The 60,948-nt window shown below is 41.5% G+C and overlaps 2 protein-coding genes across 2 annotated transcripts; both read left to right on the forward strand.

Moving 5' to 3' along the window:
- Nucleotides 1-10,720: 10,720 nt before the first annotated feature.
- Nucleotides 10,721-24,298, forward strand: LOC143414771 (CD209 antigen-like protein 2). The gene is made up of 7 exons (XM_076879604.1): nucleotides 10,721-10,865; nucleotides 11,443-11,553; nucleotides 20,388-20,435; nucleotides 20,558-20,611; nucleotides 20,705-20,844; nucleotides 23,528-23,640; nucleotides 23,920-24,298. Exons 1-7 carry the CDS (start codon nucleotides 10,721-10,723, stop codon nucleotides 24,050-24,052), a joined length of 744 nt encoding a protein of 247 aa, XP_076735719.1. The 3' UTR covers nucleotides 24,053-24,298.
- Nucleotides 24,299-29,697: 5,399 nt separating this feature from the next.
- Nucleotides 29,698-59,656, forward strand: LOC112430712 (uncharacterized). The gene is made up of 20 exons (XM_076879576.1): nucleotides 29,698-29,877; nucleotides 37,821-37,931; nucleotides 40,184-40,234; nucleotides 40,487-40,528; nucleotides 40,768-40,809; nucleotides 41,059-41,109; nucleotides 41,361-41,402; nucleotides 42,846-42,887; nucleotides 43,667-43,708; nucleotides 43,909-43,962; nucleotides 44,153-44,194; nucleotides 44,444-44,494; nucleotides 44,745-44,786; nucleotides 45,929-46,348; nucleotides 46,666-46,986; nucleotides 53,372-53,413; nucleotides 54,135-54,176; nucleotides 54,672-54,814; nucleotides 58,535-58,598; nucleotides 59,405-59,656. The coding sequence occupies exons 1-19, from the start codon at nucleotides 29,718-29,720 to the stop codon at nucleotides 58,586-58,588; spliced, it is 1,794 nt and encodes a 597-aa protein (XP_076735691.1). The 5' UTR covers nucleotides 29,698-29,717; the 3' UTR covers nucleotides 58,589-58,598; nucleotides 59,405-59,656.
- Nucleotides 59,657-60,948: the final 1,292 nt, after the last annotated feature.

A 60,948-nucleotide genomic window follows, 5' to 3' on the forward strand; every position in this document is an offset into this window, starting at 1 on the left:
GAAATAAATAAACTATTGTACTATTGCAAGGTCTTGACCTCACAAAACAAAGTGCCTTGAGCCAACTGTTGTTGCGATTCTGCGCTATATAAATAAAACTGAATATGAGGGAATTTAAGTTGGTTTAATATGTTTAAAAACTGTTCAGTCGTCAAAAAATTACAGAAAAGGAGGGAAGTTCCACAAGACTCTTATCTGACAGATCCGAGGCAAAGGTAGAAATATTAAAAACAAGGAAGCCTTCTTAGACACTGTGTGGTGCAAGTGAAACCACAGGAAACAACTCGAGAGTGGTCTTCATGTCTACAGAGCTAATTGTATTTTTAAGCTTATTTTCGACCATACTGACAGATATACTGGCCTTTTTCTGGCCCACATGCTCTAAGAATCACCTAGAAATATTTCTCCTTCTCAAACACTGTTTCTCTGTTTTCTATATGTTAAACATTCTCCTGTAAATATGAGACTAACACGATGAACTTGTTCAGCTCATTCTCAAGATGAGTGCAGTCTGATTACGACGTATTAATTAAAATAATACAATAATTAAATCTCAATTTTGTCTCTGTAGAATTAAACATCCAGATGAAGCTTTTAGCTGTGAAAAGAAGATGGTTCAGAGCTTTTGAAGTGAATCTTGGGCTGCTGTATCTTTTGATTCTGTCTGGAATCACCACACGATGTGAGTAATTTTATTAAAATATAGCCTGGTGGATGTAATATTTTACAGATTAGATGTTGATGTAGACTTGCTTTTGTTTGGCTCCTATTCTTATTCATATTTTAGTTAGAAACAGTCACCTGTTCCCCCTCTACATGGGAAATGGGTGATATTTGACACTACTGGTCATATTTGACCAGTAGTGTCAAATATGACCAGTAGTGTTTTATTGTTTATTTATTATTGTTTTCTTTTCTTTTTATTGTTTTTAAATAGAAAGGTCTGCAAGAAGAAGAATGAAAAGGAAAGTTTTCAGCCTTCATTAGTAAAGTAATCAATGCTGATCCCAAATGTAACTTTATTTAAGGCATATGTGATGAAAGTTATGACACAGTTTCTCTATAAGGCAAAACAGTGTTGCCCTTTAAAAAGCATTTCCTGGTTTGTATGCACCGTGAGACTGAGGTGTGAATGTGTTTTTCCTCTCTCTCTTTAAGAGCTCCTCTTTGGTTGAACAATGAAAAATAATTTATTCTTGCCTTGCAAATTGTTTGATAGTCTAATGGGCTTTACAAATATAAAGAAAAGGGAATTCTCCGTCTAGCGTTCAGCACACTGGAGGTTATCACTCATATTAATCACATTCATTTATAGGCCTGTGTTTCTTTGCATGCTGTCACTTCCTCAAAGCCATTTCCTGTCTGAAACAGATAAGAAACAGAAAGCCAGCACAGATCCAAAAACTGCAGTTCCTTTAATGACCACTAAAGGCTGATTCTGAAAGTGAGTCAGTCCCCACAGACTACCATGTTATGATGAGCACCTTTCCAGCATTAAAAGCATGTTTCCATTCAGGACAAAATGAGTTTTGGTCTCTGAGATTAGTTTCCCTCTTCATAAATGGCTTTTAGTGGATTCTATTTAAATGCATTTTAAATAGAATTCTCTGATCAGTAATATGAGCTGCTGTGTGGTACAGCCTGACCAACAAGTTTGTTTTGCTGACTGAGCTTCTAGTATTTCATGAGTCTCTTACTTAGCATTGAATGCACTGATTGATTGAGCGGTTAAGAGATGGCCCAGTGTGTGTGACGAGTTATCTACTGCTCTCTCTGTTGTTAGTCCTGTGCATCTTTCATCATGTCAGCTTATTAGTAATCTATGATTGCCAAGCTCTCTCCTCCCTTCATCCGTCTACCGCAAAATTTCTGCACTGCCATCAAGAAAGACTTGATTTCTTACCCCTGCTCTTGGCTGGAGTACCAGCTTACCTTTGCCAAGAACCACAACCATCTCGCTGGAGAAGGCGCCACTGATGTCGTGGCGAGCGGCTGGTGAGGGTCCTAGACTTTTTACATCTTGGTGTTCCCTGGACCCTTTTGGACCCGGTCCCCTTCACCTGGTGTCAACCTTGGGTATCTGCGGCATCATGCACAGATTTCACCTACTTCTCCCACTGCTGCTTCTACAGACGTGGTGCCCATTAGAATAGGTCTGGTGAATTTAAGGTCCATCGTGAATAAAACTTTTATCCTTAAGGAATGTTTCATGTCCCAGAGTTTGGACCTTCTCAGCGTTACTTAAACACAGACCTCTCCGGGTGAGTCCAGTGTTTTTTCAGAATTATTACCCCACTGTCACTCATACTTTAATACTCTGAGGTCCTTGGGTCATGGAGGAGTTTTGCCGACTGTTTTCTGCAGCTTTGAACCGAGCCTTTTACGAGTTGAGCCTCTTCCGTCCGCTGCTGTGCAAAGCGATCTATTGGTCACCAAAGTATACAACAAAGATTTTTTGTGGGAATTTTCAGACTTCTTGGATGAAATTATGTCAAAATATGAGCAAGTTTTAATTGTTAGGCGGAGTTAAAATTCACATGTGCTACTCTGGAAAGCCTCTGGTAAAAGACTTCTTAGACTTATTGGACTCCTTTGGCCTCACTCAGTTGGTGAACGGCCCGACCCATGAATGTACCCACACACTGGATCTTGCTTTATCTTAAGGTTTACCCATTTCTAATTTATTCAAACTCTTTGCTCTTGCTCGGTGCTGACATGTTTTTACTCTTCAACGGCTGTTCATGTCTCCACTGTTTTTAATAATTTAGACTTGCAGCCCTCTGTGTCTTCCAGCACTGAGGAGCTTTCCCTGTAATTTAATTCCTTGTGCCGTACGCCATAATACTGTTGTAAATTCTGTGGCTCCAATTAAAACCAGGCGATCAAAGCCCAGATCAGACCCTTGGTTAAGTGATCATACCCGTGCCATCAGATGGGAGTGCAGGAGAAATGAAAGTTGAAGATGGACAAACTGCAAGTCTCTTCTGAGACTGAGAGCTGGTGTTGTTTTCAAAGAGCTGTGGAAACTGCAAGAGCAAAACATTTTTCCGACATCATTGCTGCTAACGCTCACAACCCCCTTGTCCTTTATAATACATTAACACTGCTTTTAATGCCCACGTCCCTCTGAAAGCTTACAGAGAACTCTGATAATTTTGTTAACACCGGAGCTTGTATTTCTCTTGCCTCCCATCATCGGTCCATCTTGCTCCCCTGCCTGGCTGTCTTTGATCACTTAGAGCTTATTTCCCTTTCCTCTCTTGAGAAACTGGTTACCAGTATGAAACCAACTGTGATGTCGTTCCTCCACATCTTCTTAAGGTTGTTTTTTTTTTTTTTTTTTTTTTTGCCTGTCCTGTTTGGCTCTTTTGCCATCAGAATTGTTGTCTAAAGGCAAAGAAAGATGCCCAACGGATGAGCAGCATGCAGCTCAGCATGTGTTAGTTCCATTCATGTGATGGGAATAATAAAAACTTCATTGATAAAATGCTTTAAACTTTAAATCAGTTTCCTGTTTTGTTTGTAACCAGATATTTTAGTCACTTTGGAAAAAGAGCATCTCCAGGCTAATTGTTCAAGTAAGAAATATTTCAAAACAAATATAAATAAATATTCATGAACTAACTTTGCAGTCATTTTTCCTTTTTTATTCCTGTTTTATTTTTATTTTATTATAATTATGTTTGTTCTCAACATGCAGCAAAAATAATTCAACTACAGCAAGAAATCAAGTTGCTAAAGGAGAAGATCAAAGGTAACAAGCTGTTAAAAACTAAAAATCTTTATTACACAACAAAAACTATGAGCAGTAAATAAATACCGCCTTTAAAACGTGTTTGACTTTAAGAGAAGTGTCCCGATCGATGGACGAGATTTGGAAGCAGCTGTTACTTTAAATCCACTGAGAAGAAAACTTGGTCTGACAGCATGAGAGCCTGTCAGGATAAAGGAGCTGATCTGGTGATGATAAACAGCAAAGAGGAACAGGTGGGTGTGTTTGTTCATGTCTGTGTGATCTTTGATGGAGCTGACAGTCATCTGTTACTTGTGTCTTTGACCTGCTGTCAGTCTGTGACCTGCTTCCTGTCTCCACTCTGATGGATTTCTTGGATTCTCCTTTTTTGTTGCAGACACATTCAAACGTAAAGTTTTTACACATTTGACAAACATTTAATTTACACAGAAATGTTATAAAATGAGAGAAATCCTCATAATCCAGATTATTTTTCTGATTCAATCCAACTGAATCAAATGATTTGTTAACACTGATTCCACTGCAACACTGACTGAGCTACAGGAGGAGCTGATATTCATTGATTCTTTGGCTCTTTCTGATTTCTGCACAATGGAAGAAAAGTTTCATCACAGTTATTCTTCCTTCAGACATGTTCACAAGATGATGTCACTACAACAGAAGTGCTGAATTATGACTGGAGACAATATTTGTGTCTCTTCTCAAACAGGAATTTGTCAGTAAATTTGGAGGAGAGTCCTGGATTGGTCTGTATGTTAAATACACATCAGGAAGATCTAAATGGGAATGGGTGGACGGATCAGCGCTGACAGAAACGTGAGACATTAGTTTGTTTCTATTCCAGAGTTATTATTTAGAAGTGAAACACTGATGTTTTGGAAGATAGATCAGCAATACATGAGTTGAGCTATTTTCCAACAGCCCCACAAACTGAATGTAAAGAAAAGCAGAAATCCTCCTTTGAATGAACAGCTGTGCTTGAACTCTCTTCATCTGCAGTCTGTGATGACGTTCAGTTACAACAAGTCAGTTTGAAGGAATCAGGATTGAAACATGTTCAAAGCAGCGACCGACACATTTCACTTTGTTCAATTTGTCTTCATGTTTTTGTGCTGTAATGTTTCTTTTCTCACAGAACAAAAAGTGTTTCAGAGAATTCCTGTCTCTTCTTCTTTGGTGTTTGTAAAACTTCAGAACATATGAAGGAAGAAGCTTCAGTAAATATGACCTGATAGACACACATTTCAAAGTGATGTCTGTAAACAGCTGACAAAACAGTTTCAAACAGCAGAAAGTCAGCTCTGACTTCTTTTTATTCTCCATTTTTACAGCAGGAAGATTTCATATTCATCAAAGCTTGAAAGCTGTTTTAGTGTGCATGATGATTCTCAGAGAAAAGTCTAAAGGAGGGAAAGTGGGCGAGAAACCTGGGAAAGAAATACAGCAAATATTGGAAATATTCCAAAAGAGACGCATATTTATATGAATGTGACAATAGTTATGAGTTTAGTCCAGTTTCATATCAGATTTGATCTCTCTGACAGGTTCTGGGCAGAAAGACATGGGAATGCCAAATATGGTCACTTTGGAGTCTGCTGTGACAGTGATAGGAGATGGATGCGGTCTTATTATTCTTATTCAATGACCTTCATCTGTGAGAAATGAGTTTGGTGCTTTGATGTGTCACTGATGATTAAGTGCTGGCCATTCTGTGTCACGATCCTGGGTCTTATGACCCAGTGTTTTCAGTTTTAGTTCTTTTGATGTTCATAGTGTATGTTTAAGCTTTTTAGGTTTCCTTTGTTCATTTGCTTATTAGCTCCCCTTTGTGTTTTCAACCCCTGTGAAGTCTCCCTTGCCCTTCGTGTGTTTCATGTCTGTTGTCTTATGTTGTCATGTCTGCCTCTCATGTTTCCTGTTTTATTTTGAAGAGATCTCGTGTTTTTATATTATGGATTATGTTTTGAGTCCTTTGTTGTACTGTTTCTTGTTTCCCTAGGTCTCAGTTATGGTTATCATAGGTTTAGTTCTTTGGCTTTGTAATATGGCTTCCCTGTGTTCAATGTGTCTACTGTGACCTCTTTGTACCATGTTTCTGGTCCCTATATTCTGTCTTCTCAGTTGCTGTTAAGTTTGCATGTTTAGAGTTCAGTCAGTGTGTTTCCTGTTTTACTTTGAAGGTCCATGTCTCATGTGAGTGTTTCTAGTTTTGCTTCCCTTGTCTCGTCCAGCGTGATTACTCCCAGCTGTGCTCTCCTTCTGTGTCTTGTTCCCTCGTTATCCCTCTGTGTATTTAAGCCCTGTGTTTCGCTTTGTCAGGGTCGCAGTCTCCCTCATGCTGTGTGTGATTCTCCCCGTGTCTCCTGGTATACTTTATGATTAGCTTTCCCAGTTTAGTTTTGCATTGCCTGTGTTCTATTTTTCCAGCAATTAAAGCTGTGCTTTTGAGTTCAAGTTCTGTCCCCGTGAGTTTGCGTTTGGGTCCTCTCCTGCCTGCCACACAGCCGAAACATGACATGATGTAAATGTTTGAATAATCCAACCAAAGACACCTCACTATGAAATGTCCTGCATGAGCCTCAGACTCAGCTTACAGTCTTTACTTGTTCATTCTGCATCATATATTGATTACATATATTGTCCCTCTGTGCTCTGTGCTGTACAGTAAGGTTGGAAGTCATCCACACAAAAAGTACTTCATTACTCTGTAGTTCCAGCAAATTGTTCTAATAAAAGTCAAAGTGCAGCTTGTCTTTACTTTGCTTTACTTGGTTTATTCATCAGTCTGTTGGTCCTAAAACTTCAGTAAATGTCTTCTTCAGTTTCTCTCAAACGGCTGAAAGTTGCTGCTGCTTTTTATAGTTACAAATTAGGAACTTTAAAACAGATTGAAATGCAGAAAAAGCATGTTTGGCAAATTTCAATTGTGTGAATTAGTGAAGAATATTGATTTCTGATGTAAAGTAAAGTAGTAAAGTAATCATGTTGAAATCTGATTCCCTCATGTAATACCACTTTGAACCACAAGATGGTACAGTAAGGCAGCATCTAGTCTGAACTGAGCTCAAATTTGTACTGTTGCTTTTGCACTACAGCAAACTCTGGTTGTGTGCTGCCCGAACAGTTTTATGTAATATTGGCATGAAATATTAATACTGACAGGAATGGAAGCAATGTCAGATTTAAAAAGCCTGAACTCTTAAATGTACCCCTACATTTAAAATAGATAAATAATACAATAAAAATGGCAATTAACATAAATGGTATTTTGTTGAGTCAAGTCTGTGTCTTAGATCAGTGGTTCTCAAACTTTTCACAATAAATACCCCCTCGTAAAATATGGCTCTTGAAGTACCACCCTTATGACCGACATTAAAGTACAGTAGTGTAGGTCTATTTAACACCATATACTGCTTACACCAGACAATTGTATTTCTCATAAGAGTGTTATTTATTTTAACTGTGATAAACAGGATGTGACAACTCATAATGATAACAACTGTACTGCATTAAAACATTCACAGCAGGTGGGATGTCCGGTCTTTAGGTGATGACCTATGAACCCTGCTACTGGGTTCAAACTACTCTGAATTCATCAAGGCTTTTTTTTTTTTTAACAGATTTTAATGCTTTGTATCTTGTTTAATTTAATCTGAACAAGCCCCTAAAAACAATCAGTGATCACTGTTGGCCTCTCTCGGTTTTTATTACCACTGTTCATTTTAAAGCTCAGTTTTTAAAACTACAGCCCAGCCCATGTAGCAGTGTATTTTTTTTATTTTTTATTTTTTATTTTATTTTATTTTTTTTTGGCCTGTCCCGTTTGGCTCTTTTGCATCAGAATTGTTGTCTAAAGGCAAAGAAAGATGCCCAACGGATTTACTTTACCAAATTGACCATCCCAGCCTTGCCGTAATGGTCCATTTGATTCACCTTTTATTGTTTATTTTATTTTCACTTACTGAATACGGGACAGACTTGACTGGGGGAAAGAAGGGGAGAAAGAAAGAGGGAAAGAGAAACAGCTGGGAAGAGGGACGGGGGAGAAGGGCAAAAACCAAAAACCAACAGAACGGGCAGAGAAAAAAAAATGCATATATCAATCACCTGGATCACCTGCTGAGAAAGAAAAAAGAAAGCAAGCAGAAGAGAACAAGAGTAATAGAATAAACAACATCACAATGATATATGGGAATATGACAGTAAATACTAAATATTAAACATTATTGTGCAGCACATAAGATCAACAGAACACAGTGTGCTTTGAGGTAGGAGCCAAAAAGGGTGTAGTTTGTGGGTGTGATCACCCGTGTGTACACCTGTGAGCATGGACGCGCTTGTTTTTTGTTTTTTTAAAAGGTTCCTTCATGTAATGATCTGCTAGAGGGTGTGGGGGGGCCACAGCCCCGTCCTCCAGGGCGTGAAGCAGGTGTGGAGGAGATCAAAACTCCAGACATCCAGAGGCCCCCAGAACACAAGAGACCAAGGAAGACCAACAGAGGGGCAGCTGCGCCACTGTCCCAGAAAGAGCTGAGGAGAGTCCCAGATGAGGGCTCACTCAGCAGCCGCGGAGCAGAAGCCAGGGGGAGTTGCAGTGACGCGCCCGTGAGCTCCGCCGGCAGCCAGCTGCGCCTGAGTGACCGAGCCCCAGGCCGAGAGGCCGGGGGCACCCCACCTCCCATGTAGCAGTGTATTGATGACTAACCTCGTATTATGGATGGAAGTTTGGTCCGTTTACAGCATCCTGCCATGTCATTGCATTTGTCCCTAACCATCAGTTACTGAGTGGAAAAAGTTAGCATTCATCCTCCAGCTTCACTGTTTTCTATTATGCTAACAGCTGTGTTGCTAGGGACTGTAGCCAACGTAGCACATCATTATATACCAGCTAGCCCGACTTCCGTAACCCTGTTTAGTTTTCTGTCATTCACTTCAGAAGTGATAGCAGAGCTGTACATTCATCAGAACACAGTATATTATTTAATCTTAAACATTTGGAGACTCCCCACATACCACTAGAGGGAGCCCATGTATGGCCAGTGGTACATGTACAACAGTTTGAGCACCACTGTCTTAGATGATACAATGAATATACTGGGCATGTATCTGTTACTTTATGATGTGGGTGTAGTGATTTTTTGTCAATAATCTAAATCTAAACTCTTGATCAAATACAAAATGCACTAATGTAAAGGAATGTACACAGAAAAGGTTAATCAGCAGCTTATCTAGGTTCAGATCGCAGAGGGGTCACTTCTTTCAGGTGACACAGAGGTGATACCAAGCCAGCTCAGGATTTCGGTTACATCCACACTAGCCTGTATAGATTTAAAAACGGCGTTTTTCTCTGAAAATGCTCCGCGTCCACACCAGCGTTTTCAGTGTTTTCACAGAGTTGTGCGTCCATATTGAAACGGCCCAAAACACTTACGTTCCAGTCCTGCACATGTGTGAGACACAAGAAGATTCAAACTGCCTCATTTCTGTCTGCCATTTACTTACCCTCCGGCTCTTTGAAACATCATGGCCACCAATTTATGAAGGAAGCTAATTTCTGCCACATATATGCACAGTCTCACTCTTTCCGGCTGTTTGCTGAGCTCCAGTTCAAATCACTCCTCATTCATGAGCAAAGTGACATTCAGTGCCTTTCAGCTCAATGTCGGCGAGTAGAGATTCGTCCACCAGAGCCTCCACCCAGTCAACATGGCTCCAAACAAGATTTCTGTGTTATTAACAACAATAAAAAAATCTAAATTGATAAACCTCCTTTTAGTTTCGCTTTTGTCTTAAATGTACTCTCAGTAAAAGGTCTCCTAATCACAATGTAAAGCAGATTTGAAGCTAGCCCCTCTTTGTCTTTGTGGTTTGCTCTGCTGCTGCTTCCTGTTTGGTTAAACATTGTTTCTGAGGCAACATTTATTAAACACCACTTGACCCAGAAAAACACTGAGCGAAACCCTTTTTTCTTGCCCCTCGAGATGACTGGAAAAAGTTTTTAGGTTTTACAGAGAAATACAGCAGAGTGGTCCTCAATGACAAAAAGCATCCTTGTGTGTGGTTACAAGAAACTGACAGCAGGAAGCATCAAACATTAAACAATAACAAAAACAGGCTTATTCAAAGTATTAGTGATCATTTTAATATGTTAAAACCTAACAAAAAAAAAAGAGTGGCGGGAAGCATGGTTGTCATGGTTTATGCTGCAGGAGGTCTTCTACGTTTAGTGCAGGTAGAAGTTCATAAAAACAAGGAAGTCTGTCTATAAATTGATGATCAAGTATTACAGAGATCCCCAACTTAAGTCCTCAACTTAATAAAATTGCTATTACTGTATTTTTCAGACTATAAGGCGCATCAAGTGAAACCAAACAGGCCTACCTTTATCTATATGATCACGCACTGTCACACTGTTTGATTTGATGTAAAAGCTCGAGTAGGAAAAGTGCCATATGACCTCTGGTTTTTGTGAAGAAAGTGAAATTTTTCAAACTGCATGAGGAAGTAAACACCAATGGCATGAAACACAGATTTAAAATGAGTTGAGGGCATTCTTCAGTTGGCCACTAGCTGAAAGAATCTCCTTTGTCTCACTGAAGCTCTGTTAGACATGTGAGGTGTTCCCGTGTTGGAAAAACTCTGAAATTGGTGTGCTTCTGTCTATTCACAGTATGTACTAATTCAAGACAAAGGTATTCTTGTTTGTACATGTATGTATTTCTGTTAGTTTCAAAGTTCCGTGTTGCAACAGCCAGTAAAAATGACAGACAATGTTTGTTTGTTTTTTATTTGACATGTGCTCTCACTCAAAGGTCTGCGAACCACATTGTAAAGTACCAATGAAGTTAGCCTCTCTTTGTTTGTGGTTTGGTCTGCTGCTACTTCCTGTTTGATGCTGATGATTAAAACCTGCCTGACTGACAGAAACAGACAGTGAAAGCTGCTCAAATACTTTCACCCACCAAGATGTCTGCAGACAGTCAGACTGCAGCCGATTTTAGAGTGAAATACAGCAGAAGGATCGACAGTGATGGACGAGAGCAAGAGCACAGTGAGGTTGAGATGCTAGATGATGGAGAACAACATCCTGATGTTGGGCTGCAGGCAGCTGGTAAGCAGGAAATAAATAAACTATTGTACTATTGCAAGGTCTTGACCTCACAAAACAAAGTGCCTTGAGCCAACTGTTGTTGCGATTCTGCGCTATATAAATAAAACTGAATATGAGGGAATTTAAGTTGGTTTAATATGTTTAAAAACTGTTCAGTCGTCAAAAAATTACAGAAAAGGAGGGAAGTTCCACAAGACTCTTATCTGACAGATCCGAGGCAAAGGTAGAAATATTAAAAACAAGGAAGTCTTCTTAGACTGTGTGGTGCAAGTGAAACCACAGGAAACAACTCGAGAGTGGTCTTCATGTCTACAGAGCTAATTGTATTTTTAAGCTTATTTTCGACCATACTGACAGATATACTGGCCTTTTTCTGGCCCACATGCTCTAAGAATCACCTAGAAATATTTCTCCTTCTCAAACACTGTTTCTCTGTTTTCTATATGTTAAACATTCTCCTGTAAATATGAGACTAACATGATGAACTTGTTCAGCTCATTCTCAAGATGAGTGCAGTCTGATTACGACGTATTAATTAAAATAATACAATAATTAAATCTCAATTTTGTCTCTGTAGAATTAAACATCCAGATGAAGCTTTTAGCTGTGAAAAGAAGATGGTTCAGAGCTTTTGAAGTGAATCTTGGGCTGCTGTATCTTTTGATTCTGTCTGGAATCACCACACGATGTGAGTAATTTTATTAAAATATAGCCTGGTGGATGTAATATTTTACAGATTAGATGTTGATGTAGACTTGCTTTTGTTTGGCTCCTATTCTTATTCATATTTTAGTTAGAAACAGTCACCTGTTCCCCCTCTACACGGGAAATGGGTGATATTTGACACTACTGGTCATATTTGACCAGTAGTGTCAAATATGACCAGTAGTGTTTTATTGTTTATTTATTATTGTTTTCTTTTCTTTTTATTGTTTTTAAATAGAAAGGTCTGCAAGAAGAAGAATGAAAAGGAAAGTTTTCAGCCTTCATTAGTAAAGTAATCAATGCTGATCCCAAATGTAACTTTATTTAAGGCATATGTGATGAAAGCTATGACACAGTTTCTCTATAAGGCAAAACAGTGTTGCCCTTTAAAAAGCATTTCCTGGTTTGTATGCACCGTGAGACTGAGGTGTGAATGTGTTTTTCCTCTCTCTCTTTAAGAGCTCCTCTTTGGTTGAACAATGAAAAATAATTTATTCTTGCCTTGCAAATTGTTTGATAGTCTAATGGGCTTTACAAATATAAAGAAAAGGGAATTCTCCGTCTAGCGTTCAGCACACTGGAGGTTATCACTCATATTAATCACATTCATTTATAGGCCTGTGTTTCTTTGCATGCTGTCACTTCCTCAAAGCCATTTCCTGTCTGAAACAGATAAGAAACAGAAAGCCAGCACAGATCCAAAAACTGCAGTTCCTTTAATGACCACTAAAGGCTGATTCTGAAAGTGAGTCAGTCCCCACAGACTACCATGTTATGATGAGCACCTTTCCAGCATTAAAAGCATGTTTCCATTCAGGACAAAATGAGTTTTGGTCTCTGAGATTAGTTTCCCTCTTAGTATTTAGTATTTATTTATTTATTGTCATTGTCAAGAACAATGAAATTGCGTTTGGGGCTTCCATACAACCCCAAAAAAAGAAGAAAATAATAAATACCCCTTAAAACCCAAGTGTACATATTTAACCCAGTGTGACTCCAATGCAATAAGACAATCCTTAGCAATAATGTTCGTAGAAATTCAGACAGAGACCTGAGAAACATGACAAAATACAACAATGCAACCCATTCAATATTATTGTACTGTGAGATATGATATCAGATATGATAGTTATCTATTTAAGAAAGAGGGGGGGGGGGGGGGGCAGGAGGGGGAAGAGAATAAAGATATGATGCACCAATGCAGACCAGTTCATTGCTATTAAGAAGTTGGATATGGTTATTGTCCGTGAGAGGGGGGCAGAGAGTTCAGGAGCCTCACAGCCTGTGGATACAGGCTGTTGGCCAGTCTGGATGTTCTGGCCTGTATAGACCTGTACCTTCTCCCTGAGGGCAGCAGATGGAAAAGGTGGCGCGCAGGGTGATGTTGGTCCCGCAGGATACTGTGCACCCTCCTCAGACAGCGAGTGGGGAAGATATTACTGATCTCTGGCAGACTTGTTCCAATAATTCTGCCAGCTTCTTTCACCACCCGCTGGAGTGCTTGCTGATCGGCCTTGGTGCAGCTGGGGAACCACACTAGAAATCCATACGTCAGAACGCTGCTGATGGCACAGTTGTAGAAGTTCAACATCAGAGATCTGGGAATGTGTGCGCTCCGCAGTCTCCTCAGGTAGTAGAGGCGCTGTTGGGCCTTCCGTACAACTGAGGTGATATGGTTGCCCCAGGACAGGTCCTCGGTCACAGTTACCCCCAAGAATTTAAAACTGCTCACCCTCTCCACCGCCTCACTGCCAATGAAGAGAGGCAGATGGTTGTTATGGCCCCTCTTCCGGAAATCTACAATGATCTCCTTGGTCTTTTTGGTGTTTAAGACCAAGTTATTGTCGTGGCACCATGACTCTAGTTGTTGCACCTCTGTCCTATAGTTTGTCTCATCATTGTTGGATATAAGTCCGAGCACTGTAGTGTCATCTGCAAACTTAACAATGAGATTGGACGCGCAGGAGGAAATACAGTCATGGGTGAAGAGAGTGTATAGCAGAGGGCTCAGAACACACCCCTGAGGGGCACCGGTGTTGACCACAAGGGTGGAAGAGGTGTTCTTACCCACTCTGACACTCTGTCTACGGTTAGTGAGGAAGTCCACAATCCAGTTGCACAGAGAGGAGTTAAGTCCCAGTTGGTGGAGTTTGGGACGGAGTTTGTATGGCCGGATGGTATTAAAAGCCGAGCTGTAGTCTACAAAGAGGAGCCGTGCATAGGTGTTCCTGTGTTCCAAGTGCTTCAGTAATGTGTGCAGCACTGTGGCGATCGCATCCTCGGTTGACCGGTTCTCCCTGTATGCAAACTGGTGCGAGTCCAGGGATGGTGGAAAAGCAGCTCTGATGTGTTTAATGACCAGTCTCTCCAGGCATTTGGCGGGAATGGGGGTGAGTGCCACAGGTCTGAAATCGTTCAGACATGTGACATTTGACTGTTTTGGGATGGGAACGATGGTTGCTGCTTTGAAACAGGATGGTACCAGTGAACAGGACAGCGAGGTGTTATATATAGAGGTGAAGACGTCCGCCAGGTCCGCAGCACAGTCTTTTAGCACCCGGCCCAGCACTCCATCCGGCCCGGCCGCCTTCCTGGTGTTAATGCTCCGGAACACACGCCTCAGCTCATGAGTGCTCAGGACCGGAGCAGGGTCGGTTGAGGGGAGAGGGGACAGGACAGGGTCGGTGTTCTCCCTGTCAAAACGGGCATAAAAGAGATTTAGATCCTCAGCCAGAGTAGAACTGTCGGCTGAGGGTGATGGTGTTCTTCTTTTGTAGTCCGTGATAGCCCTGATGCCCTCCCAGACCTGCCTTGGGTTTGTGTTGTTCTCAAACCTGGCCTCGATACGCCTCCTGTGCTGCTGCTTGGCAGTCTTGATGCCTCTTCTCAGGTTGGCCCTGGCAGCACTGTATGCCTCCTGGTCCCCGGATTTGAAAGCGTTGTTCCTTGTTCGAATAAGTTGTTGAACTCCGTGTGTCATCCAGGGTGGATTATTAGGGAACACACGGAATCGTTTCCAAGTTGTTACATTGTCCACACAGAAACAGATGTAGTCCAAGACAGTGGAGGTGTAACTGTCCAATGCGACACGATTGTCAGTGTCCTGCACCTTGAATACATCCCAGTCTGTGCAGTGGAAACAGTCCTGAAGCATCGGAATAGCGTCCTGCGGCCATGTTCTCACGGTTTTGGTTGTAATCCCAGTGCTCTTGATCTTTTGTGTGTATATTGGGTGTAGCAGAAGGGAGAGATGGTCTGACAGACCCAGGTGGGGATAAGCCTGGGCTCTGTACGCATTCGCCATGTTGGTGTACACCTGGTCCAACGTTCTATCTCCTCTGGTAGCACACTTCACATTACGGTGGAAATTGTGAAGTACAGATTTCAGGTCCGCGTGGTTAAAATCCCCAGCCGCAATAAAGACACTGTCCGGGTGTGCTACCAGGCTGTTATTGATGCTGCTGCTCAATTGTGCTAACGCTAGCTTAGCATTAGCATCTGGTGGAATGTAAACAGCGCAGATGTAAACGGCAGAAAATTCCCGAGGGAGATAGAATGGACGGCACTTTAACACCAACAGTTCTACCTCTGTACTGCACAGTCTTTCCGTTACCGTGACGTTCGTGCACCAAAGGTTGTTAATATAGATGCACAGCCCCCCGCCAGTCTTCTTACCCGAGTCCGCAGACCTGTCGGATCGATAGGCGGTGCGGCCTGCTAGATCGATAGCCGCATCGGGAATGGCGCTGTCCAGCCAGGTTTCAGTGAAAATCATGCACGAACAGTTATTAAAAGTCCGTCGAGTGGCGATCTGCAGTCGTATTTCATCCAGTTTGTAACGGATTGAACGGGCGTTGGAGAGGAATATGATCGGGAGTGGTGGTTTAAACGGACTAGTCTTTAGCCGTGCCCACAGGCCTCCCCGCTTGCCTCTCTTCTGCCTCCGCTCGCAACGTCTCCTCCTGCGGCTTGCTGTTGCGGGTAGCCCCGGGGGTTGCTTAACGATCTCCGGGGGGATGAGATACTCGGATGTTAGTTGAAGATCTCCACGGCTTAGTTGTAGTAGATCATCTCTGTTGTATTGAAGTAACCCCAGACTGTGTGAAATAATACACAGTACCACCAAAAGTGCAAAAGTGTAGGAGCTCCGGGCCGCTGCGTCTGTGCGCGCCGCCATCTTGGTTTGACTGATAAATGGCTTTTAGTGGATTCTATTTAAATGCATTTTAAATAGAATTCTCTGATCAGTAATATGAGCTGCTGTGTGGTACAGCCTGACCAACAAGTTTGTTTTGCTGACTGAGCTTCTAGTATTTCATGAGTCTCTTACTTAGCATTGAATGCACTGATTGATTGAGCGGTTAAGAGATGGCCCAGTGTGTGTGACGAGTTATCTACTGCTCTCTCTGTTGTTAGTCCTGTGCATCTTTCATCATGTCAGCTTATTAGTAATCTATGATTGCCAAGCTCTCTCCTCCCTTCATCCGTCTACCGCAAAATTTCTGCACTGCCATCAAGAAAGACTTGATTTCTTACCCCTGCTCTTGGCTGGAGTACCAGCTTACCTTTGCCAAGAACCACAACCATCTCGCTGGAGAAGGCGCCACTGATGTCGTGGCGAGCGGCTGGTGAGGGTCCTAGACTTTTTACATCTTGGTGTTCCCTGGACCCTGTTGGACCCGGTCCCCTTCACCTGGTGTCAACCTTGGGTATCTGCGGCATCATGCACAGATTTCACCTACTTCTCCCACTGCTGCTTCTACAGACGTGGTGCCCATTAGAATAGGTCTGGTGAATTTAAGGTCCATCGTGAATAAAACTTTTATCCTTAAGGAATGTTTCATGTCCCAGAGTTTGGACCTTCTCAGCGTTACTTAAACACAGACCTCTCCGGGTGAGTCCAGTGTTTTTTCAGAATTATTACCCCACTGTCACTCATACTTTAATACTCTGAGGTCCTTGGGTCATGGAGGAGTTTTGCCGACTGTTTTCTGCAGCTTTGAACCGAGCCTTTTACGAGTTGAGCCTCTTCCGTCCGCTGCTGTGCAAAGCGATCTATTGGTCACCAAAGTATACAACAAAGATTTTTTGTGGGAATTTTCAGACTTCTTGGATGAAATTATGTCAAAATATGAGCAAGTTTTAATTGTTAGGCGGAGTTAAAATTCACATGTGCTACTCTGGAAAGCCTCTGGTAAAAGACTTCTTAGACTTATTGGACTCCTTTGGCCTCACTCAGTTGGTGAACGGCCCGACCCATGAATGTACCCACACACTGGATCTTGCTTTATCTTAAGGTTTACCCATTTCTAATTTATTCAAACTCTTTGCTCTTGCTCGGTGCTGACATGTTTTTACTCTTCAACGGCTGTTCATGTCTCCACTGTTTTTAATAATTTAGACTTGCAGCCCTCTGTGTCTTCCAGCACTGAGGAGCTTTCCCTGTAATTTAATTCCTTGTGCCGTACGCCATAATACTGTTGTAAATTCTGTGGCTCCAATTAAAACCAGGCGATCAAAGCCCAGATCAGACCCTTGGTTAAGTGATCATACCCGTGCCATCAGATGGGAGTGCAGGAGAAATGAAAGTTGAAGATGGACAAACTGCAAGTCTCTTCTGAGACTGAGAGCTGGTGTTGTTTTCAAAGAGCTGTGGAAACTGCAAGAGCAAAACATTTTTCCGACATCATTGCTGCTAACGCTCACAACCCCCTTGTCCTTTATAATACATTAACACTGCTTTTAATGCCCACGTCCCTCTGAAAGCTTACAGAGAACTCTGATAATTTTGTTAACACGGAGCTTGTATTTCTCTTGCCTCCCATCATCGGTCCATCTTGCTCCCCTGCCTGGCTGTCTTTGATCACTTAGAGCTTATTTCCCTTTCCTCTCTTGAGAAACTGGTTACCAGTATGAAACCAACTGTGATGTCGTTCCTCCACATCTTCTTAAGGTTGTTACTACTGTTGGTCTTTTTATCCTTAATGTCATTAATGGTAATTTGACCTCCAGCCATTTTAAACATGCTGTGGTGCAACCCGTGTTGAAGAAACCTGACATTGACCCTTCTGCTTTGTCTAACTTTGGCTTTTTTCCCCCAAAGTCTTGGGAAAGATTGTTTACACTCAACTGAAGGCCTTCCTGAATGAATGTAAAATTTTGGAAGAGTTCCACTTTGGATTTAAAACAAACCACAGCACTGAATCTGCTCTTTTAAGGGTTTTTAATAACATATTTTTAGCAATGTTTTCTGGGAACAGAGTTTTCCTTGTCTTTTAAATTTACAGCTGATGACCATAACATTCTCATCTCCAGACTGGAGCAGTGGGTTCAGTTCTGCAATGGTTTAGGTCTGACCTCTATGACAGGAGTTTCTGTGTCATGATGGACGATCTTACCTCTGGTTCCGCTGCCCTTCCCTGGGGGTTCCTCAGGGTTCCATTCATTGTCCTCTACTGTTCTCTCTGTATTTGCTGCCACTTGGTGCTAGTTTTAGAAAGCATTGTGTTTCATTTATATGCTAATGCCTGTCAAGTCTATTTCCCTTTCAAACACAGTGGTTCTCTTCAGCCTCTCCTTGATTATCTCAATAACATCAGGGGGTGGATTGCACTGAATTTTCTTAATTTTAATGAAAAAAAGGCAGAGGTCATGCTTTTTAAATCCAGTGCCTCCAGCTGTGTATCCCTGCCTTTGACCTTTCCTCTTTGGCCCCACAGGAAAAATCCAGAATCACCAATTTAGTTGTGAAAATGGAAAGCAGCCTAAAACCTGACTGGCATGTCAATGCTGTGGTTAAGTCCTCCATCTTTCAGTTCAGACGGCTGTAAAGATTAAGCCATCCTGTCTAGATGCCACCTAGAGACAATGCTGCATGATTTTAACAAGAACAAGAGCACATAACCATGGTTTTAGTGTACCTTCACTGGTTCACCGTTCAGTTTTAAATCCATTTTAACATTCCTTTATTTCTTTTTAAGCCTCTTAATGGTTTTAATAGTCTGTATGTTTGCATGATTGTGGAGGTGGAGTGAATGTTCTTGTTGTTCCTTCAAACTCTTCACTCAACACGGTGATTCTGTGATTATCTCAACAAAGCAGACAGGCAGCAGCATCTGCTGCAGACTGATGCAGGTGCAGCCACACTATGTTAGACAGTGATGTCTACACAGCAAATCCAGCATGTCCAAATTAACACTGTCGGATTTGATTTCAACACTGTTAAAGTGTCTATATGGGTCCACACCAGAGAGTGTTAATTTAACTCTTTTTGGAGAGTTGGTACGTTAACTCTGATTTAGTGTTAAACACCAAATCTGTCTGGAGTTGATAATTTAACACTTGGTGTTAAGAGTTTATATATTAACTCTCAGAGTATTTTAGTTTAACTACGTAAGAGTTATCTTCTAATTCATTCTAAAAAGCGGGAATTTTACTGTTCTGAACTTCTAGAAATTTCTTTTGGAAATAAACATTTACTAAAAAGATGCAATGGTTTTTGAAAAACATTTATTCTGAACTGTGCACCACAATTTCAAAACATTTTCTGAAAGATGTAACAGTATACATGTTCTCACTTTCATTAGAATTTTGTTTATCAAAAGGTCTGACATGGTAAATGCAAATAACAGCATTCTCATCACTTATTTCTTCAATACAATTTGCATGTCCTTCATTCATCCCTTTGTGGAACTTCAACGCACTTCTGCTCTCCCCCATATTCCATCTTCACAAGCATATCCTGTGCGGAGATCGAATAAAAATTAGTTGACACTAATTAATGGCACAAATAATCCAGTAAACAATTGCAGCACAGTAAAAAGGAATCCTCTTTGAGCCATTACTTGTGTAAAGTATTTTCCCAAAAGACAAAGACACAGGTAACAGGTAATACTGAACTAAATGTAAAACCTCAACCTTTTTCATTTTTACCTAAACCGTGTGCACAAAACTCTGGAGGGATCTATGCTAACGTAGAATCCAGTCAGGACGTCTGCTACTGCTGTTTGCTCGTTTTTTTTGTTTTTTTTTTATGGGCGATCGTTTTCAGGCTTCAAGTAGCACCATTATACCAACATTTCACATTCTAGACATTGTTTTAGGTGTATTTGACCAAAAGTTTGACTGAAAATTCACATGCAAGCTTTTTTTCAAGGCTGTGGTATTTGCCCGCAAACAATACCTTTCAGCTAGCTAAAACAGAATATTATGCTATCAGCGAGCAACATGGCTAATGCCTTTCACACAGCTTTGTCTCAACTCCAAAGAGCCACAGAAGTAAAAGCTAATAACAATTGAAACAATCTTTGAAAAAATGACTTACCAAGCATGGCAAACAACTCAAATATGTAGAGCAAAATGTTCTGAAACGGCTTCACTTCAGCTTCGATTGGAGCCGTGCTGGGGGCGGAGTCTGTGAATTTACTCTGTTGGTGTCATAGCCCCTGTAGGAGTTCAGAGTTAAGAGGTCAAGAGTTAATGTTTCCATTGTAACACCTCCAGATTTGACCTAGAAACACTCATTTTTAACACTCGATTTTAACTACTATCATTTTACACCTCAGAGTTACATTAAAAGAATGTGACTCTGCTTAGAGTAAAATTAACTCTACTTTTGCAAGGAGACTATTAACACCAAAAAATGTAACACTTTTGAATTTGCTGTGTATCATTGTGCCGGCTAGTTAGTTCACTTGGTGCATTGAGCAGCATGCAGCTCAGCATGTGTTAGTTCCATTCATGTGATGGGAATAATAAAAACTTCATTGATAAAATGCTTTAAACTTTAAATCAGTTTCCTGTTTTGTTTGTAACCAGATATTTTAGTCACTTTGGAAAAAGAGCATCTCCAGGCTAATTGTTCAAGTAAGAAATATTTCAAAACAAATATAAATAAATATTCATGAACTAACTTTGCAGTCATTTTTCCTTTTTTATTCCTGTTTTATTTTTATTTTATTATAATTATGTTTGTTCTCAACATGCAGCAAAAACAATTCAACTACAGCAAGAAATCAAGTTGCTAAAGGAGAAGATCAAAGGTAACAAGCTGTTAAAAACTAAAAATCTTTATTACACAACAAAAACTATGAGCAGTAAATAAATACCGCCTTTAAAACGTGTTTGACTTTAAGAGAAGTGTCCCGATCGATGGACGAGATTTGGAAGCAGCTGTTACTTTAAATCCACTGAGGCAAAGCACTGGCAAGAGAGCAGGAGAGCCTGTCAGGATAAAGGAGCTGATCTGGTGATGATAAACAGCAAAGAGGAACAGGTGGGTGTGTTTGTTCATGTCTGTGTGATCTTTGATGGAGCTGACAGTCATCTGTTACTTGTGTCTGTGACCTGCTGTCAGTCTGTGACCTGCTTCCTGTCTCCACTCCGATGGATTTCTTTGGTTCTCCTTTTATGTTAGAGACATTCACATTCAAATGCAAAGTTTTTACACAATTTTGAAGCAAAAATTTAAATTACACAGAAATGTTCCAAAATAAAAGCAATCCTCATAATCCTGGCTAAGTTTCTTATTTAATAAAACCAAATAAAATATAATATTAACAGTTATCCCACTGCAACAGTAACTGAGCTTCAAATTCAAATTTAATTTGTCACACACACAACCATACACAGTACGGCATGTGGTGAAATGCTTATTGCTGTGCAATGCCCGACCATTAAATGACAACAAGAATTGACAGTCAGATTTACAGATTACTACAAAATTTAAAGATTTTAAGTTAGGAATTCACAGTAAAAGAATGTGCAAATAATGATTTACGAAAGAAATTATGAATAAAAATAAAAAATAAATTATAAGAAGTGTGCAAATAAATAGAGTGCTGTGGTGATGTATTGTGTGTGAGAGAGTCCAGTCCTACACCTGGTTCAGGGCCTGAATAGCCTGGGAGAAGAAGCTCTTCTTCATTCTCTCTGTTTTGGCCTTACGGGAGCAGAAGTGCTTCTTAGACCTCAACTCAAAGAGTCCATTGTTGGGATGGGAGAGGTCCATCATAATCTTCCTAGCTTTGGACTTCCACCGCTTGGTGTAGATGGACAGCAGGTCAGGGAGCTCTGATTGAATGATGCGTTCGGCCGAGCGCACCACTCTTTGCAGATCTCGTCTGTCCTGCTTGGTGCTGTTCCCAAACAGGTGCAGATGTTTGCCGTCAGGACGCTCTCGATGGTGCAGGAGTAAAAGTTCTTGAGCACCTTCAGTGGCAGATGGAAGTCTCTAAGTCTTCTGGGGAAAAAGAGATGCTGGCATTAACACCAGAGTGTTAATGTGACAGGACGATGACGGGTCCCAAGTGATCAACTTTTCAACTTGATGAAAAGCTTAGAGGGAATTATTGTGTTGAATGCTGAACTGTAGTCCATGAACAGCATCCTAACATAATTCCCTCTGCCAGTGTCCAGGTGACTCAGGGATGTGTGGAGCATGTGAGATATGGCATCATCTGTGGAACAATTAGTCCGGTATGCAAACTGAAGTGGGTCGATGGTGGCAGGAAGTGAAGAAGTGATGTGATCTCTCATCAGTCTTTCAAAAGACTTCATCACAAGTGAAGTGAAGTCAGTGCTACTGGGCGGTAACCATTGTGGCAAGTGGACTGTTGTTTCTTTGGGACAGTGACAATGATGGACTCTTTGAAGCTCGTGGGAACCATTGCTTGGGCCAGGGAGAGGTTGAAAATGAACATGAACACCAGTGCTAGCAGGTCAACTCAGGCTCTCAGGACCCGACCAGGGACTGCATCTGAACCTGCAGCCTTCCTGGTGTTCACTCTCCTGATAGCTTTCCTCACGGCATGCTCTGTGATGATGAAAGCCTTATCTTCACTGGCGCACTCTGTGCGCACGCAATTTGTTGTTTTAATTGCTGCAGCGTCGAAGCGTGCATAAAATGTGTTCAGCTCAACAGCCAGTGAAACATCGGCATTCATCATAGCATAGCATCTTTATTTATAGCAGCGCTTTACATCCAACAATGTTGGCCAAAGTGCTACAAATAGAAAACAAAGAGAAAACAGTTTAAATTACATATAGAATATCTTAAAAAAGCAATATAATTAATAAGAAACATATTAAGAGACATCAACAAGTCATCATTGAAGAAGCTGGTTGTTTATAGTCCATTATTGTCTGCAGTCTCTGGTGTAGCTGTGACTCTAGTTTCCTGTAGCTCTGCTTTGCCTTTCTGATCGCGCTGCTCATGTTTTAAGACACAGCTTGTATTGCATATTACCGGAGACGAGCCTGTCTTTGTAGGCAGCGGTGCGTGATCGCAGATGTTTTTATCCACCCACGGCTTCTGGTTGGGAAATGTTTGAATGATAGATCCCAAAACCGCTTCTGTAAACATGTTGATGAAACGTCCCAGTCTGCGTCATCCAGAGCGTCATCCAGAGCGTCCTGCAGCATGGCCACTGAGTGGTCTGTCCAGTGTGCGAACTCCCCCCTGATTGGTGCTTGCTGCTTTAGCCTTTGTTTGTAAAAAGGCATAAGGAAGATGGGGGCATGGTCTGATTTTCCAAATGCCGGCAGAGGCTGAGCTTTGTAGCAGTCCTTGAACGGAGTGTAGCAGTGATCTAATGTCCTACTGTCCCTGGTAGGGCAGTTGATGTGAGTTGATGTACACAGCATCCTGGTGAAGTGCTTGTTGTTGTGTGAGAGTCCGTGTCTGCGTGATGAGGAATATAAAACGCGCAGGCAATGACCACAGGGAATTCCCGAGGGAGATAGAAAGGGCGACATTTAATGATCAAAAGTTCCAGATTGGGCGAGCAAAAGCGTGTGAGTGGGGAAATTCTTTGGGTATTTTTGATTTCTGCACAATGGAAGAACTGAAAAATTTCATCACATTTATTCTTCCTTCTGACATATTCACAAGATGATGTCACTACAACAGAAGTGCTGAATTATGACTGGAGCAAATATTTGTGTCTCTTCCCAAATAGATATTTATCAATGAACTGAACATGAGAGGAGAGTCCTGGACTGGTCTGACAGGCAAACAGACATCAGGAGGATATAAATGGGAATGGGTGGACGGATCAGCGCTGACAGAAACGTGAGACATTAGTTTGTTTCTATTCCAGAGTTATTATTTAGAAGTGAAACACTGATGTTTTTGAAGATAGATCAGCAATACATGAGCTGAGCTATTTTCCAACAGCCCCACAAACTGAATGTAAAGAAAAGCAGAAATCCTCCTTTGAATGAACAGCTGTGCTTGAACTCTCTTCATCTGCAGTCTGTGATGACGTTCAGTTACAACAAGTCAGTTTGAAGAAATCAGGATTGAAAAAAGTTTACTCCAGCTTAATATCATATTTTATTTCTCTGACAGGTTGTGGGCACCAGCACAGCAGAGTACGAGTTATGATTCCTATGGAGTCTGCTGTGATGATAAAGGGAACTTGAAACAGGCAGTTGAACATTATGTTGGTTACAGCTCGAAGACCTTCATCTGTGAGAAATGAGTTTGGTGCTTTGATGTAAATGTTTGAATAATCCAACCAAAGACACCTCACTATGAAATGTCCTGCATGAGCCTCAGACTCAGCTTACAGTCTTTACTTGTTCATTCTGCATCATATATTGATTACATATATTGTCCCTCTGTGCTCTGTGCTGTACAGTAAGGTTGGAAGTCATCCACACAAAACCTTGAAGTACTTCATTACTCTGTAGTTCCAGCAAATTGTTCTAATAAAAGTCAAAGTGCAGCTTGTCTTTACTTTGCTTTACTTGGTTTATTCATCAGCCTGTTGGTCCTAAAACTTCAGTAAATGTCTTCTTCAGTTTCTCTGAAACAGCTGAAAGTTGCTGCTTCTTACTTTTAGCTACAAATGGGGAATTTTGACAGGAAATTGAAATGAAGAAGAAAAGCAGATTTAACAATTTTCAAATGTGCGAATAACTTATCAATTCTCTTTTATGCTGCATTTGTAAAGTAAGGATAGAGAAGTTGGGGCTAAATGGGATGTTGAATTGTTGACTCCAGGAAACAGAGTTTATGTAGCTGAATGTAACCAGGTTCTTTCTCTCAATGTATTTTAGTTGTCCAACTTTAACCTGACATTGTCAGAGCTAAATGTATTAAAGGACTCCTGTTATTCATGTTTTTGATCTGCTGTGTGCTTTATTTCCTGACTTCATTCTGATGGATCATTTCTAAATATGGATCTATTTTTGTACTCTGAATTTTAATGTTTTTCCTTTTGTTTTCTAGATTATTGTGTACTAGCAATCCACAAATGTCTCATTTCTAAAGCAAGAAGAAAATGTTTAAGAATGATATATATTCTGATCTAATATTAGAAGCCTTGAATAGGTAGAGGAGGATACAGAGGCAGGCTCATCTTCTTCAGTCCACAGTGCCAAGAGGGAGACAGGTGAGGTGTGGCTGACCACAGTGATGAAGAGGAGCTCGTCTGTGGCTGCAGCGTTCTTCTTCCAAGTTACTCCTCCGAGTAAGTTTTCCTCAGATGATCTTCCAGGTCTTTTATGGGCAAGAGGCACCAGCTCTTCTCTTTGAAAAAAAATTCCCTTAACAAAGTAGTATGGGCTGCTTCAGAAAAGGGTCCTTGTCCGTTCTTTCTTCTTATGTTGTCGTTTGCATTTTCTAACCAGCCTGTACTCTCATGTAATACCACTTTATTCCACAAGAGGCTGCAGTGAGCCAGCATCTAGTCTGCACTGAGCTCACATTTGTATAGTTGTTGTTGCACTACAGAGTTAGGTCAGACCACAAGTGTGTTGTTCTTTTACAACAAACAGCAACAATCACTTCATACAAACCTGTGTGTTACACCAGTGGAAGAAGCTTTTCCTTCATCAGTCTTCTTGTTTCTTACTATAGGGGTGAACAGCTACACTAACACTCTCTGGCTCCATGCTGCCCCCCTGTGGTGACAGTTTGATTTAATGTTTGTGTGAAATGTTAAAAGATACATGTGAAAGGAAAAGGAGCATTTTGACATTTAAGAAGCTGGAGCTATAGTTATTGTTTAAAATGTTTAAAATTTTCAGCACCACAGACAGTGAGAAGCAGGTCTGCACTCTGTATCATATCTTTATTCGATGTGGATGTGGATATGGGAGAACAAAACTATACAACCTTGGGTTAGGGTAAAGTCTACAGCACAGTTGTTGTCCCTGTATAATATAGTAGTGAGGATTTGTGGACATGTTAACCACATGGGGTAGCTCAGGTAGTAGAGCGGGTCACCTACTCACCGGAAGGTCGGTGGTTTGATCCCAGGCTGCCTCCTGGCTGCATATCAAATATCCGTGGGCAAGATACTAACCCCATGTTTGCCTACTGGTGGTGGTCAGAGAGCCCGGTAGCGCCAGTGTCCGGCAGCCTCGCCTCTGTCAGTGCGCTCCGGGGCAGCTGTGGCTACAATGTAGCTGCCATCACCAGTATGTGTGTGAATGGATGGTTGACTGATTGTAGTGTAAAGCACTTTGGGGTCCTTAGGGACTAAGTAAAGCACTATACAAATACAGGCCATTTACATGATGCTCACTTTTCTGCAATTTTGGACCTATGGCAATCATTGCGACAATGTAGGATCAAGTCAGTGAGAATGTCAGTACTGTTGTATGAACATCTGACAATGAATATTCCCTCACTGGTTTTGAGTGGTTACTGGAAGATGATGGCAATTGCTAGCAAAATGATTGGTGAAGTCCGCGTCACAGAGGTGCACAAAGAGCTGACCGCTTGGGTGAAAAGTTACACAAAACTCTGGTTCTGCGCTGCTGAGCTCCACTAAGATCTTTGTGAAGAAGGACAAAGTTCTGGTGGCCCACAGAGTTGTGCAGCCTCAGAAACTCTCAAGCATCCCTATCTGAGTTTTCAGCCCAGGGGCTCCACTAGTCTCCTTAAGGTGAGGTGTTTTGGCTGGGGCACTTCAGATAGTGCCCAAGCCAAAGTCTTGACAGGAATAAAGCCTCATCCACCAGCATTCCAGTAGCTCCTGAGCAGGGATGGGTATTGATAAGATTTTCACGATTCCAATTCCATTTTCGATTCTGTTTAACGATTCGATTCTTTATCAATCCTTTTTTTTTTTTTTTTTAAAGGAGAACACTAAGGTCGATTAGCTTAAAACTTTGTTTTTTATCTTCTCTTTGAACAAGGTAGAAATTTAGGAGTAACATGGCCTTACAAACCCAGCAGTGAGATCTTAAGAGATCCACAGCCTACGGCTCTTCAATGGGGTGTCACAGGGTCCCCAGGAAAAAAAATTATAAATGTAAAATAATAAAATAAATATTCTTCTGTAGCAATAACAAAGTATAACATAAATTATTCTGTAACAATTACACAAGAATATCCAGCAATGTCCCTGCCTACAATTAAACACATTCACTTACCGAAAATCATCTGCTGTGGCAAATGGGTGCAAGCCTTTGACCACAAACTGAGTCACTGCTCGGTGACATTCGTCTATCCTGGTCTGAAAGGAGACGCTGCCGGTAGACTGCAGCGAGAGCTGCCAGCATCTGAGCCAGACTCTGTCTGTCTCTCTCATCATGGTCACTAAACGCACAGTAATGGCAGGTTTGTAATAAGGCAGACCGCGCTAACATAATATGCACTGTTGTTGATTATTTACCTGCCGCATTAACGGGAGAGGACGTGCAAACGTTACCGCTGCTGCTGGGTTGAGATTCACGAGTCCGGAGCGGAATTAAAAACACGACATTCATTTAAGGTCATCGTGTGTTTTGTGAGCAAATGCTTTTGATATTCGTAGTGTTTCCTCCCTTAAATGAAATCTCTACTTTGCAAGTATTGCAAGTTGCCCTGTTGTCATCTGTTCTCGTAAAGTATAACCAAAGTTTTGAGCGTTTGAGCCGCCATGTTTCCTGCCAGGTAAATGACGCTCCGCAACGTGGTGACGTCATTCGGGGCGACTGGAGTCGATAAGGGAATCGTTTGCAAAAATGCCAAACAATTCCAAGGAATTGAAACAGTGGGAACCGGTTCTCAACAAGAACCAGGTTTCGATACCCATCCCTACTCCTGAGCTTAATATTCCTTCCCCTTGCTTCTGTACCAAGCCATGCAGGCAATTGTGATGATGAAAAAAGAAGAGAGTCCTAAATTGTGCGTGGATTATAGGCAAACCATTAAAGAGGCTTACCCCACCATGCATACAAGGAATGGATGCTTGGTAAGAGATGTTGTCTACTGCCAAGCAAGTAGACCACATGTTAAGTATAATATACTTAACATTGATATTTTGCAGTAGACTGCCAGAACCCACAAAGGAGCTGTATTTTGTATCCAGAAGGGACTTTTTGAGTGGGATGTGATTTTTTTGGACTGTTGTTAAATCTCAGCTCTTTGGTCTTTGGGCTGAAGGAAGAACAACACTCGATGTATAAATGCTCAATCAACAGTCTCTTTATTCCATACAATTCTCATTATTCCATGCAACACTTTTGAGCATTAACCATCCGGAGGGGAGATGTGGACAGGAGGGTGTCCACCAGATCTCGAAGTGCCTGAGCGTTTCTCACATTCCTATAGCTTCAGCCCCCTCCAAACTAAGCATTCACATTCTTTCTCTCTTACGGCGCCTACGTGACGGCCTTGGCTTCCTGTTTTATCTCCTCCTGATGAGATGGGGCAGAAAACCTCTACGGTATGCTCTGTTCTCTTCTAATCAGACAAATAAGGCCATGATTCTCTGAAAATAGTATTTCTTATAACTCAGCAGTATCATGCATCATAAACAATATCATTCATTCACCATAAATCAGCAGTCTAATGTAATACAAATCAGTTTAATAAATGTAGTCGTTTTCCTTCAAGTCAGGAGAATAATGCAAACTAAAGCTACATAATAATTTCACAATCTTTAATTAGGGGCATAACGTGGCATAAGATAATATAATAATCTCACACTGTAGAACTGTGATTTCCAAGTAATATACCTACCTGGAAAAGCCACCAAAATCCAGATGCACTCTCCAGAAGGCCCTTCATTACTTCATGTCAATCATCGGCTCCAGATCCCAACTTCAGCATCAGCCAGCTCCAGCATTAAGGTATGCAGTGCAACCAAGTGGCTCACCCTACCAACTTAACTCCTCCAGGGCACCCTCTAGTGGTGGTTGTGGAGTCTGACACTACCAGTGTACATCAGTGTGTGGCGGGGGCATGGTATGCCGTTCCCATACAAAGAATTGCAGTCAACCTGATGTGCATTATTGATGTCATAATAGCCTGTGTCATCTGATTCACAGCACACCTAAAATCTGAATTAGACTCTGCCAACAGGAATCAATCTTATTAACGTTATGACATCTCTCTGGGGAGTTAGCTCACACCAGGTTACCACCAAAAGTGGAAGCAGTAATGTGAATAAATGTTTTTCTTTAATAGAACTTAACAAAAGACTTCTAACTACACCCGCTGACTGCACAATTCCTGCTGTCTGTAACGACTCAGTTTCAAATGCTGAGTAGGAAATTAGTTGCTGTGTGCCTCATGAAGAAGGAAGTGGTTTCTGTGATCAGCTCTTTGACGCATTCAAGCCACAAAGTCTCTGATCAGATGTGAGACAGTAACATTAAAAGCATTAAACGTTATTAAGTTTATTTGTAGCTCATAAGGCCACATTAGTCTGTTGTGTTACGTATCTGCAAGTTTCAGATCACACAACAGCAAAAGAGAATAAACTACAGCATTTTTAAACACCATTTAGCAATTTTTCTTTATTTATTATTGATATTCATGACACTAATCATCATTTGACTCAAATATAAAAACAGCAGCCGTGTCTTTTTATCTATAAAACAACAGCAAGTCTGACATTTTCAGTGACCAGTCTGAAGTCTGCAAACATGCTCATGCTGCAGCACATCACAGACCATATCATCACATCTGTGAGACTGTGGTACACAAAGCCTTAAAGTCAGGAAAAATGGCAAGGCCTTTCCAAATAAGAAATAAATAATTTATTACATTCTATAATCCTTACAATATTTAACTGACAGAGAGTGAGCGTCTGTAAATACATAATAGTAGTGCATATGTTTTGCGGGTGTGTTTGTGTTTGTGGTTAGCTGCTACTTCCTTCATGCTCATCTCTTGAAACAGCTGCGTGACAGAGGCGGAAGCAGATGGTTGAGGCTTTTAGTTCTCCCAAAATGTCCACAGGTACTCAAGTTGCAACACATGTGAGATATAGCAAAGGAGACCGAGTGGATGGTGAAGAGAAAAGCCAAGTGGAGATTCAAGAACATGAAGACTACTCCATCAGTCCTGGGTTACAGGAAAATGGTAAGCATTGAAAATTTTGTGGTGCAGCAATGAATGCTGACTTTCACATTCAACACCTAAAATAGCTTAATTAGCTTAAGATGCTTTTGAAATTTTTTATGTTAATATGATTATGAAGTCTCCTTTGAAACCTTATTTAGAGATAAAGTATCTGAATTTCAGGAGTGAGACCACACCTCCAAACACGCTCCTTCTGGTTCTTATCTATGATCCCCCAATTCTAGAGCTGTTCCTTCTCGTTTTCGTGCAAACACAGTTTGCTCTCGTCCGTTCTCATGTGAACACCTTTGGAGAAAGTCTTTAACACAGCTTATTTTACAAGAGTAACATAATTTTACCCATCCTTCCATTTTCTTGCAATCACCTTCTCATTAGTGGTGGGACAATCAATCCAAATATCGATTGTATCGATACTAAGTCAGTATTGGTATCAGATCGATACTGGCCTAGTGAGATCGATTCTTTACTTTAAGTTCTGCTCTTGTTTCCAATGCTGTGCTTTCGGCAAAGACGAAACAGCCAAGTCGCCGGACTCGCCGCTCCTGGGACAGCGCCAGAGATGGGGGTTGTTCAGTTGTTTACATGATAATTATATTTTCACCTGTTGTTTTTGTTGTTGAGAATTTTAATTGTAATTTTTGTATTATAGTTTCTCAACAGTACTCATTTTAATTGTTTTACTGGTTTTGGTGCACTTTTATTTTTAGAAAGAAATACTAAACGAAACCATCACGACAGACCCAATGGCATTTTCATGCTTCGCAGCATCATTTACTCTTACAAAAATCACACGGTTGCTGTAACATTACATTCAACGGCTGCAGCCCTCCCGCTGCCAGCTGTACACATCACCACCAACAACAACTTTGTCCTAATTATGTCCTGGGTTTTAACTCTTTAATAACACTATTTAATAATAAAATTAAATATTAGCAATTCATTGAGTGTCAACCTTTTTTATTTAAAAGTATCGGTATCGGTTTGACACCAAAATATGCAGTATCGCACACCACCACTTCTTTTCTGTCAGCACATCAGACAACGAGCTACACAAGAAACTGAATACCATATGAACTTACTAGCAGCTTTCTCACTGGCCGACAATCTGGTCTGCTATGTTTATCCAACCAGTCGTCTCTCTGCTAAATCCAGTTATGAAGTAACCACATCCATGCAATTCAGCAAGATCACCCACCAGCAAAGCTCATAGCAGTTGCTTTGAAACAAGGCCACAGACCGGGAGAGTTAGCGGAAAAGCCAACGGACACCAGCGCCGGACCCAGAAGCCACAACGTACCCATGCTTCTGTAAAGTCTCCTGAATATCCTTCCATTAAGGATTCAGACTGGACCAGCTACAACTGCTTCCATTCACCAGCATTCTAACTTTCAAGGGTTCTTAACCACACAAATCTAAATGTCAATCCAAAGTCTTCTTACTTGCAAAAGCAAAAATTGCAGCTCCAACAGCAAAAGTTACTGCATACCTTGTAGCTCCACCCACCCATCAGCGCCAGCTAGCAAGCTCAGTTCTGTGCAACTGCCTCCTAACACCATTTAATAACTGGAAATCATTTGCTAGTTCCATGCTCTGCTGGTCCTCCATTGCTGTTTATCTCTGCTAGTCATGGGATGCCAGTTTTAATGTATAAAGTGCCTTGAGGCAACTTTTGTTGTGATTTGGCACTATATAAATAAAATTGAATTGAATGTTTTCCATCCCTCATTCTGCAAAGTGCAGTTCTCCTCTGATCAGTCTCTCAGTTTAACCAGCCCTTCAGAAACTCCCCACCCTCTGTTCATTTCAGAAATCGGCACATTAGTTATCACTACCTTACCCAAAGTAAATTAACCAGCTAGGCACCCCCTCTCAATTTCTACTCAAAGACAAACTCACATAAGCTTTCACGAGCCATCAAGCCATTACCTCAAGTCTTAAAATCCTGACATGCGTCACTGCTCTCTGTCAGAGCTTCAGTTAAGAGTCACGCCACGTCGCTATCTGATCAAGGGTTCCCCTCATTAAGGTCTTATATTGTCCGAAATTTCCTTTGATCTCTTCTTACGCCATTCCTGCCGAATTTTACGACTTCCTCCACTCCACTATATGGAATCCTTGTGTTAGGGGCTGGTCTCCGTGTCTGAGTAAGACTCATCAGCACGGTCGATGAGTCTTACGAACAAAGCTCTGATACAAGGCACACAACAGCACCCATACGTTGCTAATATAGCAGGGAAAACAGACAAAGAAATCATAATTGACATAATAAAACCTTTCCCTTGCCCAAAGACAGAGGTCATCCATGCTTCCAGTGGGTTGTCAACTCCTGAATGGTCATGCATTGTGGTGGACAGCGTCTTCAGGCCTTCCAGAACTCTGATCACAGAGCCATCGGGTGCTGTGTTATTAGGAATAAAAGTACAGCACTCCCTTTTTCTCCCAGCAACATGTCCAAAGCATTTCTATTTTGCACTGCCATTAAAGATGTTGGACCCGACTGCAATAGTCTCTGCAATGCCTTCCTCCACCTGTGGTGAATGTCGGTACTGCGGATGCCATATTGGAATGTCAGATTTGAGTTCAAAGGTCACAGGGGAGCAGGTGGTTAAGCCAACATCAGTAGGCCCCTGTGACCACAATGTGTCAGGAAACTGTGAGAGGCCTTTAACGACCTCTGGATGATCTGTCAGTTCCCTGCCATGTGTCCTGGAATGGGATGATGTTCCAATATAGTATCATCTGTGTGAGATGTTGAAATTCTATAGGTTTTAGTACTTGGGGAGAAGGAGACATCAGGAATCTGTGTAGGTTGCCAATCAGTTGCTCGTGATGCTACGCGTATCATGGGACTGAAGTCCTTTGCTTGGTGTCCAGAATGAACCACTAGAGACACATGAGGCACAGACTCGTGACCCATTTGGAACCAGCTTTCTTGTTCTTCCGCCAAGTGGACCAGGGCTGCTACCCCCTGCGGTCCAACATAAATATCCCTGGTAGAGACCTTCCATACCTTCCCCTCCAGGAATTCATGGAACAGGTATTCATACCACTCAGTAATTTCGCGGTCATAAAAGAGCGTCACATGGTATGGGTCGATGGGTGGAGCATATATTGTCCAGGGCCATAATCCAGGGCCGCCAGAGCTGGAAGTGTGCCAAGATGCCATCAGAGGTTGTCAGATGGGCTCAGTAGATTTCTGCTGTGCGGTCAATGTCCTCAGACAGCAGCCACTGTCCTCTCGTGCCTGTGGCCACACAAGGAAGCGGTGTGCCATCTCTCAAAGTCACTGTTAAACCATCAGGCCCACACATGATCACAGCTCTCAGTTTGATGAGCAGGTCTCGCCCCATCAGGTTCACAGGCACTTGCGCTGAAATGACATATGGATGAGCCACTGCTTGCTTTCCAATTTCAGTCTTTAAAGGAATTACCTGCCTTTCCCCCTTCTCCCCGGCCTCCCTGTGGAGTGTGTCACTGCTGCCAGTCCGAGCTGTACCAGTCAACCTCCCAGATCGGCATTTGGGATCTTCGTCCAGGGATCATGTGTGGGTTTGGAGCCTGATGGAATGGACCACCCCTTCCTCCCTGAGGCAGGCCCATATGCTGCTGTATTTGTGGCTGCTGTGGACAGTCTCTCGACCAGTGCCCAGGCTGATAACACATCAAACAGACACCTCTAGGCCCATGACCCACTCCAGGCGCACCCCTTCCATAGCCCAGGGCACCGGTGGGCAGCCTTGAACTACCATTACCTTAGGCGAGCCAGTTGATTTGTTCTCTTTCTTTCTCTCACTTACCTTCTGTTTCGCTTCCCCCCAGTTGAGCTTAAGAAATTGTTCCTGAAGCTCCTTTAGGTCCACTTTCTTCTTATCTTTCTCTTATTAATGCTTCCCCAAATAATGCACCAGGTGTCTCTCCCAGCGATTTGCATCTGCCCCTTCTAAGTCAGGGTAATCTAAGATTTTTTCTCTTGCCTTTTCTGGTACCCCCTCTAGCATAGTCTTTCTAAACAATACCTGGGGTCGGATATTTTTGACGCATGGAATTCCCAATCTGCTCCTGCATTCGAAAAAAAGGGTGTGGAGTCTGGTCTGGTAGTGAAAGCTGCCAGTATTTCTTCCAGTGCAGTAACTGTAATGCACCGGCCAGCTATGGCTCGGAAATCCCCTACCCCATATGGTATCTTCTTTCACCCCCTGCTGCAACCACTAGGGGCATTTCTAATGCAGATGCAGGGAGCATCGCGTGTCACTCTTCACTCCAACTTGGTCACACACACCGATTATTTCCTTCCACATTTCCCGTATTTTACCATCCTTACCTGTTGGGTGTCCTCAATGCATCACCTAGTTTCTCTTTTTGCTTCTCAATTGTCTTGCATTGAATTTCTTCCTCTGTTGAACTTCTCACTCCTCTAATAATCTCCCCTCGTTCAGCAATTATTTTTTAACTGACCTGGAATTCCCTCTACTTACCACCAGATGTCGCCGTTGCTCTCCTCTGTACCCTCCTAGCGCCTCCTTGTTGCTCCTCCTTCATCTCACCTATGAGTCCGCCCCCTTAGGCAGTCTCCTTCACAGCTCGCTTTGAGGCACTTCCTCCTCTGCCGATTCAGGACAATGCCCTAAATCAGCACACAGAGTGGGTGCGGTCCGCTCTTTTAGACCTCAACCACACCAGAACAATGGACCCACAATCTTCAGATCAAGGCACAAATTACTTAAACTGCAGCACGGCGTCTAACCGCGGTTTCTCTTTTTCCCAAAACGCAATCAAATTATACCCCCCAATAAACTCACAATTTACAACAATTAGTTGGCCTCCCGTCACATTTTTCACACACACCACAAAAACACAATCTTAAACTCAAATCTCTTAGTTTCTGCACTTACTCCCAAACTTCTCTCGAGACCCCGACTCTAACGGGGATTTTCCGACACCACAAACACACTTTAGACTCCAATTCCTTTATTACTTCAATTTACTCCTGAACCTCTGTCGGGGTGCCGAATCTAACAGCAATTGCACACACTCTTCACGGCCCTCTATTTGCAGCAGACACTCCGGTTCAACCCAGCACAGAATTTAACTGGCCCAAGCAACCAGTCCTGCGTTTATGCAGACTTGAGTCCGTAACGGGGACTCTAACCCCGACTTAGTTATTTTAAGGGTTTCAGTCTGAAGGTTACCAACCTAGTCCTCCTGTCCCACGGGTCTTGCCCTCGCATCCAAGAGCCTGTGGAGCAGCCAAGCCCAGAACACACATGCGGCCTTTAGCCGGTGACAAGGCCTCTAACCCCAATTTTCTTACAGTAGGCTAAACATCAACCTGAAATTCTTGACAAACGTCTCCTGCTGTAACGGACTAAGACAAACTTTTAACCACCTATTTATTCTACTGAGTGAATTTACACTGGGATACGCTCAACTTAGCAAACAGATAATTTAGCATTCATCCAATAGGCACACTTCGAATAAACAGGTGGTGCTTACCTTTTCAGATGAGTGAGCCGGCTCTCTGTTCGCTTCGTTTGCGCGATCTCAGAGCAAAAATGTCCCGGGTTTCGGCATCAAAACTGTTACCTCTAAACAGTTTCACCCCAGTTCTTAGATTCCTCAGGCCTCCAGAGACAACACCAGCACTAAGTAGTCAATTCACAACACTTTTATTTATCCACACTCATTGATACAGCTTCTAGAAGGGAGATGTACAGGACCCTAGAATTCATCAGCAGATCTCAACTCCTTTGCTGTTGCACACAGTTTTATAGACGTGACCCCCATTCTAAGCCCTATACGATGTGCCATAAAACTAAACACTGTGTTTGTATGTTGTGTGTGTGCGAGTACGTGTGCACGTACCTGTGTGTAAGTGCATGTGTATATATGTGTATGTACCTCTGCGTACGGAACTTCTTGTGGATCATAAAAGTGCATCTCGCTTCCAGACCAAAGTTATCCAGTTTCAAACACTGTACTGACACCCCCACCCAGGTATCTCCTGGGGAATTTCCACTCAGCTTTAGCTTCTTTTTGTCTTATTTTCACAGCTCAAGGTGGGGGAGGTCTCCTACAAGTCCACTCCTACGTTTATGACACATTTAGGCCTATGTTACATCCAGGGCAGTGTCAGTGTCTCTACTATACTTCTATGTCCTAAAATAAGCTACAAACATCTTCTCCTTCTCTTGTTCGCTCTCTCTGTCTCTTGTGTTAAGCTTGCGTGTCCAAGTTCATGTCTCTCCATGTTTTAAAAGTCTTGTTTCTATGTTCATTGTGCTTAGTTTTACTTTTCCTTGTGGTGTCATGATCATTTGGGTCAGCTGTGTCTCCCCAGGTGTTTCCACTTCCCTCATTACCCTGCTGTGTATTTAAGTCCTCTGTCTCCCTCTGTTCATTGTGGGTTTGTCTGTTTCCCTCTCCCCATGTCAGGTCAGATTCCAGGTACTGCTTGATTCTGTTCGCAGTTTTACACTCGTACTCCCGCTCAGAATCATGTTCATGTCTCGTTTTTAATTGTTTGTAATTAGATACTGATTACTTTTTTCAAGTAACTTGACCAACACTGATTACTGCAGAGGTCTTTGACCTTTGTGCCCCACAGTTATTACTGCTTCTAGGGGATGCCTTCTTTGGCAGTGTTGGTCAAGTTACTTGAAAAAACTAATCAGTAACTAATTACTGATTACATCCCCCAAAAAGTAATCCTGTTACTTTACTGATTACTTATTTTCAAAAGTAATTGATTACTTAGTTACTTTTTAAAAACCCGATTTACAACCTGAAGAGGTGATAAAGTGATAGATCTTTAAGCCCAATTCTACTTTTTCTGCATAATCCATCATACAAAATGTAATCAAATGGAAAAGTCTCTTTTTAAAACTTGTTTTAAAAGTTAAAAGTTTTAATCTTTTAAAAAAATTAATTATATGCAACATTCTCTGACTTGAAGAAATTAGTTTAACATTTAAACCTATTTTCTGCACATTCCAGCACATAAAATAAAATATTTTTTGTGTTTACACTCAGTCTTTCAAATAGATGCAAGTAAAACACAGCAGAAAATAAATAAAGTCAAAGACTCAGCGGTCCTGTTGCTCTATTTTCACCTGTAAAGCAGGAGTGGGGCAGGCGGAGGGTTACCCTGGTGCAGGTGTGCCGCGGTCAGTGGAAGAATCCGCGAGTTTCTCTGTGAGTTTCCCATTACGTCGTAGCTACTCGGTGCTTGTTGGAAGTTTAGGGGTTTTTTTGCTGTAAAAAGAAGTTTTCTTCCCACGCACAGCGGACACTAATGTTTTTGTCACTTTTTATGGAATCAAACTCAAAGTAAGGTCAGTACTTCCACGCTTTAAACGCTGCACGCTCATACTCTCTCTGCACTCGATATATGATCCATTGTTGATCTGCACACAGCTGTTGTCACGAACGGCGCACTCGCTTACGTCACTGTCGTGAGACATTCTCGCAAAGAAATCACGGTTTTAGTAACGCAGTAACGCAGCTTGCTTACGGAAAAGCAACGGTAATCGAATTACCGTTTTTGCAATAGTAATCCCTTACTTTACTTGTTACTTGAAAAAAGTAATCAGATTACCGTCGGATTATTGGGTATCTGCCAGGCCCCTTCAAGGCTTTCCCCAAACTGCAGCGTAATTTATGTGTAAACCTTTTATCTGTTAAAAACGCTGTCAAACCTAAAATGAGGATGTGGGCCCATCAAGTGTGTGTGATACGGAACCACTTGGACCCAAATGTTGCTCTTCTTACTGATTAAATGAAAAAAGTCACTTTTGGCTGCTACTTTAATCACAAGGAGCTGCCACAGCTGATTGCTGTTCATCTTTGATGTGTCTACTCATAGGAATATAAATAGTGTGGTGAGATAATAGATACAATTATCTATTATCTCACTTGGTAATAGATAATGCATTTTGTCTCTACAGGTCAACACACTCGAATGAACCGTTCATCTGCCAAAAGGAGCCATTCCAGAGTCATCGCAGCAGCTCTGGGAGCTTGTTTTGTCTTGATGTTGACTGTAATTGTCAGTCGCGGTGAGGCTTAACTGTTTTCTATAAAGACCAAAGTCCAACACTTGTGTTTTTGTGTTGTTCACCTTATATATTTGGAAGAATAATTTGGCATTTCATTAACAGCTCAACCCCCCCATGTCTTTTCACATTTAGCGCTTATTACTTTTCAAAATGTTCTGCTAGAGGTACAGTGCTGAAATTTAAATGACAAAATGAAACATTTGAGCTGTAACACTATTTTGTTCAAGATATTCAAACAACCTGGTGATTACCATTTCCCAGTATAGACAATAACAGGGACAGGAAAAAGAATATATTCAAAACTTACATTAGTGTGAACGGACAAACACAAAATCAACTTTTTAAACTTTAAGAACTGTAATTTTAAGGTTGATCTGCCTGTTATTTACTGTTTTCCTCAGGTATCTCAGCAACCTTGCAGTCAGAGCAGACCAGTACTTTACATAGCCATCTTACAACGGAAACTACAACCGAGAAAGGCTTGTTTACCTTCATTTTTAACAATCAGATGTTGAAGAATACCTATAAGCAGTTGTTGAGGCTTTTATAAACTTTTAGTTGTAACAGTCAGATGCACAACTGTAGAATTAAACAGTTAGTATCACTTGTTTGATGAATGAAAACCTCCTGAGTGTGTGGACGATTCTACAAGTTAGTCTGTGCATCCCATTTTAAAAATAATTTGGAAGATTCAGGATGCTGTTTTTGTTGCTGACCTGTGTTTTCTTTTAATCTCAATGCATTTTAGCAAATTACGTGCAGTCACCAACAGACAACCCAAGTACATCGTCCATTCTATTTTCACAGGATGTAAACAACAGAACAACTCAAAGTACAAATGAGAAAGGTTAAGAAGCTCATATATAGAGTTTTAACAAATATAGCTGTAATCAATGTTCCCTCTAAGCTGCGCGCGAGCGCAATTGCGCACTGCTTGCACGGTGTCTGCGCACTGAAAATCTGCGTTGTGCACAAAAAAAATCTAACCTGAATTGTAATTAAAATTAAAACTTTAACAATTCTGGTCTGCAGTGTTAGTCGGTGACTGGCTGCTCCCGTATGGGATCAGAACGATGCCACCTTATCCCATAATCCAGCCAATAATGCAATTCACATTCGTATAAACGCAGCTAATCAACGTCGTTGACAGGCTATGACAGCGTCCTTATGTGCCGACACCGGTGTTTAGCTAGCAAAGCGGCGTGGCTGATGTGGAGTGAAGCCACGTTAATGACAACGTGTACAACCTCTGGAGATGTGAGCAGGACAGACGGAACAACTGACGGGAAAAGTGTGGACTTTATACCAGTTTTTAAATTGTGTTGATCGGCCGCGTAAAACCAGAGTTATAATAAAAATATCTGCAATGTTTGGTTTTCTTCCTGAATACTGTCGTTGTTTATATTTACTGCGGGAAGAAACGGTAAAAACGGCGTTTTATAAGGAAAACGCTCGAAAGCCTGTGAACAAAAACAAAACCAACCACCTCCCCCACCCTTTCCTATTGGTGGAAAAATGTACCATGTCGACCAATCAAAAAATGATATGGCAACATGGCAAAATGTAAATGCTGTAATTTGATTATTTTAATAAACCATGTAACTTGGATGGATTCGATGCTGGCGTGACCACAGTGCACACGTCTGGTACACAGTGGTAAATGGCCTGTATATGTATAGCGCTTTTACCAGAGCACTTTACACATGCAGTCATCCACCCATTCACACACTGGTGATGGCAGCTACATTGTAGCCACAGCCACCCTGGGGCGCACTGACAGAGGCGAGGCTGCCAGACACTGGCGCCACCGGGCCCTCTGACCACCACCAGTAGGCAACGGGTGAAGTGTCTTGCCCAAGAACACAACGACCGAGACTGTCCAAGCCGGGCTCGAACCGGCAACCTTCCGATTACAAGGTGAACTCCCAACTCTTGAGCCACAATTGCCTGTGGCCCAAGGGACCGCTCAGCGAGTTTGTGTGTTCGTTCAGTTACATAAAGTTTGAGGGAACATTGGCTGTAAGCTCTTTTTTCTATGAAGACCGAAACAGATTTTACAGTATACACTTTGCATGCCATTTTGATGATCGGTATATGTAATGTAAGGACATATGCTTTCCTGGCTTTTCAATGCATTTTCATAATAAATGAATAACATATATATAATATATATATTATAATATAATTTATAATAATATATAAATAATAATCACCTGCAGACAACCAAAGTACAATTTCAATTCTTTTTTCAGCAACTGTAGACAAGATGACAGCACAAAGTACAACAAAGAAAGTTTTAAAAGGTAATTATTATTTTTTTGTTATAATCAGTTTTAACATTTAAATGTGTAACCAATTTTTATTTTTGATGAGGACTGAAATAGGTTTTACAGTTTATGCTTTGCATGCTATTTTGATGATCAGTATATGTAATGTAAGATTATTTATTTTATATTGACCTGTGTTTTCCTGGCTTTTCAATGCACTTTCATAATGAATGAATGTTAAGTCACTCCGCAGAAAACGTGAGTACAATTTCAATGCTTTTTTTTCAGAAAATGCAAATAAGATGACAACACAAAGTACAACTGAGAAAGGTTAGGAAGCTCTTTTTTACCTAAAGTTTTAACAATCAAATACTTAACTACAGAGATAAGCTGTTTGGGGAAGTGTAATCACAAAGGTATTGGAGGTTATTGCATGTTTATTAGTGTTTCCTGTCTCTTTGGGGTTTCTTTTGGCGCGCGTGTGTGTGGGGGGGTGGGGGGGGGGGGGGTAGTGAACAACATTAAGTCGTCCACAGAAAACTCAAGAACAACTTCCACTTCTTTTCCAGAGAGTGTAAACAAGATGACAACACAAAGTACAACTGAAAAAGGTTTAGAAGCTCATTCATTTATATTTCTTAAGCAATCACTTTTAAGAATGAAATGTTTAGCTGTAATTGTAATTTTATGATGAAAAATGAAAGAGGTGTTTATGTTTTCCAGGCTATTTTGATAATCATTATATGCAATGCAAGGATATTAATTTGGTACTGATCAACATTTTCTTTGGTTTAGTGCATTTTAGTAAATTTTAAGTCACCAGCAGACAACCAAAGTACAATTTTCATTATTTTTTTCAGCAACTGTAAACAAGATAACAGCACAAAGTACAACAAAGAAAGTTTTAAAAGGTAATTATAATTTTTTTGTTATAATCAGTTTTAACATTTAAATGTTTAACTAATTATATTTTTGATGAGGACTGAAATAGGTTTTACAGTTTATGCTTTGCATGCTATTTTGATGATCAGTATATGTAATGTAAGATTATTTATTTTATATTGACCTGTGTTTTCCCGGCTTTTCAATGCACTTTCATAATGAATGAATGTTAAGTCACTCCGCAGAAAACGTGAGTACAATTTCAATGCTTTTTTTTCAGAAAATGCAAATAAGATGACAATACCAACTACAACTGAGAAAGGTTAGGAAGCTCTTTTTTACCTAAAGTTTTAATAATCAAATACTTAACTACAGAGATAAGCTGTTTGGGGAAGTGTAATCACAAAGGTGTTGGATAGGGATGCACCGATACCACTTTTTTGGAAACGAGTACGAGTACTTGCATTTCAGTACTCGCCGATACCGATACCAAGTACTTAATAAAAAAATTATTTAAATTTGCAGGTAACAGCTTTAGTCCTATAATTTAACAAAAAACAAACAAACAAGGGACTAGTTTGGAATTAAGAACATTTATTTAAAATGAAAAGCATGTTGTATGTAACATATTACAGAATAAATAATTATTAAAAAAAATTATTTAATTTTAAATTTGTTCGTCTGTTTAGAAGTCTCACTAGCACAGTCACAGCTGGGATGACATCAGAGGCCAGTGCATTGTAGCTGCTCACTTTTTTAGTTAGTTCCTCAAAGGGGGCGAGGATGGCAACAGTCGTCTCCATAAGAGCCCATTTGTGAGCGGGGAGATAGTCAGGGAGTTCGTGCACTTGCTTTTGCTCGATGAGGGACTGGAGCATGTAATACGTGCTGTTCCAGCGCGTCTGTACGTCCTGCTGCAGTCTCTTTATTGGCTGGTTGAGCCGTCCCTGAATGTCCTCGAGGCGGGAGTAGGCTAAGGCGGAATGTTTAAAATGCCCAACTATTTTCCGCCCCACTGCTAAAGCATCAGCTATGCTCCTCTGTGGTAATAAGCATGGGTAAATAAGCGTGGGTAAACTCTTTGTACTCGTTGTTGTGTTGGGATTTAAGGTGCTTGAATAAATTACTTGTGTTAAATGCGCTACCTTTAGAGCCTCCTCTGGACAATTTCGCTGAGCACCATTTGCAGTCCGCCTTTGTTTTCGTGTCTTGTTCACTTTGAAATAGTTCCCCACAGCTGATAAGTCTCGCCTCGCTTTCTCCCCGCTCTGAGCTGCAGCCGGGGCCTGGGGGCGGGCACTCGGCGCCTGTGATTAACCCCTTACATGCCGCTCAAACATAGACAGGTCTCAGACTGTGGTATCGGTCCTCAGTATCGGGGGACTTTTAACGATTACCAGTACTTTAGAAAATGTGGTATCGAGGCCGATACCGGTATCGGTATCAGTGCATCCCTAGTATTGGAGGTTATGTATTGCATGCCACTGTATGTTTATTAGTGTTTTCTATCTCTTTGGGGTTTGGTGCATGTGTGTGTGTTTAAAAAGCCTACATTTTTAACATTTAAATGTTTAAGTACAATTATATTTTTGATGAGGAGGGAAATAGATTTTACAGTTTATGCTTTGCATGACATTTGGATGATCAATTTATGTTTATTTAGGGATATTTATTTGATGTTTATCTGCATTTTCTTTGGTTTTAATTTTAACAAATGTTATATCACCAGCAGACAACCAAAGTACAATTTCCATTCTTTTTCCAGCAAATGTAATGACGATGACAACAAAAAGTGTAACAGAGAAAGGTTTGGAAATACATTTATTTATTCATTTAGACAGTCAGTTTTAAGAATCAAACGTTTAAAACTAGTTTTATTTTTTTTTATTTTTTAAATCCAGTCCTGTCTGGCAGCTTTTGCAATTAGAATTATGAGTTGAATGCACTGTTGTGCTAAACATGTTCTCTATAGACTCTTCTTGTTCAGGTGTTTCTTTTATCTGTTTATTTATAAATTTCTATTCATGTTATTTCGCTTATTACATTATATGTTCGATAGTATGACAAGGCAGTAAAAAAGGGGGTATAGAGGAAGGTTTAAAGACCAATAGTACAAATAGAAAGGCACAATGCTTTGCCAAATGCCACACTTGTAAGAACTACAAATTCAAAAATGGTCAGTTATATAAATCAGTGACACTTGTGGTGTGTGTGTGTGTGTGTGTGTGTGTGTGTGTGTGTGTGTGTGTGTGTGTGTGTGTGTGTGTGTGTGTGAGACAGAGAGAGAGCACTTAATTTCAATTAATTTCAATTTGGTAAATGTTAAATCTCAAGACAAGACTTTTTTTTAAATGAAGTTTTTGAAGTTACTTTGTGTCATTATCAATCAATTTTAAAACTGAAATGTTTAACTACAGTTAAAATTTTTATAATAATATAATTATTTACACAATTTAAGAATATTTATTTGATGTTTACCTGTGTTTTATTTGATATTTAATGATTTAAATTAAATGATGATTTAATGATTTTTAATCTATGTCAAATAACCAATAACCCATTTAGAGTTTCTATTCTTTTTTTCAGCAACTCCAAAAAAGATGACAACACAAAGTACAACAAAGAAAGGTTTGGAAACTCATGTATCTATTTGTTTAAAAAAATCACTTAACAATCAACAGTTTAAATTGATGTTTACTTTCTTTATGAAGACTGAAAGAGGTTTTATAATTTCTGCTTTACACAAGATTTTGACCATCAATTTATGTAAATCAGCAATATTTACTTAATTTGTATATGTGTTAACTTTGGTTTTCATTACATTTCAGTTTATGTTAAATCGACTAAGAAGATGATGACGACACGAAGTGCAACTCAGAAAGGTTTAGAAATGTCTTTTTTTTAAACAGTGACTTTTAACAATGATACTTTAAAATATAATTTGACTGAAAGAGAGTTTAAAGTGTATGATTAGTGCAGTTTTGACAATCGATTTATGTAATTTAACTATATTTACTTGATGTTAACCTGTAGCTTCTTTGGTATCCGATGCATTTTCCACTTCTTTTCCAGAGAGTGTAAACAAGATGACAACACAAAGTACAACTGAAAAAGGTTTAGAAGCTCATTCATTTATATTTTTTAAGCAATCACTTTTAAGACTCAAATGTTTAGCTGTAATTGTAATTTTATGATGAAAAATGAAAGAGGTGTTTATGTTTTCCAGGCTATTTTGATAATCATTATATGCAATGCAAGGATATTAATTTGGTACTGATCAACATTTTCTTTGGTTTAGTGCATTTTAGTAAATTTTAAGTCACCAGCAGACAACCAAAGTACAATTTTCATTATTTTTTTCAGCAACTGTAAACAAGATAACAGCACAAAGTACAACAAAGAAAGTTTTAAAAGGTAATTCTTTTTTTTTGTTATAATCAGTTTTAACATTTAAATGTTTAACTAATTATATTTTTGATGAGGACTGAAATAGGTTTTACAGTTTATGCTTTGCATGCTATTTTGATGATCAGTATATGTAATGTAAGATTATTTATTTTATATTGACCTGTGTTTTCCTGGCTTTTCAATGCACTTTCATAATGAATGAATGTTAAGTCACTCCGCAGAAAACGTGAGTACAATTTCAATGCTTTTTTTTCAGAAAATGCAAATAAGATGACAATACCAACTACAACTGAGAAAGGTTAGGAAGCTCTTTTTTACCTAAAGTTTTAACAATCAAATACTTAACTACAGAGATAAGCTGTTTGGGGAAGTGTAATCACAAAGGTTATGTATTGCATGCCACTGTATGTTTATTAGTGTTTTCTGTCTCTTTGGGGTTTGGTGCATGTGTGTGTGTTTAAAAAGCCTACATTTTTAACATTTAAATGTTTAAGTACAATTATAATTTTTATGAGGAGCAAAATAGATTTTACAGTTTATGCTTTGCATGACATTTGGATGATCAATTTATGTTTATTTATGTTAGGATGCCTGGGTCGTTGACCCAGGGTTTTTTTTCTCTTTCTTTTTTTTCTTTTTTTCTTCTCTCCTTTTTTCTTTTTTTTTCTTTCTTGTGTTTCCCTTTCTCTCGCTTTTTCTTCGTTTCTTTCTCTCTCTTTTTTTTCTTTTCTTTTTAGCTGACTACATCCATCTCAAATGTGGTCAGAAAAAGGATCTTAAGCTTTTTTCTGAATGCAAAAATTAGGGCTGTTTATATAATGATGTCCTCTAGTGGCAGACAATTCACCACAAAACATGAAGTTATTGTTAAGAGAGAAGGAAAACTTGAATATTCATAAAACTTGGTTGTAAACTTGCATGATTCTGTTGGTTCTCCTGAAATATTTCATTGAAACAACCCAATCACTGCATTTTAGTTATAGTTATGAAATTCAGAGGCCTCATTGATTATTGAAAAAGAAAAAAAAAATTTTTGTACAATAACGTAGACCCAAGAGGATGTACGCCATTATTAATTTAAGTTGATATTATACTGGTGGTTCCATTACTGCCTCTTTCATTAACAAATTCCCGCTGAATATTTAAAAAGATTAAGATAATCTTTAAATCGTTTTATCTACAGACTTTTTATTTGAGTTATTGTTGTGAGGGTTTCTCTGTGAAAGTACAACAAATGTCCTTGTGTTTTACCATAGCACACAAAACTGTTGAAACTCAAATGTGTAATCTCAATGTTGTCTTCAAATTGATTCATTTTAAATTTTAATACACACTAACAAATTAATTTTAAAAAATATTGTTCTTAAACTGTTTTTAACGAAATTGGTTCAGCACAGCTGCACTATTATTACTTATTTGTATTTTTTTAATTGCAAACAGACCCTGGATTTCCTTATTCCACACCTGCGTCAAGAACACAGACCTCTCCAGCTTTTCGGGTTAATGTCACTGGTTCAACAGCAGGGGACAACAGCACAGGAGTTGAGGGGGCGGTTCGCCTGGTAAATAGCATTCATGGCTCCTGCTCTGGCAGGGTGGAGATCTTCCACAGTGGCCAGTGGGGGACAGTGTGTGATGATTCTTGGGGCCAGGAGGATGCTCAGGTGGTATGTAGGCAGCTGGGCTGTGGTAGGGTCCTCTCTGCATCAACTAATGCACAATTTGGTGCAGGCACAGGGCGCATATGGATGGATGATGTGCATTGCACAGGCTGGGAATCCAACCTATTTGAGTGTCAACACTCAGGGTTAGGATCTCACAACTGTGGCCACAATGAAGACGCCGGTGTCATCTGTGAAGGTAAATTTGAGAAGTAGGATTCACTTAGGTGTCCACCTGTTGGACCTTTGGTCCCCCATAAAATTTTAACTGAGAGGTTTTAAGCCACAAACAATTACTGTAAAAAAAAATAGTGTTTTGTTGACACTAAATTTTGTTACCTACAGGCTCTTTGACATTAAATACTTCCATTCTGTTAAACATTTAAAAATGAAGGAAAGCGTTGGTTAAACTGAGTGAATTGCAATGTTGATCTGCAGTTTACAGTGAATCACCCCAAAATAATTATTGAGTCCTTGCATTTCTTTATTTTTTGTATGTATTTCTTTTTAACACAGAAATTCAGGTAAATGTTCGCTTGGTTAATGGAGGACATGGCTCCTGCTATGGCAGGGTGGAGATCCTCCACAGTGGCCAGTGGGGGACAGTGTGTGATGATTCTTGGGGCCTGCAGGATGCTCAGGTGGTATGTAGGCAGCTGGGCTGTGGTAGGGTCCTCTCTGCACCAACTAAAGCACGATTTGGACAAGGCTCAGGGCGCGTCTGGATGAATGAGGTTGGATGCACAGGCAGGGAATCCAACCTGTTTGAGTGTCGACACTCAGGGTTAGGATCTCATGACTGCAGCCACAGTGAAGACGCCGGTGTCATCTGTCAAGGTAAATTTGAGAAGGTGGCATCACTGAGGTTACATTTTTTTTAATCTGTGTCTATGCTGTCAAGTTTATTATACAACAATAGAAATACTATGTTTTGTTTACTTCAAACTGTGCTACCCACAGGTTTTGTTATATTAAATATTTTGTCATTAAACATCAATATTTGTCAATCGTTAGAGCGCCACCTAGATGTAAGAGAACATATCATGTTATATACTTTAGCATACTCCAGGGTTTTTGAGTTTATTATATTATTTATACTTTCTAGTTTTTGGTTTCTTTGAGTTCTGTCTTATGGTTTATGTCTCTGTCTTCTTTAGTTGCTCTGTCTCCCCTATCACCTGTATCCCCTTGTCTAGTTCGCGTCTATGTGTATCCTTAGTTCCTATATCCCCGTGTTCAGTCAGTGTTTGTGTCTGCCCTGGTCCCACGTCTCTGTTCCCTCTGTAGTGCCTGCATGTGAGTCTGTTATGTGTTTCCTGTTTTACTTTGAAGGTCTCTGTCTTTTCTCAGTGTGTTCAGTTTACGCTTCTTTGGTCTCGTCAGTTCTGATTTGTCCCAGCTGTGTTTCCCTCCTGTTACTCATTCCCTGATTGCTCCCTCTGTGTATTTAAGCCCTGTGTTTCTCTGTGTCCGTGTCGCGATCTACCGTTTATTTTGCTGTGTGTTTTGCCAGTCCACCGGTGTTAGTTTATTTTGACTTTTTTCCAGTTGTGTTATGTTTGCGTTCAGCATTAAAGCTGTTTTGGTTTAAGTTCTGTCTCCGGAGTCTGCATCTTGGGTCCTATTCCTGTCTGCACACAGCCACACCTAACAGAAGATCGCGACCATACTATGGACCCCGCAGACTCTTCCGCTTTTGGATTCGACGCTGAGATGGAGCGGTTGATTAAGCTCCTTGACCGCATTGCTCAGGCCAATGATTTGAGGACCATGGCAGTTGGGCTAAGCGCTGTAGATGCCATCATTCGGAGCAACCCTCGGCTTACTCAGCTTTCTATGGACACTGTGCTGGGCAGCTCCATAGCTGCCTGGAGGGAGCAAGTCAGGGCTGGCGAGCTTGCTCTCTCTATCTCCACCTCCACTTCTTTACCACCGCCCCAGGACGACACACACTCACCACCTGCCTCATCACTACCACAGACTGCCTCTCCTTCCTCACACCAGCCGGGACCTTGTTCGCCTGTCCATTCGCCTGCCTTTTTCCTCGCGGCTATCAGAATCAGAATCAGAATCAGAATCAGAATACTTTATTGATCCCTGGGGGAAATTATTTTTTGTTACAGTGCTCCATTTTAAACCAACATTAAGACAAGACAGACAATACGCTAACTAAGAATAGTACAATATATACATATATATACATACATACATACATAAGTCACTTATAAATAAATATTTGGAAAAGAAACATGTGTAGTTGTAGCAGCAAACAGTGTGTTAAGTGGATGCGTTGTACAGGGAGATGGCCACAGGCAGGAATGATTTCCTGTGTCGTTCAGTGGTGCTTTTCGGTAATCTCAGTCTCTCACTGAACGAGCTCCTGTGACTGACCAACATGTCATGGAGTGGGTGGGAGGTGTTATCCAACATTGTCTTTATCTTGGACAGCATCCGCCTCTCCGACACCACCTTGAGGGAGTCCAGCTCCATCCCCACAACATTGCTGGCCTTACGGATCAGTTTATTAAGTCTGTTGGCATCTGCGACCCTCAGCCTGCTCCCCCAGCATGCAACAGCATAGAGGATCGCACTGGCCACCACAGACTCATAGAAAATCCTCAGCATTTTCTGGCAGATGTTGAAGGACCTCAGTCGCCTCAAAAAATAGAGACGACTCTGGCCCTTCCTGTAAAGTGCTGTGGTGTTTTTAGCCCAGTCCAGTTTATTGTCAATGTGTACTCCAAGGTATTTATAGTCCTCCACAATGTCAACACTGACCCCCTGGATTGAAACAGGGGTCAAGTGTTTCCTGGTCTTCCTGAAGTCCACGATCAGTTCCTTGGTCTTTGCCACGTTGAGCTGCAGATGATTCTGCTCACACCACGTGACAAAGGAGTCGACCACAGCCCGGTACTCTGTCTCATCATCCCTGCTGATGCATCCAACCACCGCAGAGTCATCAGAAAACTTCTGAAGATGGCAGGTCTCTGTGCAGTGGCTGAAGTCTGTGGTGTAGAGGGTGAAGAGGAAGGGGGAGAGGACAGTCCCCTGTGGTGCCCCTGTGTTGCTAATCACCTTGTCAGACACACACTGTGGGAGACGTACATATTGTGGTCTTCCTGTCAGGTAATCAACAATCCAGGACACCAGAGAAGCATCCACCTGCATCGCTGCTAACTTATCACCCAGGAGGGTCGGCCTGATGGTGTTGAAAGCACTGGAAAAGTCAAAAAACATGACCCTCACAGTGCTCGCCGGCTGGTCCAGATGGGTGTAGACACGATTGAGCAGGTAGATGATGGCGTCCTCTGTTCCGAGACGAGGCTGATAAGCGAACTGAAGGGGATCCAGATGTGGTCTTACTATGGGTCGCAGCTGGTCCAGGATGAGCCTTTCCAGGGTCTTCATGATGTGGGAGGTCAGTGCCACGGGCCTGTAATCCTGGGGGCCACTGGGACGAGGCGTCTTTGGTACAGGGACGAGGCATGATGTCTTCCACATCACCGGGACCCTCTGCAGACTCAGACTCAGCATAAACAGTTTATGAAAGACTCCACACAGCTGGGGGGCACAGGCCTTGAGGACAAGGGGACTCACTCCGTCTGGTCCAGCAGACTTGCCTGAGTGAAGTCTCCTCATTTGCATCTCAACCTGGTATTGAGTGAAGGTGATGGGTGGGGGAGGGGTGTCAGGAATCTCACAGGAGGCAACATGTGAAGAGAGAGGCTGGCACAGTGGTGTGGCTCTGGATTCCAGGCTGACTGCAGGTGAGGTTGTGGGGGTGGGAGCAGACACTGTGGTGTCGAATCTATTGAAAAACAGATTCAACTCGTCGGCTCTATTCTCACCTCCCTCAGCTCCCCTGCTGTTGGTTGGCCTGAATCCAGTGATGGTCTTCATGCCCCTCCACACCTCTCTCATGCTGTTCTGCTGGAGTTTCCACTCCAGCTTCCTCCTGTAATTGTCCTTAGCCTCTCTGATCTTGTCCTTTAGTAACACCTGGACCTTCCTCACCTCCTCTTTGTTGCCCCCTCTGAAAGCCCTCTTCTTGTTGTTGAGGAGGGCTTTGATGTCCTTAGTCACCCACGGCTTGTTATTTGGGTAACAATGAACAGTCTGAGCTGGAACAATGGAGTCGGTGCAGAAAGTTATGTAGTCTGTGATACACTCAGTAAGCCCATTGATGTCCTCGGCGTGAGGCTCACAGAGTGTTTCCCAGTCGGTCACCTCGAAACAGCCCTGTAGTTCCGCTATTGCCTCCTCTGACCACCTCCTAACAGTCCTGGTGGTCACAGGTTCCCTCCTCACAATTGGCACATAGCGGGGGGCTCGGTGAATCAGGTTATGATCTGACCTACCAAGTGGGGGGAGGGAGGAGGAGCTGTATGCATCCTTGACGTTAGCATACAGTAAGTCTAAAGTTTTCTCTCCCCTGGTGGGACAGTCCACATATTGTTTGAATGTTGGTAGTGTATTGTCCAGTGATACATGGTTGAAGTCACCCGAGATCACAATAAAGGCACTCGGGTGCTGAGTCTGTAGCCGAGCTATGGCAGAGTGGATAGTGTCACATGCAGCTGTGGGGTTAGCAGAGGGGGGAACATAAACAGCCACCAAGATGACGTGAGAGAATTCCCTGGGTAAATAATACGGCCTGAGTCCAACAGCACACAGTTCAGTGTCCGGGCAACAAATCCTTTCTTTGATTGTTATGTTGGCAGGGTTACACCACCACTAAAACAGCAAGCCCACCTCCTTTACGCTTACCGCTAGCGATGCTGTCCCTGTCCGCCCGAACAGTGTGGAAGCCTTCCACGGAAGCATTCTCATCGGGAATGACCTGGTGCAGCCATGATTCGGTGAAACACATCAGGCTACACTCTCGGTATTCCCTCTGACTCCGTACCAGTGCTGAGAGCTCGTCGATTTTACTTGCCAACGATCGCACATTTCCCATCACAATAGACGGCAGACACGGTTTAAACCTCCTCCTCGCTTCGAGCCTCCGCTGTCTCACCGTCACCTTTTTTCTTCTCTTCTGTCCTTGACCTCTGCATCCCCGATGTGTTTTCCTCCAAATTTCAGCTGGTACTTCTGCGGGCACTTCTGCGGGCCTGGCCAGCGAGCCGGCCGGCATCAGGGCGATCAGCTGATCTCTGGAGTAAACAGTCCGTGCGTGTAGGAGATGTGCCGCGGTCCCGTTCCATGATAAAAGTAACAGTTCCACGGCCACCAGAAGAACAAAAACTCTCTCAATCCACATGATTGAGTAAGAGATAGAAAACGGAGGAAAATACAAGTCAGAAAAAAAAGAATACGTAAGAAAAAAGAGCTAAACTAAGAGAAAAGCAGGAGCGACTGTAACAGGCTGCACGCTGGTTGGCGCATGCGCACTTATGTGGTCGGAGGATGAGGAGGAGGTCTCCATTTCTCCACCGGTTCCTGTTCCCTCATCTAGAAGGAAGCGACGCCACCGTCACTCCTCTCCTCGGTCATCCGTCGAGCAACCTGCCTCCGCTGGAGGGTCCGGGATGCCGTCCAGCAACTTGTCTCCGCTGGAGAGTCCGAGGGGCCCGTTCAACCTCCTGTCTCCACTGGAGGGTCCAAGGGGGGGCCCGTTCAGCCTCCTGTCTCCGCTGGAGGGTCCGAGGGGGGGCCCGTTCAGCCTCCTGTCTCCGCTGGAGGGTCCAAGGGGGGGCCCGTTCAGCCTCCTGTCTCCGCTGGAGGGTCCGAGGGGCCCGTTCAGCCTCCTGTCTCCGCTGGAGGGTCCGAGGAACAGCTTCAGCCGTCTCTTCCTGCTGGAGGATCCGAGGGGCCAGTTCAGCCTCACGCCTCGTCAGCTGGAGGGCCCGAGGAGCCCGTCCAGCCTTCTGCCACGTCAGCTGGAGGGCCCGAGGAGCCCGTCCAGCCTTCTGCCACGTCAGCTGGAGGGCCCGAGGAGCCCGTCCAGCCACCATCAGCCTCTGCCTCTGCTACGCCTGGTCCAGCCTCTGCCTCGGCTTCTGCTTCGCCTGGTCCAGTTTCGGCTTCGGCTTCTGCTTCTGCTTCGCCTGGTCCAGCTTCAGCCTCGGCTTCTGCTTCGCTTGGTCCAGCTTCAGCCTCTGTTCCTGCTTCTGCAGCTCCGCCTGGTCCGGCCTCAGCCTCAGCCTCTGCAGCTCCGCCTGGTCCAGCTTCCGAGTGTTCAGCTTCGTCTGCTCCTGAGGTCTCCATGCTGTCTGTTCCTGCATGTCTTGTCCGGCCTGCTCGTCCTGCACGTCCGGTCCGGCCTGCTCGTCCTGCACGTCCTGTCCGGGTTTGGACTGTTGTGCCGTCAGCCTCCGGGCCGGCCCCCTGAACTTTTTCGACACTGTTGCCTGGGCCTATGCGCCTTTCGTGAGCCCTTTTGTTTGTTTGCTTTTAGACTATGCCTGGGCCTTGGTGCTGCTGTTTTGGACTTTGTTCCTGTGTTTTGTTCTGTTGCTTTCCGGGCTCCGTTGTTTGTTCTTTTTTTTTTTTTGTTTCTGGCTCCTTGTTTGGTTTGTTTCCAGCCCTCCATCCTGTTTCCCCTGCCGCCCACTCTGGTTGGGTTGTTTTTTTTTTTTTTGTTTTGGTGTTTTGGTTTGGGCTGTCTGGAAGCCAGCCCTGTCTCCCCTATCACCTGTATCCCCTTGTCTAGTTTGCGTCTCTATGTATCCTTAGTTCCTATATCCCCGTGTTCACTCAGTGTTTGTGTCTGCCCTGGTCCCACGTCTCTGTTCCCTCTGTAGTGCCTGCATGTGAGTCTGTGTTATGTGTTTCCTGTTTTACTTTGAAGGTCTCTGTCTTTTCTCAGTGTGTTCAGTTTACGCTTCTTTGGTCTCGTCAGTTCTGATTTGCCCCAGCTGTGTTTCCCTCCTGTTACTCATTCCCTGATTGCTCCCTCTGTGTATTTAAGCCCTGTGTTTCTCTGTGTCTGTGTTGCGATCTACCGTTTATTTTGCTGTGTGTTTTGCTAGTCCACCGGTGTTAGTTTATTTTGACTTATTTCCAGTTATGTTATGTTTGCGTTCAGCATTAAAGCTGTTTTGGTTTAAGTTCTGTCTCCGGAGTCTGCATCTTGGGTCCTATTCCTGTCTGCACACAGCCACACCTAACAATTTAGGGATATTTATTTGACGTTTATCTGCATTTTCTTTGGTTTTAATTTTAACAAATGTTATATCACCAGCAGACAACCAAAGTACAATTTCCATTCTTTTTCCAGCAAATGTAATGACGATGACAACAAAAAGTGTAACAGAGAAAGGTTTGGAAATACATTTATTTATTCATTTAGACAGTCAGGTTTAAGAATCAAATGTTTAAAACTAGTTTTATTTTTATTTATTTTTTAAATCCAGTCCTGTCTGGCAGCTTTTGCAATTAGAATTATGAGTTGAATGCACTGTTGTGCTAAACATGTTCTCTATAGACTCTTCTTGTTCAGGTGTTTCTTTTATCTGTTTATTTATAAATTTCTATTCATGTTATTTCGCTTATTACATTATATGTTCGATAGTATGACAAGGCAGTAAAAAAGGGGGTATAGAGGAAGGTTTAAGGGCAAATAGTACAAATAGAAAGGCACAATGCTTTGCCAAATGCCACACTTGTAAGAAATACAAATTCAAAAATGGTCAGTTATATAAATCAGTGACACTTGTGGTGTGTGTGTGTGTGTGTGTGACAGAGAGAGAGCAATTAACTTCAATTAATTTCAATTTGGTAAATGTTAAATCTCAAGACAAGACTTTTCTTTAATGAAGTTTTTGAAGTTACTTTGTGTCATTATCAATTTTAAAACTGAAATGTTTAACTACAGTTAAAATTTTTATAATATAATTATTTACACAATTTAAGAATATTTATTTGATGTTTACCTGTGTTTTATTTGATATTTAATGATTTAAATTAAATGATGATTTAATGATTTTTAATATATGTCAAATAACCAATAACCCATTTAGAGTTTCTATTCTTTTTTTCAGCAACTCCAAAAAAGATGACAACACAAAGTACAACAAAGAAAGGTTTGGAAACTCATGTATCTATTTGTTTAAAAAAATCACTTAACAATAAACAGTTTAAAATGGATGTTTAATTTCTTTGATGAAGACTGAAAGAGGTTTTGATTTATGTAATTTAAGTATATTTACTTGTTGTTAACCTGTAGTTTCTTTGGTATCCGATGCATTTTAAAAAATGTTCAGTCCCCAACAGATAACAAAAACACAGCTTCTATTTCTTGTGTAAATTTCAAGAAAATGACAAAACAAAGTAAAACAAAAGAGGATCAGAGACTGAAAGTTTTATTTGAATAATCAGTTAAAGTAATCAATTTTTAACTGTAGTTGTAATTTTTTGATAACGAAGGATCAAAGTACAGCTGAGAAAGATTTTCTCTCATTCTGTCTTTTTTGTATCTTTGGCTCTGAAGACATTTTTAATTGAACCCTTCTAAGTTACACAAGACTGCAGTAAAATTTATTTTCATCGTGAAACTAAATGATATACAACCCTTTCAGGATATAGCTGTCCTGTAGGATGGCTGAGGGCAGGATCCAAATGTTACTATGAATTAAATGACAGGAGAAGTTCGCAGGAGAATGAATCATACTGCCAGAGAAGAGGAGGAAGTCTAATTGTCGTAAATAGTAGAGAAAAACAGGTAGGTGTGTTTACACTTCTCAATTGAAATGTGACCAAATATTGCTTTTTAAATGCGTCATTTGTTGAGTGTTACCGCATCTGTGCTTTCAACCAGATACAGAATCTTTAACTACCAAGGAAGCAGGTTAGCACAAGCAGCAACTGGTTAATCAAAGGAACAAAACTTAGAACAGAATTTCAGATATGCTTAAATATGCTTAAATGACCATTTATGCAACACGGTGGTTAGCACTGTTGCCGCACAGCAAGAAGGTCCTGAGTTCAATTCCAACATCAGGCCGGGGTCTTTCTGTGTGGAGTTTGCATGTTCTCCCCGTGTTTGCGTGGGTTCCCTCCGGGTACTCCGGCTTCCTCCCACTGTCCAAAGACATGCAGCTTGTGGGGATAGGTTAATTGGAAAAATCCAAATTGCCACTAGGTGTGAATGTGAGTGCGAATGTTTGTCTGTCCCTGTGTGTTGGCCCTGCGACAGACTGGCGACCTGTCCAGGGTGTACCCCGCCTTTCGCCCTATGACAGCTGGGATAGGCTCCAGCGCCCCCCGCGACCCTGAAAAGGACAAGCGGAAGCGAATGGATGGATGGATGTCTAGGGGGGTTAAGATGGTGCCAATGTGTATGGCTTGCTGTCTGTTCCTCCAAATCTGTTTTAATGGTATTATTCTGCTGTGACGTCGACACCCTGCTGGTCTATGATCGCTAAGTTTTACTTAAACTTCGGCTATCTCCCAATACTCTGGTGTGTAGACTGGGAAACACAAAATACTGCCTCCACTCCTGTCGTTGGTTCCTACTCACCTGCTCCATGTACCTGTGCCATCTCCCCGGAAGCAAGGTCACCGTCGCGGCAAACAGAGTGGGAGATTGGTGAAGCTGAAGGCCTGTTGAGCGTTTGGTTCTGCTATTTCTTCCGGTGCTCCTAGCGTTGACTGCCGCCCCCCTTTTCCCTGGCATCTTCATAAGCCATCCTATGCATATCTGGTGCCTCTTGCTGGCTCTGAGATGTTCCCACACCCCCTCCCATTATCCCTGTCCACGGCAGTGCAGAGCGAATCTGCAAAACCTGCCGTACGTTTAATGAGCAGAAGTCTGGTTACTGTTCAACTCCGGCCAAATTTGGCCTGGTAAGACTTTCATCCTTAAGGAATATTTTTTGTCACACTACTTGGACTTTCTCTGCCTAACTGAGACGTGGACAACTGCTGGTGATTCCAGCGCCTTTGCAGAACTTTAGCCTTCAGACTGCTGCTATTTTAATGTCCCACGCAGATCTGGTCGAGGTGGAGGAGTAGCTACCATCTTCAGAAATCGCTACAGGTGTAAACAGGTTTCATTGGAATTTTATTTTTCCAGTTATTAACTGGAATTTAAGTTAAATTAAATTTCTCTCCATCTTCTATAATCAGTTCTCCATTCCCGAGACACTCCAAAACGTAGAGGAACTCAGTTCTTGGTTTCATACCACTTGTCAGACTGCCTTGGATATTGTTGCCCCTCTGAAAATCAGGCATCCTAAGACCAAGTTTGGACCCTGGTTGAACGATGAAACCTGTGCTGCGAGGCGTGAATGTCGTAGGGCTGAGCGGAGATGGAAAAAAGATAACTTACAGGTCTCTACAAAATTTAAGCGAGCGCTGGGCCTTATATCAGTACACAGTAAAAGAAACAAAGTGGAAAGACTTTGCTAACATTATTTTTGGTAAATTATCAGAAACCACATACAATGTTTAACTCAATTGAGACTATTTTATGCCCTCCTTCTTCTCTCAGTTTTGAGCCTTCACTTCTTTATGAACAAATTACTTTTGGCTAGGGTACGGATTATTTTGCCCACATCTGACCAATTTGTCTTTCAACAGTTTGAGTCGGTTATTGTTGCTCAGCTACAGGAGGTGGTGGATCATCTAAAGCCCGTAGGCTCACCTCACGATGCTATCCCTCCCCGTTTTCTGAAAAACGTTCTTTCTACCATATGTTCAACTATTGTAACCATTTCAAATAGCAGCCTTACCTCAGGTGTGGTTCCAAAGAATTTCAAAGATACAATTTCTTCTAAAGAAACCTGGGCTAGATACAAACGCTGAAAACTTCAGACCAATATCTAAGCTGCCATTTTTTATCTAAATTCTTGGAAAAAATAGTATATAACCAATTGATCTCATACTTGAATGCACAAAATATTCAGGAGATTTTCCTATCTGGTTTTAAAGCAATGCATAGCACTGAATCGTCACTTTTAAGAATTTTTAATGATATATTTTAATTTGATTCTGGTGAAAGTGTCATTCTTATTTTACTCGATTTAACTGCTGAATTTGACACTGTAGACGATGAAATTTTAATCTGTGTGTGTGTCCGTATAACAGGTGTGGCTCTGAAATGGTCTTATTTAACAGATCGAACCTTTTCAGTTCGCTTAGGAAACTGAGTCCTCCCGTGCTCCGCTGTCTCACGGAGTACCACAGGGTTCCATTCTGGGCTCTATCCTGTTTTCGCTTTGTTTACTTCCCTTGGGCTCAATTTTTAGAAAACACAGACTCTCTTTTCACTGTTATGCAGATGACTGTCAGATTTATGTTCCTCTTAAGAAGAAGAATAGGTCGTCTGTAAATCGCTTGCAAACATGTCTGGAGGACGTCAAGTCGTGGTTGGCGCTAAACTTTCTTTGCTTTAATGATTCTAAAACTGAAGTAATGATGCTTAGACCTGCCTCCATTGGTGTTCTGTGTGTTGATTTGCAAACCCTGAAATCATTTTGTAAACCAGAGATTGTAAATCTAGGTTTTAAAATGGATCCTGAACTTAAGCTTGAAGGCCAGATTAGGTTGGCTGTAGGGTCTAGTTTCTTTCATCTGAGGCAGCTGGCCAAAATTAAGCACGTTCTTGCGCCACAGCAATTTGAAACAGTAATCCATGCCTTTGTAACCGTTCGGCTGGATTACTGTAATTATGGGGTGAGTCGATCTTCTGCTTTTCTGCAGCTAGTCCAGAATGCTGCTGCACGTCTTTTAACTGCCACTCGTAGATGCGAGTATATGACCCCAGTTTTATGTTCACTTCATTGGCTGCCCGTGTATGTTAGGATCCATTTTAAGCTGCTTTTTATTTTTTAAATCTTTGTCCAATGCTGCCGCTCTGTACCTCTCTAAGCTTCTTCATCCATACATACCGTCCAGGTCCCTCAGGTCGGCAGACCAGCTCCTCCTGAGTGTGCCTGTAATCGTAAGCTCAGAGGGGATTGTGTGTTTGTGGTGTCAGCACTAAAATTGTGGAATGAGTTGCATTTACATGTTAGACGGGCGCCTTCCTTATCGCTTTTTAAATCATGTCTTAGAACATATTTATTTACCCCGGCTTTCAGCACAGCAGGATTTTTTGATGTCTCTTAATCTGTTCGTTATTAATTATATATATTTTTAATTTTAAGGTATTCTATATGTAATTTAAACTGTTTTCTCTTTGTTTCATATTTGTAGCACTTTGGCCAACATTGTTGGATGTACAGTGCTTTATAAATAGAATAAAGAAAGATCTTTCTTTAATTGCTAGCTCCAATTCCCAGGAAACAAAGTCAAACTCTAAACATGTGTACTTTTTGCATTCTTGCTCTTCACTTTATTAAAGAAATAACTTATTTAACTAATTTCTATTTTTTTTTCACTGCATAAAATATACATTTACAAAGTATGGCAACTCTTCCATGTTTTTGTCTCTGTGTAGAGAATACTTCATGGGGAAACAACTGAGGAAGTTCAGCAGTGTGGGATCCAATGACAAAATGCAAGTATGGCTTATCCTTCCATCTCAAATGTGAATGGGATTTTGCACTGCACACTAATCTGCCATAACATTAAAACCACTGACAGGCATACTAGTGGTGCCCATCACAATAGGACACGCAGAGTGGTTCCAGCTCACCAGAATCTCGTTAAAAAGGTGCTGTACTGTGTTTAGCAGCTGGTGCTTGGTGGTGTGCAGAATCATTTTAATGATAACAAAATAGATCTGATTTAATAAGTTTATGTTTGTGTTCATATACTAAGAAGCACTTAAATGAAAACTGCTACGATGAGAAAGATAATCTAGTAGGCACAAACATTTTCTGGTAGAGAATTAGATTAAAGCAGAATTCTATAAAGACTTCTGCATAATTCTGTTACCAACATTATATGGAATGTTGCAGGAAAATAAGGAAATGGCAGACTACCACCAAATATGTATTCTTTCAACATTAGTCTCTGGCTAAAACCAGGCAAGTACTGCGTTTCCTACCAGCTACCGTCCAGTATCTCTTTTTAATGTTGACCTTAATGTAATCTGCAAAGCTCTCTCATAAAGATTAGAGACAGACACTATCTCTACTTTCAAGATTAGGCTTCAAACTTTCCTTTTTGCTAAAGCATATAGTTAGGGCTGGACCAGGTGACCCTGAATCCTCCCTTAGTTATGCTGCAATAGGTGTGGGCTGCTGAGGGATTCCCATGATGCACTGGGTGTTTCTTCTTCAGTCACCTTTCTCACTCACTATGTATTAACAGACCTCTCTGCATTGAATCGTACCGGTTATTAATCTCTGTCTCTCTTCCACAGCATGTCTTTATCCTGTCTTCTTCCACTCACCCCAACCAGTCACAGCAGATGGCTCCGCCCCTCCCTGAGCCTGGTTCTGTTTTCTTCCTGTTAAACGGGATTTTTCCTTCCCACTCTCAACAAATTGCTTGCTTACAGTGGGTCATTTCATTGTTGGGGTTTTCTGTGTTTCCTTTGTATTATTGTAGAGTCTTTATCCTAAAATGTAAAATGCCATGAGCTGTTGTTGTGATGTGATTCTCTATGAATAAAACCAAATTGAACTGAATTGAATTGTTTTTGAGGGGGGACATAGGTTACTGACGTGGTACACTCCTGGCTCGATCTGGGGTGGGTTGGGGACTTGGCCTTATGGGGCACTCTGTCTCTGGCTTTTTTGGGTCTGGCTTTGCCTGAGGGGCGTGTGTCTTCGCTGATGTGTCGCCAGGGTTGTGGGCTGGTACATGCATGAATCTCAGCATCATCGGCTAAAATTCATATGAACTTCTGCTACACTTGATGTAACTTAACTTGACCATGAAACCACAACAACTGTGTTCCAGTCACACACTGTTCTTTACTTTAAATCACAAAGCATCAAACTAACCTGTTTATCTTGCACTAACTTGAAGAGGATTTCCATGCAGACTTTAAATAACACAGTCCACCACAGTGAGATTTGCAGCATGTTTGATAATATGAACGTTACATTTACAGAGCCAATATCTGATTTACAAACATGATGACTTATACTTAGGGATGGGAATCGAATTGAGAACTGGTTCCCACTGTTTCAATTAATTGGAATTGTTTGCCATTTTTGCAAACGATTCCCTTATCGATTCCAGTCGCCTCAAAAGACATCACCACGCTGCGGAGCGTCATTTACCTGGCAGGAAACATGGCGCCTATGCGGCACAAATGCTCAAAAGTTTGGTTATACTTTACGAGAACAGATGACAACAGGGCAACTTGCAGTACTTGCAAAGTAGATGTTTCATTTAAGGGAGGAAACACTACGAATATGCAAAAGCATTTGCTCATAAAACACGCGATGACCTTAAATGAATGTCATGTTTTTAATTCCACTCGTGACTCGTGAATCTCAACCCAGCAGCAGCGGTAACGTTTGCACGTCCTCTCCCGTTAATGCGGCAGGTAAATAATCAACTAACAGTGCATATTATGTTAGCGCGATCTGCCTTATTACAAAACCTGCCATTACTGTGCATTTAGTGACCATGATGAGACAGACAGAGTCTGGCTCAGATGCTGGCAGTTCTCACTGCAGTCTACTGGTAGCGTCTCCTTTTAGTCCAGAATAGATGAATGTCACTGAGCAGTGACTCAGTTTGTGGTCAAAGGCTTGCACCTATTTGCCACAGCAGATGCCCCCGATTTTCATTAAGTGAATGTGTTTAATTGTAGGCAGGGACATTAGGCAAGGCAAGATACCCATCCCTAGTTATAGCTGGAATATGTGTCCTTGTTTCACATTCTTTAAGCATAAGTGCCAACAAACGACTAGGACGCTCTGATTCAAAATAGTACTTCTGTCTAGTTCT

The sequence above is a fragment of the Maylandia zebra genome, linkage group LG22 (assembly GCF_041146795.1).
Source record: "Maylandia zebra isolate NMK-2024a linkage group LG22, Mzebra_GT3a, whole genome shotgun sequence".
In the NCBI taxonomy this organism is placed as follows: Eukaryota; Metazoa; Chordata; class Actinopteri; order Cichliformes; family Cichlidae; genus Maylandia; species Maylandia zebra.

Coding starts and splice junctions, on each gene's coding strand:
- LOC143414771 (XM_076879604.1), top strand. CDS start 10,721: ATGTCTGCAGACAGTCAGACTGCAGCCGATTTTAGAGTGAAATACAGC. Junction 11,554..20,387: donor GTCTGGAATCACCACACGAT/GTGAGTAATTTT, acceptor GTTTGTAACCAG/ATATTTTAGTCACTTTGGAA. Junction 23,641..23,919: donor GGATCAGCGCTGACAGAAAC/GTGAGACATTAG, acceptor TTTCTCTGACAG/GTTGTGGGCACCAGCACAGC.
- LOC112430712 (XM_076879576.1), top strand. CDS start 29,718: ATGGTTGAGGCTTTTAGTTCTCCCAAAATGTCCACAGGTACTCAAGTT. Junction 37,932..40,183: donor GACTGTAATTGTCAGTCGCG/GTGAGGCTTAAC, acceptor TTCTTTTTTCAG/CAACTGTAGACAAGATGACA. Junction 43,709..43,908: donor ACAAAGTACAACAAAGAAAG/GTTTGGAAACTC, acceptor ATTACATTTCAG/TTTATGTTAAATCGACTAAG.